This window comes from Thalassophryne amazonica, chromosome 20, assembly GCF_902500255.1.
Source record: "Thalassophryne amazonica chromosome 20, fThaAma1.1, whole genome shotgun sequence".
Lineage (NCBI taxonomy): Eukaryota > Metazoa > Chordata > Actinopteri > Batrachoidiformes > Batrachoididae > Thalassophryne > Thalassophryne amazonica.
The window spans coordinates 31,490,343-31,562,431 of record NC_047122.1 but is presented as its reverse complement, the minus strand read 5'-3'; the positions used below and the strand labels follow the sequence as shown (position 1 = coordinate 31,562,431).

The 72,089-nt window shown below is 40.2% G+C and overlaps 1 protein-coding gene and 1 long non-coding RNA gene across 2 annotated transcripts; one reads left to right on the top strand and one right to left on the bottom strand.

Annotated features, from left to right (window-relative positions):
• Positions 1-18,800: 18,800 nt before the first annotated feature.
• On the bottom strand, positions 18,801-44,063 carry LOC117501976. The gene is made up of 3 exons (XR_004558148.1): positions 43,981-44,063; positions 31,244-31,249; positions 18,801-18,813 (listed from the first exon to the last, which is right to left on the bottom strand). It is a non-coding gene; the product is annotated as an uncharacterized LOC117501976 (long non-coding RNA).
• Positions 41,847-65,252, top strand: LOC117501975 (prolyl endopeptidase-like). Its single transcript, XM_034160951.1, has 15 exons — positions 41,847-41,977; positions 46,287-46,361; positions 46,674-46,807; positions 47,240-47,370; positions 47,505-47,714; positions 47,801-47,922; positions 50,221-50,326; positions 51,487-51,678; positions 54,982-55,179; positions 58,393-58,496; positions 58,825-58,961; positions 62,111-62,205; positions 62,538-62,669; positions 63,161-63,317; positions 64,759-65,252. The coding sequence occupies exons 1-15, from the start codon at positions 41,936-41,938 to the stop codon at positions 65,051-65,053; spliced, it is 2,130 nt and encodes a 709-aa protein (XP_034016842.1). The 5' UTR covers positions 41,847-41,935; the 3' UTR covers positions 65,054-65,252.
• The last annotated feature ends 6,837 nt before the right edge of the window (positions 65,253-72,089 follow it).

Genomic DNA, 72,089 nt, shown 5'->3' with positions numbered 1-72,089 from the left:
GCACAACAAACTGTATTAGTCCAAGTGTTTGTCATAAAATACTCCAAACAGACACAATAACACAACAGCGAGTGACTCCTATGGTCAGAGACTATGAGAGGCGGAGTCCCTGGACCTAGCCACTGTCACTCAACGCAACCACACCCTCAGTTATACAGAATTGTATGTACAGGGAGGAGTAGTAACAGGAAGACAGAGGGTTAGGGTTAGAGGAACAGTAGTAGCCAGTAAACCAGTATGTCTGGTATATATATTGTGTATTTATATTTATATTTGCAAACTGTTTTTCTTTTTTACTTTTTTTTGGTACTCTGTGCTTCTTACTCTGTGTGCTACTACATAATGCTCTCAGTTTCACTCAGGGAGTCTTGCCAAGAGCTCAATAAAGTTCTATTGAATCTAATTTTATGGATTAAAATATGTTAAACTAAGAAGTTAGAAAAAATTTACCCCCCGTACAGCTATCATGGAGGCGGAAACAATCTATAGAAAACAAAACTGTTTTTGTACCAGGCTGTAAACGTGTATTTCTGCTCTAAAGTTGGACATTTTAAAATGGGCTTCTATGGGAATATGCTCTGTTTTGGAGCCAACGGCCAGTCAAGGAACTACACTTCTGGGTTTGGTCAAAATACAGTCTTGAGTATCATCGCATGAGTTGGGCAGATTTTATTGTGGAAAAAAATAAGCTTTCTGCAAGTATCGATATATTCCCATGTTGCTGAGAAATAACAAACCAACCAAGAAAAAACATCACAAATACTGCTTTTTACTCCGGTTTACTACATCCAACATTCAGAGGGTTATATCAAAGGCCAAGTGTACAATGGCCATTCATTCATCTGATAAGGTGAAATGAATGAACACCAAGTTTGACTCATCTGAATCTTCATATTTCAGCAACAAAAACCTATTATCAAAAATATGTACAGCAGCAGATGAATTAAATAAAAATAGAATCAATTTTATTGTTTGTATAACAGCTGCTCCGCCTCCTGTCATAGAATATAACGTCACACTTGCACCTGGTATAAAGTATTCTGAGAGCAAAAAATGCAAAAATAATTAAATGTCAGACCAATACATTTATGGAGGAGTTATTGACATCCGTGTTCAGAGTCTCATGTGCCATAATTCCTTGACCATGCCAATAAGTTTACTGGGAACCTTCTTTAGAATGAAGTGTAGCACGTGTGAAAGGTGCAAAATCTCACAGGAAACGGAAGCAATAACTTAAATAATTCCTATTTGTCATAATGAGCATCACTTTTTAAAGCTTGTGCAATGCTGGAATCTTATTACCTGACAGGTTGAATATCAGTACTGAAAAACATGACATACAAGCTCACAGACTGCAGGCGGAGCATCCTATCAGACTGAGTCATCAACACACAAAAGCACGTGATTTAATTTGGGATTGGTCTTATAATGTAGTTCCACCTGTTTGAAGGAAAAGCAATAGTCAAAAAGCTCTAACAGACAAGCCGTAAAAGTGTTAAAGGCACAAAAACCGGTGGATCCATTTTGCTCTGGTGGAAGAGGAACTCAAAATGTTTCGTCTCCCCAATTGAGATGTTGTTGGATCTGGTTTGGCGAACAGAAAACAGGTGTGCCGCGGCATATTTTATGTTACGTCTGTTGCCTGATTTTGGTTTTCTTCCACTGTTTCTTATGCTGCCTGTAAAATAAGTTCCATTTGATAAGGATTCCAAAGGTGACATCAGCACACAACATCAACGAATAACAAAAGAAAAAGACAATGATCAAGCTAACTGGTGCAGGTTGACATCCAGCCAGTGACATTTCATTAGATCGCTAACTTGCCAACAACTACAAAGTGGTTTGCTTTTGTTATTTTGTTGTTACTTTGAGCTGAGCATTTGTGTAATTCTTGTGATGGCTGCCCTATTCATGCCGATTAGTCCACAGGCCAAGCAGGTTTTCAGTACCACTTTTAAAGGGAATAAAAAACACTTACAATTCAGCCTCAGTGTACCTTGGCCTACATGTATGGTGGCTATCACAGGGTGGTGACTGGATCCAGGCAGCAGTCAATGAAGAATTGCACAAAGGTGTATGTGATTTGAAAGTGATACCTAAAACGGTCATCATGGCAACAAGTTTTTCACTGTGACTTACTTTGAAATACAACCCCAATTGCAATGAAGTTGGGACGTTGTGTAAAATGTAAATAAAAACAGAATACAATGATTTGCAAATCCTCTTCAACTTATATTCAGCTGAATACACCACAAAGACAAGATATTTAATGTTCAAACTGATTTTTTTGAAAATATTTGCTCATTTTGAAATGGATGCCTGCAACACGTTTCAAAAAAGCTGGGACAGTGGTATGTTTACCACTGTGTTACATCACCTTTCCTTCTAACAACACTCAATAAGCGTTTGGGAACTGAGAACACTAATTGTTGAAGCTTTGTAGGTAGAATTCTTTCCCATTCTGCTTGATGTACAATTTCAGTTGTTCAACAGTCCAGGGTCTCCGTTGTCGTATTTTGCTCTTCATAATGCGCCACAGATTTTCAATGGGCGACAGGTCTGGACTGCAGGCATGTTAGTGCCATGGGCACTAACACACCCCCATACCATCACAGATGCTGGCTTTTGAACTTTGCGCTGGTAACAGTCTGGATGGTCTTTTTCCTCTTTTGTCCAGAGGACACGACCTCCATGATTTCCAAAAACAATTTGAAATGTGGACTCATCAGACCACAGCACACTTTTCCACTCTGTCCATTTCAAATGACCTTGGGCCCAGAGAAGGCGGCAGTGTTTGTGGATGTTGTTGATGTATGGCTTTCGCTTTGCATGGCGGAGTTTTAACTTGCACTTGTAGATGTAGCGAGGAACTGCATTAACTGGCAATGGTTTTCTGAAGTGTTGCTGAGCCCACCCGGTAAGATCCTTTACACAGTGATGTTGGTTTTTAATGCAGTGCCGCCTGAGGGATCAAAGGTCACAGGCATTCAATGTTGGTTTTCGGCCTTGCCGCTTACGTGCTGAACGTTCTCCAGATTCTCTGAATTTTCTGATTATATGATGGACTGTAGATGATGGAATCCCTAAATTCCTTGCAATTGAACGTTGAGAAACATTGTTCTTAAACTGTTGGACTATTTTTTCATGCAGTTGTTCACAAAGTGGTGATCCTTGCCCCATCTTTGCTTGTGAACAGTTGAACCTTTTTGGGATGCTCCTTTTGTACCCAATCATGACACTCATGTGTTTCCAATTAGGTGTTCTTTGAACATTCATTAACTTTTCCAGTCTTTTGTTGCCCCGTCCCACCTTTTCTGAAATGTTTTGCAGGCATCCATTTCAAAATGAGCAAATATTTGCACAAAAACAACAAAGTCTCTCAGTTTGAACATTAAATATCTTGTCTTTGTGGTGTATTCAGTTGAATATAAGTTGAAGAGGATTTGCAAATCATTGTATTCTGTTTTTATTTACATTTTAGACAATGTCCCAACTTCATTGCAATTGGGGTTGTACGTCTCAAGGGGTTACAAAGGGTCACAAATACTCAAATTCAAACCCACTTTCAAATCAGATCCTCCTTTGTCCCTCGGGCCATCAGACTGTACATCTCCTCACTTTGGGGGAAGAGGAGTAACAGGAAGACAGAGGACGGGAAGGAGAGGAACAGTAAACAAATAATGAATGCGTATGAGTTCAATGGTACAAATATTTCATGAGGTGAAAGCTGGACCGTACCATTCAACAAAGCTTCATCCTGAAGCTGTGTAACTGGGGATACAAAATGCAAAACATGCACTATGCACAATTTCTCCAATCACAGCCACAGAAGCCTGGAACTTCTTCTGGGTTGTCTGGGTGTCTTGGTGGCTTTCCTCACTCTTCTCCTTCTTGCACAGTCACTGAGTTTTTGAGAACTGTCTACTCCATACAGATTTACCATAGAGTGCCATACTGTTTGTATTTCTTCATAACTGATGTAAATAAAGTGTAAGGCATATTCAGTGACTTGTAAATGTTCATGTATCCATCCCCTGACTTGTCTGAAGAAAACTGGCAATAAAATTGATTATTTACAAGTATCATACCAAACTGACCCATTACTTATGCAACCCATCATCTTGGCTTTTATATTTTTAATTAATTTATATCAGGTTGTAGAGATTTCCTTTCAGTTTGAGTCTATGGAAGATAATTTTAGAAATGTTTGTATTGAGGAACTTGATTTATTTTTTGTATTTGAAATGCCATAAACAAATTAAAATGCATGAAATACAAAGAGGCAGAATACTCCTGCAAGCCACTGCACTTTCACTTTTAATACTGTGTGCTTCTTACCCTGTGTGTTGCTATACAATGCTGCTGGAACCTCAATTTCCCTGAGGGAGTCTTCCCAGGGGATTAATAAAATTCTGTGTTAAATCTAATCAAATGTAAATGATTTTGGTCCAAATAGCCTGTGTGTCTGATTTGAAAGTGATACCCGGAGCAGTTGATGAGTCATAGCAACAGGTTTTTGACTTTGACTCACTTTAAAATAGGTCACAAGGGTCACAGAGTGCACACTCATCCAAGATTTTGGTCCAGAGAGGACGTGCATCTGATTTGGAACAGATCCCCCAAAACACTGTTGAGTTATGGTTGTGAAAAGGGACACATACCTGTAGGAAAACCACATTAATGCTCCTGTTCCGGAGTGCGAGGGAGAAAAAGGATTACTTGGAAACAAAGCAAAGTTGAGTAGCGCACTCAGAGTATTGACTGCTGACAATATTTAATAGGAGGGCTGTAACAAAGTGAACCTTTAAACTGTAAGATATCACAGAGGTATCTTAAGCGGTGCTCAGCAGCACAAATTACAAAACTGATACCTTCATGTTTTCCCTCAGGGATCGTAGGAGGACCTGCCCATAATAACAAACACTGCCAGGGACTTCCAGGTAAGTGTGATATGGAACGGGTGAGTCATGTGACGACAAACACTGAAGATCCAGCTCCAGGCTCAAACTCGGACCCACCCGAGTTAACACAGAAGTGTCGTAAACCCTGAGTAGATCACACACTGTGACGTCAACAACTCAAGTCTTCTCTCACTCAGAATGAAAGAAGAACTAATCCAGCAAAGAAAAGGAAAAGTAACAGCACCTTATTTGTCTGCAGACTTTTTGCTTTTGGTAAATAAAATTAGGTGTTTACCGGCTTCTCCCGCTATGATTCTCCCGACTGGAGCGCTGCTGCTTTGCTGTTTTCTAGAGGTGGGTGATACCGGGAATTTTGGTATTGATCCGATACCAAGTAAACACAGACCCAGTATCGCCAATATCGATACCGATACCAATACTTTTTCATATTTAAGCTTCATAGATCCAAAGGATCCAAAAGACCTAGGATAGAATTTCGCCAAACATTGTACGTGACAACAAAATACTTTATTATCACAATCAACATTTTTGTTTAAAAAATATCACTCAACACAACTTAAAACAAAATCTCCAGAGGTAGAGGGCTGACAAACCACAATACAAGGGTGCACTGCTCCGTGTTGTGTGACACAGCGCAGTGCTGCTCTTACAGACAGAGAGTAGACTTTGATGAATCTGTGTGCGCAGCAATCAGTGCATGCGGGAGAGAAAAAAAGCTTGAGTATCGATCTTTTTACACAAGGATCATTCAATATCAATACCAGTGTTGGTATCGATATTATCGATATTAGGATCGATCCGCCCACCTCTACTGTTTTCCCACTTTTGTCATAAACAACAAAAATCTGAATAGTAGATCTTTAGTGAAAAAAGAGGATTATTTGTCCTTTCAAATCAAAATCAAATCAAATTTATTAATTTATATAGCGCCAATTCACGACAAAATTGTCTCAAGGCGCTTCACAACATAAAAAACAATTAGAAATTTAAAACACAATAAAAACAACCATAAAAGAAAAACAGCAGTAAAAGAATACAAGATTAAAAACACATCATAACACTAATGATAAAACAGGGAAAATAAATGAGTCTTTAAACGTGATTTAAAGGTCTCCACAGTGTCCGACTGCCCAATGTGTGCCGGCAGATCGTTCCACAGAGCTGGGGCACGATAGGAAAAAGCTCTGTGACCGGCAGACTTTTTATTCACCCTGGGAACACACAGAAGTCCTGCACCCTGAGAACGCAGGGCCCAAGCTGGTACATAGGGGCTTATCAAGTCAGCCAGATAGGGAGGTGCAAGTCCATGAACAATTTTATAAACTAAAATCAGTACTTTAAAATCTGATCTTGCAGAAACAGGAAGCCAGTGCAGGGACGCCAAGATTGGCGTAATGTGGTCAAACTTTCTGCTTCGTGTCAAAAGTCTGGCAGCAGCATTCTGAACCAATTGAAGACCCCTGATCCTGGACTGCGGTAAGCCAGAGAATAGAAAATTACAATAGTCCAATCTAGAAGAGACAAACGTATGAATCAAAGTCTCAGCATCAGCCATAGACAGAATAGGACGAATCCTCGCTATATTTCGCAAATGGAAGAAGGCAGTCCTTGTAATGTCTCTAATGTGGAGATCAAAGGACAATGCAGGATCAAAAATTACTCCAAGGTTCCTCACTTTATCCGTATGATGTATAACACATGGACCTAAGCTAAATGCTAGCTGATCAAATTGATGCCGATATCTCGCTGGACCAAAAACCATAACTTCAGTCTTATCAGAATTTAAAAGTAGGAAGTTACTAGACATCCAACTTCTTACTGATGCAAGACAATCTTCCAAGGATTTTATGTGAGTAAGATTACCAGCAGTTATTGGCATATACAATTGAGTGTCATCAGCATAGCAATGAAAGGGAATCCCAAAATGCCGCAATATATTCCCGAGGGGTGCTACATAAAGAGAAAAAAGCAGGGGGCCCAAAACGGATCCCTGAGGAACCCCAAACTTCATGTCTCTACGATCGGAGGAGGTTCCATTACACAATACACAGTAGGAACGACTGGACAGGTACGACGTCAACCATGCAAGAGCAGTTCCAGTAATCCCAAAGTGATTCTCCAGCCTATTGAGTAGAATATGGTAATCCACAGTATCAAATGCAGCACTAAGATCCAGCAGCACCAGGACCGTAGTGATATCCGAGTCCATTGCTCGCAAAAGGTCATTCACTACTTTAGTAAGTGCTGTCTCTGTGGAGTGAAATTTTCTAAAAGCAGACTGCAGTGGCTCAAAAAGATTATTCTCAGTGAGGTAGTCCACGAGCTGTCGCGAGACCACTTTTTCTAGGATTTTAGAACAAAATGACAGATTTGATATCGGTCTATAATTCTTCAATACACTAGGGTCGAGATTAGATTTTTTAAGTAATGGTTTGATCACTGCAGACTTAAAACACTTAGGAACAGATCCAGAAGTTAATGAGAGATTTATAATTTCCAGCACAGTCGGTCCAAGAATGGGCCACAGGTCCTTAAACAGTTTTGTTGGTATAGGATCAATTAATCAGGTTGTACTTTTAGTAGACGTCACGAGCTTCGTCAGTGCGTCTAACGAGATACCATCAAAATCTGTAAATCTGGATATCACCTCAGTGGGCGCATCCACCTCCACAGCAGTATGCAGTGGTTGGGCCAAAGCCTGCTGAGATATACTCAATCTAATATCCTCAATTTTCTTCTCGAAGTAATCCAAGAAGTCCTGTGCTGAGAAAGGAGAGTGAATAACAGGTGGCTGTCCATGAATAAGAAGTGCTACAGTTTCAAACAAAAACTTGGAATTATGCTTATTTTTATTAATCAAATCAGAATAATAGGCACGCTTTGTAGCCAGTAGTGCCTGCTTATAATCCAAGACAGCATCTCGCCATGCATTCTTTAATTCATGTTCATTGACCCTGCTGGCAGAAGCCACGCCCACTTCGCAGCAATCTTTTTTTTGTTGTTGTTTTTTAGCGTATGTTGTTTTTCACATGTTGTCGCAGTTTTTTACACTCAGATTAGATGGATTAGCCCCACTGGCTGAAACTTAAATATGTAAGATTGCATTTCATCCTGTAGGGAGTCTGTTGTTTTCTTAGAAGCATCTCTTTTTTTTTAATCTTTTCCTTGCTCTTAAGATGTAGATGTCTTTATTGGTAAAATGCCCCTTGGCTGTTTTTGAGATTAACCCAGAGTTCCTCCCGATCCTCTTTCCCCTCTAAACTCTACTGTAAGTAAACAAACACATAGCCACTTTATTTCCAGAGAAAACTCATTGTGTGGTTTAGTGTGGCAGACTTCTCCTCACATCAGTGACACAATCATGATTCTGCTTGACTGAAATTCACCAGAACAGGCATTGCGTAGAAGGAAGCAATTCCATGACACGTAAGAAACGCTTCAGGGCTTTATGTAATGATCAGGTTTCCATGAGGGGAAAATTCGAGGAGGATGAGTCCGTCAACTCAACTTGTTTAGATCCTTGACGATGTTTCGCTCTTCATCCAGAAAAGCTTCATCACTTCTAGTCGAAATGAAACACTCAAAGATTTATCCTCTGTGGGTTACTTGCTCAAGTGTGAGTTGCTACTGTTCTTAGTTTCACAACAGAAGAGTTAAGAACTATTTTTTTTAACATGTGCATTTGCTCAGAAGCCACACATGAAGATGACGCATAAAGCAAAATCTTAATCTTGATATTTCTTGGCTCATGGATACATGAAAATAACTCCAGAATCTAAAAATATAACGCAATGCTAAAATACCCTCGGCCATATGAGCATTGTGTTCTTTATAATTTGCAGTTGTTTAATTAATTATTAAGATCCTGTTGTTTTACATACAATTTGTACGTGTTCAAATCAAATCATCATTTGTTCATGTTGTACAAATCAAGGAACATTTGTAGATCACCTTCTGTGCATTTGCAGGTATTAATGAGACTAATGTAACTCCATAGAAAGTTAGCTTTGAGTTAGCAAAGGTAAGAGTGCACGCTAACGTCTGCAAAATGTCTTGTAAATGACTCCAGAGGTGTTATCAGGTTACAAAAACAGTGTTTTCAGTTTTAGAAGTGTTTATTTCTCACTAGCTTTTACATAATATACCAGAAATGAAGCTGTTAGCAAATAGCTTCACCGGGAAGTGACATGACCATGTTAACCTCAGCAAAATGTCTTGTAAATAAGTTCAGAGGTGTTATTAGATCCCAAAAGCAGCATTTTCAGTTTTAGAAGTGTTTATTTCTGATAAACCTTGGATCACTAAAGGACTGCTGAATGCATGTAAAAAGAAAAATGTTTTGTACAAACAATTTTTAAGGCGTAGAACAACTGAGGCTGAGAGTAAATATCAGACATATAAAAAGTTGACCAATATTATGTGATCTTGCAAAAGGCAGTATTACAGTAATTTGTTGGAAAAAAAATAAAACAAACATCCAAGGTACATGGAAGCTCTTAAATGAAATCATCAAAAATAAAAAAGTTGTTCAAGACTATCCCACATACTCAAATACTGATACAGTGGTTAAAGAAAAAGTTATACTAGATCATTTTAATTATTATTTTGCCAGTGTGGGGAAAAATTTAGCAAACCCAATTGTACCTTCTAATAGGAGCTCTTGGGATAACAGGACAATGGGGACTAACATTCCGGATTCAGTATTTATCAGAGAAACTGATTAATATGAAATAACTAACATAGTACATAAACTAAACGGGAAAATTTTTTTACGAATGCGCGATGTTAAAATTGAACTCGTTAATGAAAGTAAATTTCTTGGGGTCTTTATTGATGATAATATAAGTTGGAAAACTCATATAAATTTTGTTAAATCTAAAATGACAAAGATCATTGCCATTTTGTATAAAGCACAAGACTTCCTCCCCAACACTTATTAGTTACCTTATATCATTCATTACTTGTTCCATACATGACCTACTGTATTGAAGTTCGGGGAACCACCTAGAAACCTAACACAAATCCTATATTTTTACTTCAAAAGAAAGCTATAAGAATTATTAGTAAGAAACCTTATCGTGAGCCAACTAATCCTTTGTTTGTCCGTTTGCATATTTTAACATTTTGGGACTTGATTGATTACATCATAATACAAATTATGTTCAGCGTGAAAAATAGACTCCAGCTACAACACGTCCAGGACCTGTTTGAAATGAGGGACTCCAGTTATAATTTACGAGGAACATTATCATTTCAGAAATCAAAGATTCGAACCATACCACAAAAAGTCACTGTATTTTTCTTAAAGGTGTAAATATTTGGAATAATTGCCTGGATAATATAAAATCACTCGGTAGTTTGGTTGGTTTTAAAGGCTCTATAAAAATGATTAGATTACTTGCTATGGCATGTTAAATTTGGTTTATTGATTATGTTTATTCATTTTGCGCACTCCTGCTTGCATGTTTGTGTTTTTTTTTTGTTTTGTTTTGCTTTTTCTGACATTCGAATTCACGGATCAGTGCATACTTTGTATTAGTTATGATGGATATATGTACAATTTTATATACATATGTATAATTTTTATTTTTGGTTAAAGGGGTAGGCATTTACAAGCTTTTGCTTCTGCCCCTTTCGGGCACATCCACCCTTTTCAGGTTTCAAATCCCGCAAAACCTCACAGAGGTCGCCGTGCTGCAAGATCTCAGTAACATTGAGAACTGCATTGAGACGCTCTGATCACGCTGTACTTTAACTGCTCCACATGGACGACACCATTAACATCGCAACATAAAACTATTTTTATATTCTGCCTAAAACTCTTGTGAATATATTCTCTGGGTTTATAGATGTTGTTATTGCATTTGTTTTATGTAAACGTGAGAATCACAGGCTGTCTCTCCATTATTTTCAATGGGAGCTGTTGTGAGCTACAATCGCTTCCTGATCATGTCGTTCTGGGGGAAACGTCTCGATTATTGTTCTTTACAACACTGTTTGTCCTCTTTGTTCCAGACTAATATATATAATAGGTCGGAAATTTGGTTTCCGTTTATTAAATTCCACGCAGATTAAATGTAGCAGACACGGATTATTTGTTAGAATTGTTTTAGCAAGTTTTCAGGGTATCATGCAGAAGTCTCTTATTAACATGACGAAAAGCATAAAAAAATTACATTTTTGCAGTATAATATTAATTTACAATTGTCATCATGTGGATTCTCTATGTTGTTTTGACTGCAGCGACTCTCTGGCACACAAGGGATTATGGGATACATGAAAACTCTGGATAGGTGCATTGTTGGGCTATTTTCTTTCTCTCTTTGGTTGTAAGTTTTTTGTTGTTCTGGACCTGTGTGTGCACAATGAATTCATTCATTTCTCAATAGCTTGTACATAATATATGAGAAACATGTATATAAATTAACAAAACAAAGCAGTTTTGAAGACATCAGCGGCTGACGTCACGGTGCGGCTCTACTCTGATTGGCTGTCACCCGCGTCACTCAAAAACAAAACAGACCAAATTGAAACAGAATGCAACATTTTAACCTCTTAAAATACATCAAGGTTAGCTATCTTTGAACTTGTCCAAGGTCTGTGTCCCAAGAATCTTTCCTGTGAATTTCAAGGGTGTGTCAGTAATACGACTGGACTTACGCTGAGCACAGACAGACGGACGGACGGACAGATGACGAACATTCGCAATACCCAATCACTATATTTGATAGGCATTTATGTAAATTTACTGTGATCTGACATTTCACCCCCATGACCTTGACCTACACCCACATGACTGACCTCTGATCGCCCTTGCCAGAGAAATTCTGAAATCAACTTAATTGTGAACCACTTTGGTCAAAATCAGGTTGAAAATCAAATTCTGTGTGCTTCAACTTTGCCAAAATTAATTCTTTAAAGGCAGTTTTGGAGTCAACTTTCATTGACATGCCAACAACAGGAGAAGGCCAACAAACAGAAAGCAGACATGACCTTTGAAACAAATGATTGACCTTTGGCAAATGTGTACTTGTTGGGCTATTTGGTGCAAATCGGAGTGAAAAATTTAAATTTCAACACTTGACCCCAATGACCTGGACCCTCATGATTGACATTTGGGAAATTTGATCTTGGCTGGGTACTTCCAGAAGTGTCAACACTGGAGTGAAAATTCCAGAAAACCCTTTAGGTTCTAGGGTTGACTGCATGCATATATCAATTTAATTGATAAACATTGCTAAAAATATGCTTGATTTCTTACAGCATTTTTAAAAATTGTTACATTTTGGTTGCAGGTGGTGTTCCATGCTCTTCTGCACATCTTTGGAGGATGTGTATCTAAAGTTTCCTTCACCAGTTGTATCAAGGAACATTTTATACTTGGACTGTTTTCTTTTGTTGCTAAAATTCTGAGGTACTGCACAATGTGTGTAGCATCTTGGGAAGCACGCTGCATGTTGTCTAGTGCTTGCTCTGGGGGTTGGTAAGGTTAGTCCTTACTGGCGTAAAGTGCCTTGATTTGACTTTCTTATGATCTGGTACTATATAAATATAATTATAAGTGAATAGTATATTGATGTGTATGTCTGTGTGTCGACATGTAGTAGTGAATTTATATTTATGTAAATATGACTGATTAGAATTGTTGGACTTGTACTAGCAGGGGTGGGCGCTAATAAGCTTTGCTTCAGCCCACACCCTTTCGGACTCACTAGTTTTGTCTGTGTTTGTTTGTGGAATTGTTCATTTTTTTCTATTTGAATATTTTGTGTGCCGAATTAAAAAACTTTGTCACTTTGTCACTTTGTTGTTACACTCCTGCCTTTACTCACTGAATGGAATCTGATGCTTTTTATTTGCTTTTGTCATTTTAGCCACAAAAAAATTCACATTGCAAAACTATAATCTGTTCTCTGACAAGCATAACTTTGCATCAGGGTGCTCGTGCATTGTTCTACACACATGCAGTGTTTCACTGAAGTCGATTTCACAGTTTAAGTGCAACAAACAATGATCAGGACGACAGATTATTTCCTGTCGTCTTTGCAAAATGCTACCGTTTGTGCGCAAACACCAGTGTAAAGTGAGAGCTCTCACTTTCTCATCTGTCATTTCTGCAGCTTTCTCAGAGGCTGACTGCAGCAAGCAAAAATAACATTTTCATACCTTCTCTACTGCGTGCCATCACAGAAGAGGAAGTAAGAAGAGGGACGAACTGGTGGTCAAAACAAGCAACATCCTCATCGCATTATCTGCAAGTTCATCAACAGCACTTTTACAATGCACGAAGCCTGCCAAAGCGTGCACATTCCGATGAAACTGATTTTATTTTGAAGTGGTGTTCCTTGTTGGAGTTGTTTTCTGTTTAGCCAAACGTGTGATTTTTTTTCTTTTGAAAGTATAATTAAATAACTTTTGCCATATAGTTTAATGCAATTGCATATTTTCATGCACAGTTTGTGTCGTGTACTTTGACAGGACAGTGATCATTTTGGATTTTGGGCTACCAGCGCTTTTACTCAATGTATTTGACATTTGCTATGTGCAAACTTCCTTCTTCTTTTTAAGGAAAGCGTGACGTGTCACAGATTTGGTTAATACTTGTCTGATAATCAGTGGACTTGTGAATTAAATGTATTTACCAGTCCTCCTGACTAAGACACTGTGCACTGCCAATCTGAAGATTCTACAGCAAATTGACCGTTAAGTGCTACATAACATAAGTACCAGCCACAGCAGGTCTGAAGTCACTTGCACAAAATGTTGACAGTATTGCACATAACTCTGAGTAACTGAAAAAACTCTGATCGTTATGTATTCATTCTGCAGAAGGGGGAGGAGTTATACAGTCTGATTGCCACAGGTAGGAAGAACCTTCTGTGCTCAGTCTTTTGATGAAGGTGCTCTGACAGGATAATAGGATTAATAGGATTAATAAATGGAATAATTATGACTGTGTTGCATGATTGGTCTGCAAAGTAAAGGTTAAACAATGTCAACGTCCTGTTATGTGTCGACGTGGGTTGAGGAGCGGACCTGCGTCTGACGGAACCCAGCGCTAAAATAACCAGAAAGTGGTTCCAATAACAAAACAATTTATTCTTTCCACCCTCTGGTGCATAACAAAGTGAATGAACAAAAGATGCGTCAGTCTGGTGGAGTGAAGGCTGGCACGCTCTCCAGCGCCTAAAAGGATCGAAGCCCGGCGCTTCTGGACTCACTTTTACCGCCAAACACCCCCCAGGTGGACACGACAAACCGACTCTCTGCGAAGGATAGAAGAGGTGAGGTAAGTCAGCAGTTACAAGCAATATCCTTCAAAAGGCACGCACTATCAGCAACACATTCAGGTCTGTATTTAAGCTTTATGTAAATGAGCAGCTTCTCACAACAGGTGGAGGATCACTTGTCCGCACGCCACAGCAGTGAGAAGCGAGCTGCACAATTCTCATCACAATTCAAATATACTGCGTAACAAAATACCAAGTTACTATCAACAAGTAGTCAAACAATTAATCACCTCTGATGTGTGCTGACAGCATGTGTCCCTCACCCTTCCTGCTTCACAGGCACGATGTGTCAAACCCAGGCGCGGTCCTCAGCGTCTCACAAACGAACATCACAAGGTCGAGTTCCCGGCAATTCTGCTTGAATCACACATGGCTTAAATGCAGAACGCCATCTAATTATCTGCTTCAGCTGAAAGTCTTTAAGGTTGCATATGAGCACCATCCACAGGTGCTGCACATAACGTTGATGAGGGTGAAGGACTCTTCAGCCAGCACCTTCTCCACAGACAAATCAGTTTTCATACCACCTGGAGAGCAAAGAAAAGAAAAGAACACCAAAATGTCCAGCCACACCCCCCCAACACACAACACGTCCATTGGATTCTACGTATGACATGTGACATATGTTACCCCGTAACATGATAACAAAACATGACACATGATGCAAACTATTCCTTTTTAAAACCCTATTAACTCAACCAATAATTTGCATTCATATTTTACAAAATTAGAGCAACTTTAACTTTTGACCCCTGTACAAACTGAAATTGACCTTTGCCACCATATTTGCTGTTTTTACCCCATAACTCCATAACATTCAGTCACAGATAGTCCAAACTATACCTTTTTGGACTCTCTGTGATCAGAAAAATAATGTGGTATAGTTTTCAATATGAGTGGAGCATCTTTTAATTTTGACACCTGTATAATTCTTCAGTTGACCTCTACCTGGCTGCCTATTGAAAGTTCAAGTGGACACCACTTTTAAAAAGGGTAATGTCTAAGGTGTGTTTGTGCCAAATTTGGTACTTGCATCACCATTTGAAGGATTTTTTCAGTTATCCGCTACACTATTGGGTGCTCCAAAGAGGTGGAGGACGTTTGTTGGGGAGGCTCCAGACAGGATAAAACAAGGATAATGTAAGGGGCAGCACATTCTGCACCCCTTTGCCTGGTGGTCAACAGGTGGGCCTGTGTTGACCCCCCCAACACACACACACGCGCACACCTCAGACCACCAGCTTGAGGCAAGATCTGTCTGGCAGACAGAGGAGGGGATTTCAGCACCAAATCCAAAGGATCAATAATAAAAAAAATAGTCAGATAATTAGGCTGCCCACAAAGGCTGGGGGCAGGATAAGAGTGAGAGAGGTGGAGAAAGAGGAGGAAAGAAAAACAAGAGCAGCTAGCCGCTGATTCAGAAGTCTAGACAGATGAGGAAAATCCCCAGACAGGCGTGCCTGACTGGAAATCAGGTGAGGTCCACTCCACTTTGCCTGTTAAGTCAATCAGATGGACTCCTTCCAGGGACCTCCCTCCCTCCGTCACACTCTTCCTCACTCAAAGACAAACTCAAATGCTACGCTGATCAGTTTCTCTGACCCCAATCCTTCCTTTTCCCTCCTCCCACCTTGTGCCCATCCCACCTCCTTCCTCTGCACATCACCACTTTGACCTAAATCTCATTTAATCTTCTTCTTCTCATCTTTTGGATAACAATCAACCTTGTAATTGTCTTAATCTCACTGGTCTTTTATTGACCCTCCAGCTACACGAGTGCTGCAGGATAAACACCGTAACCACCAATCAATACGCGGCATCAGCCCACCGCCACGACCAAGCTCTTAATTGATTGTCACTCATTGGAGGCTGTTCTGATTGAAACTAAAACCCTTCTGAGTTTTAATTACTTGATAAAATGCAGGTACCTCCAGCAAAAGCATTATTTTAAGATGCCAAAAAAAAAAAAAAAAAAAAATTGCAAAACAGTGAAAGATCATATATTTATTGCAAGTTTTTTTTTTTTTTTTTGCCCGAGGTCATCAAATATGGCCATTGGGTATTGCGAAGGCTTTGCGTCCATCTGTTTCTCTGTCCGTCTGTCTCTCTGTCCTCACCATAAGTCCAGTCCTATTACAGGGTCTTCAAATTTGCAGGAAACGTTCTTGGGACACAGACTTCGGACAGATTCAAAGATGGCTAACCTTGACCTATTTTAAGAGGTCAAAAGGTCACATTCAGTTTCAATCTGTTCAGTTTTTTTTTTTTTTTGAGTGGCGGGCATGACAGCCAATCAGAGTAGAGCTGCACCGTAAATCCAGTCGCTGGTCTCTCCAAAACTGCTTCATTTTGTGTGTTTACATACATGTTTCTCATATATTATGTAAAAGCTTGTGAGAAATAAACACTTCTAAAGCTGAAAATGCTGTTTTTGGAACCTAATAACACACCTGAACTTATTTACAAGACATTTCGCGGATGTTAGCACGGTGACATCACAGACTGGTAGCTAGCTGCAAAACTTAGTTTTGTTTGTGTGTAAATATATCCTCTTTGTCATATATTATGTCAAAGCTAATAAGAAATAAACACTTCTGAAACTGAAAACAATGTTTTTGTAACCTGATGACACCTCTGGAGTAATTTACAAGACATTTTACAGACATGCATGCTAACCTGCTAACTCAAAGCTAGCTTCCTATATGGAATTCAATTTGTCTCATTAATACCTGCGAATGCACAGAGGGTGATCTACAAATATTGCTTGATTTGCACAACTTCTGGTTTTAAAACATAAATATTGTTTTTGATTGATTGATAGATGGGCTTTATTGAAAATGTACAAATTGTACGTAAGACAATAGGACCTTCATAATTAAACAGTTGCAAATTATAAAGAACACAATGCTCATACCGCTGAGGGTATTCTAGCATTGCGTTATATTTTATTTTTTAAGTGGGACCTGCCACTAAATCAACAGTATAAGCCAACGGCTGTAAAATCTTTTTTGTTTTTCAGATCTCTCACAATCCTCTGTTTTCTAAATAATAATGTATGTAATGTAATAATGTATTATCAATTTCTAACATGTAAATTTTATGGAATATCAAAATCCATTGATATCACAGTACAGATTTGGGCAGTAAGCCAATGATATTAGCTTGGGAGCAGTGATGCGATAGGATCTAGCAAAAGTTAGGGGGTGGTTTGAGCATAATTTTGAAATACGGACCAGGATGATAATGAAAATATTCTGAACAATAAGGGATTATCAGTGGCTGCACTCCAGACCATCTGTTTAGGATCGGGGATGCGGGTGACTTATGTCATCCACTTGTATGTGCTTAGAGACAGCCAAGTATTATTTGTCTGTTTGCAGCATTCGGATGTGTGTATTTGTGTGTGCACAGCCTCTTGCAGCAGTTTCAAGATGCTGCACTGCTGTGAGTTGTATCACATTTTGTTCTTTCTCCAAATAATCACTTCTCAGTCATCATGTCCAATGTGTTCATGTTTTTAAAATGATTTTTTTGATGCGTCCACTCATTACCCTGCAGATTGGTGAAGCGCCAGTAGAAGGACATTGTTTTTACAAGCATGTGTCTGTGGAAGAGAAACTCAAAATTGGCTGGATGGATTTCCTTCAAACTTTGGGGGAATATTACGTGGATGGACAGATAGAAGTGATTAGATTTTGGAGCAGTTTGGTCAAAGGCCAAGATCAAGTAAAATGTGGTCCAAAAAACACCTTTTTTTAAAAATAACTCAACAACCAAGAAGCCTAGATGGATCAAACTTGGTGGGACTATTGTTTCAATATATATCTAGAATTGATTAGATTTTTGAGCAGTGTGGAGAAAAGTCAAAGGTCAAGATCAAGGAAAACATGGTCCGAAACATCAGTTCTGGAGTCTTTACACACATCTCTCAATCATTTTCTTTGACATCGTTCACTTCTTACCTCTGCCAGGCTTGTTCTGTACCATGTGGCTCTCTGAATTTCTTGAAGATACTTCTCACTCCAGTCCTTGACACTTGGAAATGCTGTGATAAGTTTGTATGTCCTTCTCTTGTTTTGGGAGCATCAACAGTTCTTTTTCTCAAGTCTAAACTGATTATGTTTGATGCTTTCTCAAGTGACAACTCAAACCCTTACTGAAGTTTTTATATTGGAAGATAACCCTCAGTTTTAATTTGATTTTACAAGCTTTGAGCATTCCAAAGTTAAAGCACATCATTGCACAACAGTGGTTTGTGCTATGGCTCAACAAAGAGGTCAGTTCTTAAGGGGGTGAATAATTATAGTAACTGGAGACCTTGGAACCAAAATAATTTTGTTTCTCTGTGTGCAAAGTAAAATAATTTAAGTATTCAAAATCAAACCAGAATGTTTAGAAATGTTGTGTTGAGAATTTCTTGGTCTGTTAAACAAAGCGTTTAGGGAAAATTTTGAATAATAATTTTGTCCTCATATATTCTAAAGATAGATTCACATAATTTGCAGTAAGCTGTAGTGCAATATTGCACGTTGTAATTGTTCAATTCATTATTTTCTAGCTTGCATTAGCTGGGTTAGCATGTAGCTGGCTTTGAATTTAGCCTCTTAAAACATTTCTGCAAACAAATAACGTGACTATAATATGTGTTTATCAGATAATATCAGCCTGTCATTTTCTTAAATACTTTTGCAATGGAGTTCCTTACTGACAACACATCTTACAATTTCAACAGAGCCATTAAATAAACTTTGCTTTGTCATTTCCTATTCTAACCCCAACACTATTCAAATACTGAACACCTAAAAAAAATAATGCTGAAAGCAAAAAGAAGAAAAACCCTGAAAAGTGCAGTTTGTTGAACAAATTATGTACAATTTTTAAATAATCTCTATTTTTTTTTAAATTCCTAGTTTTTTTTTTAAATAAATTTGCAAACATCTCAAAAGAAACTTTTATCACATTGTCATTATGGGGTATTGCATGTAGAATTTTAAGGAAAAAATAAATTTCATCCATTTTGAAATGAGACTGTGGAAAAAGCGAAGCGCTTCAAATACTTTCTGGATGCACTGTAGCATCCTTGTAAAGCTCTGGGGCTAAGAAAGCTGATTTGTTGTGGAGTGGAGAAGTGATGGGGTATGAGATGATGTAGGTGGTTGAGGTGATGGATAAGGTAAGTGCACTGTGAATGATGGATTCATGTACAGTTGTGCTCAAAAGTTTACATACCCTGGCAGAATTTTTTTTTTTTTGTTTTTTTTAGCCATTTTTAAGAGAATATGAATGATAACACAAAAACTTTTTTTTTCACTCATGGTTAGTGGTTGGTTGTAATTGATGTAAATAAAGTCCGAAACATATTTTGGAACATATGGTGCCATCTTGGTTCCAAAATAGCATTCGCTGTTAATCTGTCTGCATGTAAATCCAGATATTTTATTTATTTATTCAATGAAAATGCAGGGTTGCTGTGCATTTGGGTGCACAAATAGACAAAACAGGGGCTTCAAGATGTACAGATTCCCTTTAGATCTGAACAGAAGAAAAATTTGGGAAAATAAAGTCAGCTGTGTGGGATGGAAGCGGACATCATGTAGTGTGGGCCGCTGAAGAGGAGGTACTGCTGGCCCACCACCACAAGATGGCGCCCTGCTTGAAGTGCGGGCTTCAAGCACGAGAGGGCGTCGGAGCGACCAGGAGTGACAGCTGTCACTCATCATCCATACCAGCTGTCACTCATCCACTACTCATCACCACCACCATAAAGGCCGGACTGCAACTCCACCTCCCTGCCGAGAAATCAGCTACCAATCAGTACCGGGTCTGACTGCTGAAGACAGCGGCCACCTGGGGCGCAGGGCTTGGCGGCTCCGGTGTTCTTCAGCTCCGTTGGTGGTGGAAGCTGTGTGGATCCGGCTTCTCTCTCGCCAGGCGTCTTCTATTGTCGAGCCTGCCCACACGTCACCTGGTGTATGATTGACAGTCACTATATTGTTATTGTCTGTACGTCGTTGTGTGATTCACAACATTAAATTGTTACTTTTTGGCTTATCCATTGTCCGTTCATTAACGCCCCCTGTTGTGGGTCCGTGTCACGACACTTTCACAACACATCATTATCAAAGCTTTGAGGGGTAAATTTATTGTTCAGTCCCGTGTACAGTAAAACTCACCTAAACCATCATCGTATAAAACAGATATTTGCAGTCACTGTTCAAAAAAAGTCCCAAAGTGTTTGCATAGTTTTCAATATAATAAACACTGTGTATAACAGATTTTGTACAACGGATTTTCGCTCACATCAGATAAAATGTCACGTCCGATCGTAATGTATTTCCATTAAACCCCCAGAGCATTTTTTTTCACACCGTGTTCAGCCTCGGACCTGCAGCCTGGACAAAAGGCTGTGATTTGACACTTTTCTGCTTTTACTCCTTTGTCTGCCATCATCTTATAACAGTTTTTGAAGTGCGCACGCTGATTGATTGAGTAAAAATGGATCCAAAAAGTCTGCAACTTTACAACATAAAGTAAAAAAAAAGAGGAAAATGTACAGCTTACCTTTGAATTGGAGGTGTTGATTGTAGAAAGAAAAGCATGTTGAGGGTCATATTAGTCCAGAATAAAGCATAATCCAGAGATGGAGAACTTTAATTGTAAGGCAAAAGCCATACAATAATTACAGAAAAACTCCAACGGTCAAAACGACCCCCTGTGAGCAAGCACTTGGCGACAGTGGGAAGGAAAAACTCCCTTTTAACAGGAAGAACCCTCCAGCAGAACCAGGCTCAGGGAGGGGCAGTCTTCTGCTGGGACTGGTTGGGGCTGAGGGGAGAGAATCAGGAAAAAGACATGCTGTGGAGGGGAGCAGAGAACAATCACTAATGATTAAATGCAGAGTGGTGCATACAGAGCAAAAGGAGAAAGAAACACTCAATGCATCATGGGAACCCCCCAGCAGTCTAAGTCTATAGCAGCATAACTAAGGGATGGTTCAGGGTCACCTGATCCAGCCCTAACTATAAGCGTTAGCAAAAAGGAAAGTTTTAAGCCTAATCTTAAAAGTAGAGAGGGTGTCTGTCTCCCTGATCCGAATTGGGAGCTGGTTCCACAGGAGAGGAGCCTGAAAGCTGAAGGCTCTGCCTCCCATCTTACAAACCCTAGGGACTACAAGTAAGCCTGCAGTCTGAGAACGAAACGCTCTATTGGGGTGATATGGTACTAAGAGGTCCCTAAGATAAGCTGGGACCTGATTATTCAAAACCTTATAAGTAAGAAGAAGAATTTTAAATTCTATTCTAGAATTAACAGGAAGCCAATGAAGAGAGGCCAATATGGGTGAAATACGCTCTCTCCTTCTAGTCTCCGTCAGTACTCTAGCTGCAGCATTTTGAATTAACTGAAGGCTTTTCAGGGAACTTTTAGGACACCCTGATAATAATGAATTACAATAGTCCAGCTTAGAGGAAATAAATGCATGAATTAGTTTTTTACCATCACTCTGAGACAAGACCTTTCTAATTTTAGAGATATTGCGCAAATGTAAAAAAAGCAGTCCTACATATTTGCTTAATATGCGCATTGAAGGACATATCCTGATCAAAAATGACTCCGAGATTTCTCACAGTATTACTAGAGGTCAGGGTAATGCCATCCAGAGTAAGGATCTGGTTAGACACCATGTTTCTAAGATTTGTGGGGCCAAGTACAATAACTTCAGTTTTATCTGAATTTAAAATCAGGAAATTAGAGGTCATCCATGTCTTTATGTCTGTAAGACATTCCTGCAGTTTAACTAATTGGTGTGTGTCCTCTGGCTTCATGGATAGATAAAGCTGGGTATCATCTGCATAACAATGAAAATTTAAGCAATGCTTTCTAATAATACTGCCTAAGGGAAGCATGTATAAAGTAAATAAAATTGGTCCTAGCACAGAACCTTGTGGAACTCCATAATTAACCTTAGTCTGTGAAGAAGACTCCCCATTTACATGAACAAATTGTAATCTATTAGATAAATATGATTCAAACCACCTCAGCACAGTGCCTTTAATACCTATGGCATGCTCTAATCTCTGTAATAAAATTTTATGGTCAACAGTATCAAAAGCAGCACTGAGGTCTAACAGGACAAGCACAGAGATGAGTCCACTGTCTGAGGCCATAAGAAGATCATTTGTAACCTTCACTAATGCTGTTTCTGTACTATGATGAATTCTGAAACCTGACTGAAACTCTTCAAATAGACCATTCTTCTGCAGATGATCAGTTAGCTGTTTTACAACTACCCTTTCAAGAATTTTTGAGAGAAAAGGAAGGTTGGAGATTGGCCTATAATTAGCTAAGATAGCTGGGTCAAGTGATGGCTTTTTAAGTAATGGTTTAATTACTGCCACCTTAAAAGCCTGTGGTACATAGCCAACTATTAAAGATAGTTTGATCATATTTAAGATTGAAGCATTAATTAATGGTAGGGCTTCCTTGAGCAGCCTGGTAGGAATGGGGTCTAATAGACATGTTGATGGTTTGGAGGAAGTGACTAATGAAAATAACTCAGACAGAACAATCGGCGAGAAAGAGTCGAACCAAATAACAGCATTACTGAAAGCAGCCAAAGATAACGATATGTCTTTGGGATGGTTATGAGTAATTTTTTCATGAAGTCATTACTAGTTAAAGTTAAAGGAATACTCGGCTCAATAGAGCTCTGACTCTTTGTCAGCCTGGCTACAGTGCTGAAAAGAAACCTGGGGTTGTTCTTATTTTCTTCAATTAGTGATGAGTAGTAAGATGCCCTAGCTTTACGGAGGGCTTTTTTTTATAGAGCAACAGACTCTTTTTCCAGGCTAAGTGAAGATCTTCTAAATTAGTGAGATGCCATTTCCTCTCCAGCTTACGGGTTATCTGCTTTAAGATGCGAGTTTGTGGGTTAAACCACGGAGTCAGGCACTTCTGATTTAAGGCTCTCTTTTTCAGAGGAGCTACAGCATCCAAAGTTGTGCTCAATGAGGATGTAAAACTATTGACGAGATAATCTATCTCACTCACAGAGTTTAGGTAGCTACTCTGCACTGTGTTGGTATTTGCCATTGGAGAACATAACAAAGAAGGAATCATATCCTTAAACCTAGTTACAGCGCTTTCCGAAAGACTTCTACTGTAATGAAACTTATTCCCCACTGCTGGGTAGTCCATTAAAGTAAATGTAAATGTTATTAAGAAATGATCAGACAGAAGGGGGTTTTCAGGGAATACTGTTAAGTCTTCAATTTCCATACCATAAGTCAAAACAAGATCTAAAGTATGATTAAAGTGGTGGGTGGGCTCATTTACATTTTGAGCAAAGCCAATTGAGTCTAATAATAGATTAAATGCAGTGTTGAGGCTGTCACTCTCAGCATCTATGTGGGTGTTAAAATCGCCCACTATAATTATCTCATCTGAGCTAAGCACTAAGTCAGACAAAAGGTCTGAAAATTCACAGAGAAACTCACAGTAACGACCAGGTGGACGATAGATAACAACAAATAAAACTGGTTTTTGGGACTTCCAATTTGGATGGACAAGACTAAGAGTCAAGCTTTTAAATGAATTAAAGCTCTGTCTGGGTTTTTGATTAATTAATAAGCTGCAGTGGAAGATTGCTGCTAATCCTCCCCCTTGGCCCGTGCTACGAGCGTTCTGGCAGTTAGTATGACTCGGGGGTGTTGACTCATTTAAACTAACATATTCATCCTGCTGTAACCAGGGTTCTGTAAGGCAGAATAAATCAATATGTTGATCAATCATTATATCATTTACTAGCAGAGACTTAGAAGAGAGAGACCTAATGTTTAATAGACCACATTTAACTGTTTTAGTCTGTGGTGCAGTTGAAGGTGCTATATTATTTTTTCTTTTTGAATTTTTATGCTTAAATAGATTTTTACTGGTTGTTGGTGGTCTGGGAGCAGGCACCGTCTCTACGGGGATGGGGTACTGGGGGGATGGCAGGGGGAGAGAAGCTACAGAGAGGTGTGTAAGACTACAACTAAATATTCCATATTTAGCTTCTTTTAAAACCTTGTATTTGTTCATTCATCTTTTTTGCCTACAGTTAATTATCCTGACAAAGTAAGAGCTCTTGGATTACTGTCTACATCAATCCTTCACTCATGTCTGATTAAAAGGATGAAAGAAGACAAAAAAGCACATCTGAAAGTAAAATTGACAGTTCAGTCAACCATGAATTCCACAAGGTGGTTTCACCAGCAATTACGTTTATTTATGAAACCCTTCCAGCAATGTAAGACAGCCGGAAAACCTACTACAGGCTTTGTTTGAAATGTCTGATTCTGATGATAGCTTGGAAAGTAGGAGTGAAGAAGAAGGACACAATTTGTGAAGTAATTTGGCAACTTGGGGGATTGGAGGAAAACATCACACACACAGTGCAAAAAAACAAATTATCACACTGCCAGCTGATACTAGAAGACTTCTGAAAACTGCTCAGTCAGTCACTGGCTGTCAAAGAGAAGGCTGGTGGCACATACCACTACTTTGCAATTGTGGAATTGATGAAGTTTACCCTGGATGCAAGCAAATCTAGCTGGTTTGTCAGTTTTTAAAAGTTCTTCAACACAATTCTGGCCCATCCTTGTAGTAATCCAGAAGCTTCCCAAGCATCAGCCTTTTGCGATTGTACTTTTTTGTGGTAATGTGACACCATCACTCGGCACATACACGGAGGGTTTTGTGGAAGAGGTTTGTCACTTGGAGAAGGGGTTCATGTCTGAAGGAATCCCCATGACACTTCAACTGTGCACCATGGTTTGCAATGCTCCATGCCCAAGCATATTTGAAGTGTATCAAAGGACACACAGGTCACTCAGGGTGTGAGAAGTGCAAAGGGGGGGGTACATAAACATCTGGGTGACATTGCTGCAGACTCATGCCCCACTCCACACTGACAAGACCTTCATGGACATGGCCGATGAAAGTTATCGCCTTGGGTCATCACCCTTTGTTGCAACATCTTTGGGCGTGTTGCACCTAGTTTGCTTGGGAGTGTAGTGAACGCCTTGTATGGCAGCACCCTCACATCAGGGTGAATGTGAGGCATTATTTTTAAATTATTTGACCGTCTGATGCAGATGGACAAGCGCCATATAAATGCAGTCCATTTACCATTTACCAAGATGCCAAGGTGCATGGAACAGTAGAATCCATCAAGTGCTTTCAGATTTGAAAACCACATGCAGCCCTAAAGAAGCTCATAAGAAAGCCACAATCTCCCTGCTCTCAAACTCTGTCTCAGGTGGTCAAGTGGCTTCTGGAGAGAAGGTATGTCCCAGTGCAGACAGTAAGAGGGTTTGGTTTGAGGAAAAAGCCCTCCTCCAGACCGCTGCCACCCTTGTATTTTTGGAGAACAACTGCATTCTAAGTTCAAAACCGAGCACTTCACTCGTAAACTGAAACAGGGCAATCACCATGTGTGCATTCAGGGTAGGTTGCAAAGATCAGGAATACAATTGCCGAAAAGGAGGAATAACCTTGTATGCTAAACATTTGCCCAGCAATTACTGTATCTTTGAGTACCCCACATCTTCCACTACATTTGGTGTCACTGGCCTAAATAAGCAAGTAACTGGCCAACTGCCACAGCATTTCAATGCTGCTCTGCTTCTGAGCTGTCTGTTCACTCAGACACCACAGAGGACATGGTGAGGAGGAACGTGCACAGATTTAGAGAAGCGGGGGTCATTTATCTTAACAGTCAAACAGAAAAACACTTCTGATGCCAAAGGAATATCACTGAAATATGTTGATTTCATTCTAAATGTGCCTGAAAATGAACTTGCCATGTCGGGAAAATGAGATCCGTGAAGCACTGTTAATTTTGAGCGGGAAAACACCTTTATATACAGTGAGGAAAATAAGTATTTGAACGCCCTGCGATTTTGCAAGTTCTCCCACTTAGAAATCATGGAGGGGTCTGAAATTTTCATCTTAGGTGCATGTCCACTGTGAGAGACATAATCTAAAAAAAAAAAAAAAATCCGGAAATCACAATGTATGATTTTTTTTATTTTATTTATGTTACTACTGCAAAAAAGTATTTGATCCCCTACCAACCAGCAAGAATTCTGTCTCTCACAGACCTGTTAATGTTATGTGGGCCGCTGAAGAGGAGGTACTGCTGGCCCACTACCACCAGATGGCGCCCTGCTTGAAGTGCGGGCTTCAAGCACGAGAGGGCGTCGGAGCAACAGAGAGTGACAGCTGTCACTCATCACCAGCACCAGCTGTCACTCATCATCCACATCACCATAAAAGCCAGTGGTGGCCCCCAGCTCCCTACAGAAACTCCTCCAGACCTGCGAGGAGAACTGGGGACCACGATCCGATACGATGTCCGATGGTATCCCATGCAGACGCACGACGTGGTGGACCAGGAGGTCTGCCGTCTCCAGGGCCGTCGGGAGCTTTGGGAGGGCCACGAAGTGGGCCGCCTTGGAGAACCGGTCCACTATCGTGAGGATGGCGGTGTTGCCCTGGGACGGCGGTAGGCCCGTGATGAAGTCCAGGCTGATGTGGGACCAGGGGCGATGAGGCACTGGCAGGGGCTGGAGGAGGCCCGTGGTCCTCCTATGGTCTGCCTTGCCCCTGGCACAGGAGGTACAGGCCTGGACGTAGTTCCGGACGTCGGCTTCCAGGGATGCCCACCAGAGGCACTGCTGGACAACTGCCACGGTCCTATGCACTCCGGGATGACAGGAGAGCTTGGACCCATGACAGAAGTCCAAGACGGCAGCTCTGGCTTCTGGTGGGATGTACAACCTGTTCTTAGGGCCTGTCCCCAGGTCCGGGTTCCTTGCCAGGGCCTCCCGGACGGTCTTCTCCATGTCCCAGGTGAGGGTGGCCACGACAGTGGACTCGGGGATGATGGTCTCGGTTGGGTCCGACAGCTCAGCCTTGGCTTCCTCTTCGTGCACCCGGGACAGCGCATCCGATCATTGGTTCTTAGTCCCGGGGCGGTATGTGATCTGGAAGTCAAAGCGCCCGAAGAACAGAGACCAGCGGGCTTGCCTGGGGTTCAGCCGCTTGGCGGTCCGGATGTACTCCAGGTTCCGATGGTCCGTGAAAACCGCGAAGGGCAATGTCGCTCCCTCCAACAGGTGTCTCCACTCTTCAAGAGCCTCCTTCACTGCGAGGAGTTCCCGATTGCCCACGTCATAGTTGAGAGAGTGCGTGCCAGATCTTTGCTGAAGACGTCAGCAAGATCGTGGTACTCCTTTGGCACCGCCGACAGATTGGGGGGGACTTTGACCTCCTCATTAGCCGTCATGCTGGGTGGAACCGAGGATCCTAAATACTCCCGGTGGCAGGTTTCGCTCCACTGCGTCACAACCCCAGACGGCCAATCAATCCGGGGATTGTGCTTCACCATCCATGGGAACCCCAAAATCACTCGGCAGGTAGAAGGTGTTACATGAAACATGATCTCCTCTCTGTGATTCCCAGACACAACCAAGGTCACGGGCTGTGTCTGATGTGTGATTAATGGAAGTAGGGTGCCATCTAGTGCCCACACCTGCAATGGAGACGGCAGAGCCACCAGGGGGAGCCCTACTTCCCTTGCCCATCTGCTATCCAGCAGATTCCCTTCCGACCCCGTGTCTACCAGTGCTGGGGCGTGAAGGGTTAAATCCCCACTCAGGATCGTTACTGGGATTCGTGCAGATTTGCGGGGCTTCCTCGCGTGTGTGTTATGGCCCACCCTTAGCCCAGTTTCTAAGGACAGGCGTTTGTAGTTTGACCGTTTGGGGCAGTCTTTTTGCATGTGCTCACAAGAGCCACAGAAAAAACACTCCCCGCGGGCCAGCCTCCTTTGTCTGATCTTTGCTTTCACTTTGGCCCTGCTCGTGTCCATAGCTTCGTCAGCAGGGGGAGCTGTTGCCACACGGAGCTCTCTGGCAGTAAAGCGTGGGGACGACGGCACCCTTTCGGAACCGGAAGGGAGAGGGATGGCTCATGCCCGGCCACGCCCCCCGGCCTGCTCCCGACGGTGTTCATCCAAATGGTTGTCTAAGCGTATAACCAAATCGACAAGCCCATCAAAATCCCGCGGTTCCTCCTTAGCCAGCAGATGCTCCTTCAGGACCGGAGACAGTCCGTTTATGAAGGCGGCGCGGAGCGCAACGTTATTCCAGCCGGACCTCGCTGCCGTGATGCGGAAGTCGACTGCATACTCAGCTGCACTCCGGCGCCCCTGTCTCATTGACAGTAGCACGCTCGAAGCAGTCTCGCCTCTGTTGGGATGATCAAAAACCTGTTTGAACTCCCGCACAAACCCAGCGTAAGACGTTAGGAGCCGTGAGTTCTGCTCCCAGAGCGCCGTAGTCCAGGCGCGTGCCTTCCCTCAAAGCAAATTGATCACATAAGCCACCCTAGCGTCTGATGCGTACATAATTGGACGCTGTGCAAAAACGAGCGAACACTGCATGAGGAAGTCTGCGCACGTCTCGACACAACCTCCGTACGGCTCCGGAGGGCTTATGTATGCTTCAGGGGACGGTGGGGGGGGTCGTTGAACGACCAGTGGAATGTCTGTGTCGGGCCCAGGACCAGCAAGAGGAGGGACTGCAGCAGCGCCCTGATCGCGCGCTTCCACCCTGGCGGTGAGAGCCTCCATCCTCCGAGTAAGGAGTACATTCTGCTCGGTCACCAAATCCAACCGAGCCGTGAAAGCGGTTAGAATATGCTGCAGATCACTCAACACGCCTCCCGCTGACGCCTGCGCCTCTTGCCCTTCCATTGGCCGTTCAAGCTCTGGTTGACGCCCCTCAGGATCCATGACGATTGGCCGAGAAATCCTGTTGGGAAGGTGTCGTGACATGGACCCACAACAGGGGGCGCTAAGGAACAGACAATGGATAAGCCAACGAGTAACAATTTAATGTTGTGAAAACACACAAGGGAATACAGACAGAAATATGGATTGCCAATAATACACCAGGTGACGTGTGGGCAGGCTCGAAGATAGAAGACCTCTGGCGAGAGAAGAGCTGATTCCCACACAGCTTCCACCACCAACGGGCCTGAAGAACACCGGAGCCGCCAAGTCCCGAGTCCCCAGGTGGCCTCTGCCTTCGACTGTCGACCCTGGTACTGCTGGCAGAGAATAGAGAAAGTCCACATCACCATAAAAGCCGGACTGCAACTCCACCTCCCGCCGAGAAATCAGCAACCAAGAGGTAATCTGTCTCTATTGTAATTTCTCTGCTACAACTGAACTCTTCTTTGCAGCCGTTTGCCCTGTGTTGTCCCTATCGGAGCGGGCGTAAAGGCGTGACCGCGACGACTTCGCATCACACTCCATCTCAGATAAGTGGTTAAACAGGAGCTGCACGAGTGTGTGATTGGAGGTGGAGGTGCTCCCCCCATAAAAGAACATTAACTGTGAGTGGACTACTGAGTGTGCGGACTCACACTCACCTGGACTTTCTCTATTCTCTGCCAGCAGTACCAGGGTCGACAGCCGAAGGCAGAGGCCACCTGGGGATTCGGGACTTGGCGGCTCCGGTGTTCTTCAGGCCCGTTGGTGGTGGAAGCTGTGTGGGAATCAGCTCTTCTCTCGCCAGAGGTCTTCTATCTTCGAGCCTGCCCACACGTCACCTGGTGTATTATTGGCAATCCATATTTCTGTCTGTATTCCGTTGTGTGTTTTCACAACATTAAATTGTTACTCGTTGGCTTATCCATTGTCCGTTCCTTAGCGCCCCCTGTTGTAGGTCCGTGTCACGAAACCTTCCCAACAGTTAATTTTTCTTTAAGAAGCCCTCTTATTCTGCACTCTTTACCTATATTAATTGCACCTGTTTGAACTTGTTACCTGTATAAAAAACACCTGTTCACACACACAATCAATCAATGACACTCCAACCTGTCCACCAAGCCAAGACCAAAGAGCTGTGTAAGGACACCAGGGACAAAACTGTAGACCGGCACAAGGCTGGGATGGACTACAGCAGTGTTTCCCAACCTTTTTTGGCCTGAGTACCCCCTGAGCCTTCTTGTCATACCACGAGTACCCCCTCACACATATGCGTTGATGATTCTCCAAAAGTAGAGCACAACACAGTGGTTATTACATGAAAATCATTTTATTTAATCTCCTTAACTTTAACATAAAATTCTCAGGCTTTCTCTCTCTCTTTTTAACCTTAATTCAACATAAGAATAAAGATTTTTTTCTTGGAATATAAATAATTAACAAAAATATTATAAATACTAAATCAAAATAACCTTTCTTTTGTTATACCTAACTTAAACAAGAAAGATTTCTCTTTTTTTAAGAATACATTAACATAACTCATTTCTCTGTTTTTAAAGAATACATTAACATAACTCATGTAACATTCATCACAAAACTGGGGTCTCCTTCATAAACAGTCCTCCATAAACAGGCTTTTTAATAGTTAATATCTGAAACAAAACCTTCATCAGAATACTCACTACTGTAGTATAATCTGGTCTTTAGTGAGACACTTGAGCTTGCTTGTCTTTCATCAGCTTTGTTAGATCTGGGGACAATGTGGAAACAGCTGCTAGCAGGCTGTTCTCCACATCCAGCCTGTTCCTCTTATTTGTTTTTATGTGTCAGAGCTGAGAAGGTCACCTCACACATATATGTTGACCCAAAAGATAAAAGTTCAATCAGTGCATGTTTTCCCAATTCAGGATATTCCTTCTCCACATTACACCAAAACTGTGTCAGTGTCTTTTCTCTGTGTGCCACTTTCAGGCCCTGGTCAGAGGACACATCAGGCAGCTGCTCCTGCAGCCTTGCGGGAAGCTTGATGCGGCTCTCAGTTGGGGTGAATGGTCCCTCACCCAATCCAGGCTTTCTGACTTTTTATCAATATCCTGAAAGTATTGGTTAAAGTCTGAGTTGAGTTTGGATAGATGTTCTTCCACCAGTTTTACCACTGGAGCCCTGGTGACATCAGTAGTGGCAAGATGTGCATGAAGTAATGGGAAATGGCTCACATCACCCTCCTCACATTTCCTTTGCCACAGATTGAGCTTTTATGTGAACCCTTCCACTTTCTCGTACATCCTCAGGACGTGTGACTCCTTGCCCTGGAGTGAGAGGTTGAGCTCGTTGAGTTTGGTAAACACATCAGCGAGATATGCCAGATGTGCCACCCAACTGGCATCCTCAAACACCACAGCAAGAGGATGCAGCTGCTCCTTCAAAAATGCAAAAAACTTCACTGCGAAGTTCATAAAGCCTCAGTAGCGTTTTCCCACAAGACAGCCAGCGGACGTCTGTGTGAAGCAGTAGCTGGTCGTGTTGCGCGCCGCTCTCGTGGCAAAGTGCTTCGAACAGTCTGTGATTTAGTGGCCGGGATTGGATGAAGTTGATCATCTTCACAGCGTCATCCATAACAGCATTTAGATCGGGGCTCATTCTCTTACTAGCCAGTGCTTCGCAGTGGATAATACAATGCATCCATTTAATGTTGGGGTTTACCTTTTTCACTTGTCTGAATAGTCCCTTCACGCTCCCAGTCATTGCAGCCGCGCCATCAGTACAGATGTGGCTGCATTGTTTCCACTGTATATTGTGCTCTTTGACAAAACTGTCAATAACCTGAAACATTTTCTCCCCGGTTGTCTTTCCTGGCAGTCTTTTGCAAAACAAAATATGCTCGTTTATGTCTGACACATCTTTGTAACGAACGAAGGCCAGGAGCTGCACTTCTCCACTCACATCTGTCATTTCATCCAGCTGCAAAGCGAACTGACCGGTTCGTTTTATTTTGTCCATGACTTGTCCCGCAATATCAAGAGCCATATCATCAATCCGATGGGCCACGGTGTTGTTTGACAGGGGAACTTTCTTGAATGTCTCAGCTGCTTTTTTGTCTATAATTATTTCAGCCATGCGAGTCGCTGCAGGGAGAATTAGTTCTATGCGTATTAATTTTCATAAATGGTTCTGCCAGTGTGGCATTTACCATTACGATATATGCAGACAGGGGGAAAAAAAAAAAAGAAAGTGGAAGAAACACAAGATGACTGTCAATCTCCCTCGGTCTGGGATTCCATGCAAAATTCACTTTGTGGGGTAAGGATGATTCTGAGAAAGCTCAGAACTACACAGGAGGACCTGGTTAATGACCTAAAGAGAGCTGGGACCACAGTCACAAAGATTACAACCCCTGGCAAAAATTATGGAATCACCGGCCTCAGAGGATGTTCATTCTGTTGTTTAATTTTGTAGAAAAAAAGCAGATCACAGACATGACACAAAACTAAAGTCAGTTCAAATGGCAACTTTCTGGCTTTAAGAAACACTATAAGAAATCAAGAAAAAAAGATTGTGGCAGTCAGTAACGGTTACTTTTTTAGACCAAGCAGAGGAAAAAAATATGGACTCACTCAATTCTGAGGAATAAATTATGGAATCACCCTGTAAATTTTCATCCCCCAAACTAACACCTGCATCAAATCACATCTGCTCATTGACATTGACCCTATGTGTCTTTTTGCAAGGAATGTTTTCACAGTTTTTGCTCTATGGCAAGATGCATTATCTTCTTGAAAAATGATTTCAGCATCCTTAAACATCAGAAAAGTGTCCAAAATATCAACGTAAACTTGTGCATTTATTGATGATGTAATGACAGCCATCTCCCCAGTGCCTTTACATGACATGCAGCCCCATATCATCAATGACTGTGGAAATTTACATGTTGTCTTCAGGCAGTCATCTTTATAAATCTCATTGGATCGGCACCAAACAAAAGTTCCAGCATCATCACCTTGCCCAATGCAGATTCGAGATTCATCACTGAATATGACTTTCATCCAGTCATCCACAGTCCACGATTGCTTTTCTTTAGCCCATTGTAACCTTGTTTTTTTCTGTTTAGGTGTTAATGATGGCTTTCGTTTAGCTTTGCTGTATGTAAATCCCATTTCCTTTAGGCGGTTTCTTACAGTTCGGTCACAGACGTTGACTCCAGTTTCCTCCCATTCGTTCCTCATTTGTTTTGTTGTGCATTTTCGATTTTTGAGACATATTGCTTTAAGTTTTCTGTCTTGACGCTTTGATGTCTTCCTTGGTCTACCAGTATGTTTGCCTTTAACAACCTTCCCATGTTGTTTGTATTTGGTCCAGAGTTTAGACACAGCTGACTGTGAACAACCAACATCTTTTGCAACATTGCGTGATGATTTACCCTCTTTTAAGAGTTTGATAATCCTCTCCTTTGTTTCAACTGACATCTCTTGTGTTGGAGCCATGATTCATGTCAGTCCACTTGGTGCAACAGCTCTCCAAGGTGTGATCACTCCTTTTTAGATGCAGACTAACAAGCAGATGTGATTTGATGCAGGTGTTAGTTTTGGGGATGAAAATTTACAGGGTGATTCCATAATTTATTCCTCAGAATTGAGTGAGTCCATATTTTTTTCCTCTGCTTGGTCTAAAAAAGTAACCGTTACTGACTGCCACAATCTTTTTTTCTTGATTTCTTATAGTGTTTCTTAAAGCCAGAAAGTTGCCATTTGAAATGACTTTAGTTTTGTGTCATGTCTGTGATCTGCTTTTTTTCTACAAAATTAAACAAATGAATGAACATCCTCCGAGGCTGGTGATTCCATAATTTTTGCCAGGGGTTGTAAAGGCTGAGACTAATGCGAGGTCAAAAAAACAAGGTGAGGCCAATACACGGGCACACAAAAGAACAAGACTCATGGAAGGCTGGTAAGTAAATGTGGAAATTCAACAAACTGGCAGTGAGGTGGCAAACACAAAGGACTTATATAGAACCAGTGGTAATTAGGGAACAAGACACAGGTGCTGAAGAACAATCTGGAAGGGGGTGTGGCAAGCAGAGAGGACAAAACACATCCACACCCAACCCTGAACACTAGTCAAGAGAGTGCAGTAAGACAAAAGCAAAGTGAACAGGGCCCAACTCAAAGGTGAACCTAAAACCACCGTGATCTAAACAAAATGTCAAAACCCACTAGTGAACAAAACCCAAGTTCAAATAAATTAAAGACCTAACATGAAAAAATAAAGAATTAACCAGAAAACAAATGTAAGTACAGAAAAGAAATCAACAACAGAAATAAAAGCTCAAATTAAACCAGAATGGACCTTACAAGAGGCAACAGTAAAATAAACTGATAATTCAACATATGATGAAAACCAAAACAGGTGATCCCACTCATGAATCCACAATAGAATAACAAAGGCTGGACACAAACTAGAACAGAACCTGACTCATGACTAAAGAATGATGAACAGAAAATACATGATAAACAGAAAACAAAACCAGTGACCTCAATATAGTAGCAAACAGAAAATTAAAGACAGAGGATCGAAGACAGACACAAACATGAGTCCAGATCATAACAAGAGCCCAGAATGGGCTGAATCATGACAGCAATATGACTTTTCTTAATATGACCTTGGTAATGGTGGAGTTGGGAACTCTTGTGGTGATACATAATTTTACTTCTTTTCCTTTCTTCGTGAAATATGTCCCAAACACTATTTATGATGGTTATCTCACAACGTTTTTAAGCCAACTAGCCTTTTAAGTAAAATATATATGACATAATAATAATAATAACAATAATACTAATAATAATAATAATAATAATAATAATAATAATAATAATAATAATAATGCACACCCGAATGGTCACTTAAAAATTACAAACGCAATAAAAAAAGTGTGTGGCATATTTAATGGCTGAAAATTTGCCTGTTTAAGTCAATGGAGAAAAAAGTGTGTGTGTGTGTGTGTGTGTGTGGTGGTGGTGGTGGGGGGGGGGGGGGGGGGTGTCAATCTCGCTTTGGGCCCATCATAGCCGGGGCCGGCCCTGATCAGCCCTGTCTGCTCCTCCCTCCTCAGTTCCTCTCCTCTCTCAGTGGGTGAGTCTGGAGCCACACGCCTGTCAGAAGACATCGTCTGACTCTGTTCTTCTGTAATCTGACATGGCTAATCTAATTTCTCTGTCTCCACAGATTGCCAAACTACCTGGGTCTCACCAGCCAATTATGCTCCATCTGCACGGAACGCCATGAAGGGCAGGCCTAAGCCAGCCGCTGTTGGCACTCAGCCAGTCAGGTTGCTAGAAGGCTCATAGATGGTTCAGGCCGTCTGGGGGCCCAAATATCTTCTTCCATAATGGCCCATCTGCCCATGGCTTGGCCTGGTCCATTTTCATCGCCAACGGCCTCAAAGATTAAGGCTCCTCCTCAGATTTTAATGCCAATTAAACACGTGGGGCAGTTCTGTTGTAAAGTAATCACTAAAGCAATGATTCATTGTTGCATTAACTTAAAACAGTTGGCACCAAATGCACCCCCTCCACCACTAAAGTAGATTAACAAGGAATTTGAAAACATTAGTGCCTAATTTGTGCTCCCAGATTTGACTTGCAGTCATATGAGGGTATGGACAGTAACTGAGCAATCACAAACCTTGCTAAAGTGGATATAAAACACTCACCCTATGGATTGTAAGTGTGTATGGACATGATTTGTATTTGGGTGTGTTGGGGGTAGTGTATGTGTGTACATGTGTGGGTTTTGTGATGTCACATACATGTATACATACACTGTAGTAAGATATAAACTTCAGGTTAGCCAGGTATTCGTATTATATAATCATTTCGAGTCAGCTGACTGTCTTCGGAGACTGATGGTTGCCATAAATTTATTTTGACGTACTGTGTCATAGGTTTACTAGTAGCTGAATGTAGATGCAAGATACCCAACACATGCTCAGCAAGTGGAAAATGATTTGTCAACACTACAGAAAAAAACAACAGGCAGACGATGAAAAAACGTGGATCATTGAGGCCAATCAGATCAGCAGACTGGTGCAAGTGGAGTGGACCGATCCATGGATGGCAGGGAAACAGTTGTGGCATGATGACAACAGGAAGATAAATCAGACCAGAATATATACAAATGCCAACGGACAAACACAACAAACACAAACGCCAATGCCAACAAACTGACCAAAAATGAGAGATGACAAACTGAAGATCAGGGAAGGATACACTATGGAGTGGCGTCAAGAGAAACAAGAGACACATGAATGAATGACCGATTGACAAACAGCTTTTAAACAAGAAAACTAGGTGGGAGTGAAGCACCTGTGCTGGTAAGCAAGGCCAGAACCACAACACTAACCAGAGCAACGATACGTTTTGGAAATATGAGCGGTCAGTCTTGGAAGTAATTCTCACCTTCGGATCGCCACTTCACTGAAAGTGACGTGTACCCGCGCCCTTCTATACCCACTTACTCCGATTAAGTACAACTAGTTAGATTGAAATGCAATTCAAATGACGTATTCCACACTCTATATTTTCTTTGATCATTTATGGACATCAGATGGTCACCACACTGAGTCTGGTCTGCTTGAGTTATCTTCCTTTATATAATGGCTGAATGGATCCTTGTCATTTGATTTGTTCATTGTATGTCACGTGACATGGATTATTCGTCCCATTTGTGTTGCATTGCATTTAGTGTGCAAATGTGTTTCCATTTACTGTGCAAATTTGGTTCCATACATTTTGTACATAGCACGCTGTGACCAAAGCCCACACACACCATGAGGGGGCAGTGTTTAGTTAAACATGGCAGAGATTGTTTTGTTGGTGGACGACGATTTGAAGGAGCTAACTGACGGTGCTAATTCTTCTAACTCTAACTAACTAACAAATTCACTACGACGTAAGCTGTCTGGAGGCATGAAGAGCTGTTAGGATTAAGAGGATGAAGTTGGAAAAAGCTGGAAAAATTTGGGACGCAATTTTTCGCTGGAGTTAGGAAAATGCAGACAGCAGTCTTTACACAAAGTCACTGCATGACATCACGGACTACATCATCAGGATTGTGTGTTGCAAGTTGACTGAGAACAAGTTTGGACTCCTATTTAAAGTTCGTGTTGGACTGTCAATGTCAAAGCACCAGTGATGCACACCAAAATGTAAGTCTCTTTTCTGTTGTTTAAAAATTAATAAAATATCACATGACAAGAATCTATTTTCGCTGTTATATAAAAAAATAATGAATTTTTCTGAGTTCAATGGAACGAATATTTCATGAGGTGAAAGACAGAACGTACCATTTGACGAGCATCGTTGAATCGTCATCTTTCACCTCATGAAATATTTGTTCCATTGAACTCAGAAACATTCATTATTTGTTTTATATAACACCTGAGGGAGTTTCTGTCTGGACCACTGTTACTAATGTGCTTGCTCCAGAGGTGGGTAAGGTTAGATGTTACCCGTGTGAAAGGCCTAGGGTTGCCTTTTGCTGTAACTTGGTGCTGTATAAATTGAACTGAACCTTCCACATGGTTATTCCTTGGCTCAACCTATTATATAATTTCAGTGAGGTTCCATGGAGAAATTGTTCCATTTCCATCAACAGGCTAACTCCAGATCTTGGAGATCTTATTCTTAGGTTTCTCTGATTCCAGTGTCTGTTTTCAAAATAAATATTGAGAAGTAAATACATGAACACATGATCGAGAGGTCTTCTAAGAGCTTATTTTCTCATCAAGCCAGTCTCACTTAATCACCTTAGCTAAATTAGTCTGAAATTAGCCCTCTTTCTAACTCCCTGTCGCTGTCCTTCCCCTTCTTTCCTCCCCCCTTTTCTCCCCAGTCGTTTTCACGGCTTTGTGGATTAGACAGATTACACGTCTGAAACTCTGTTTTTGTTCTTTCTCTCTGTGTACGTTGCCTGCTACCCCTCCCTCCATCTTCACGGCACTAATCCAGGTCGGGTACAGTCTCAGCAACTTGTTGCTTATATTCGAGTCTCTTTAGAGCTGGGTACATCACAAAAATAAGCAGAGCCATCTATCTATCTATCTATCTATCTATCTATCTATCTATCTATCTATCTATCTATCTATCTATCTATCTATCTATCTATCTATCTATCTATCTATCTATCTATCTATCTATCTATCTATCTATCTATCTATCTATCTATCTATCTATCTATCTATCTATCTATCTATCTATCTATCTATCTATCTATCTATCTATCTATCTATCTATCTATCTATCTATCTATCTATCTATCTATCTATCTATCTATCTATCTATCTATCTATCTATCTATCTATCTATCTATCTATCTATCTATCTATCTATCTATCTATCTATCTATCTATCTATCTATCTATCTATCTATCTATCTATCTATCTATCTATCTATCTATCTATCTATCTATCTATCTATCTATCTATCTATCTATCTATCTATCTATCTATCTATCTATCTATCTATCTATCTATCTATCTATCTATCTATCTATCTATCTATCTATCTATCTATCTATCTATCTATCTATCTATCTATCTATCTATCTATCTATCTATCTATCTATCTATCTATCTATCTATCTATCTATCTATCTATCTATCTATCTATCTATCTATCTATCTATCTATCTATCTATCTATCTATCTATCTATCTATCTATCTATCTATCTATCTATCTATCTATCTATCTATCTATCTATCTATCTATCTATCTATCTATCTATCTATCTATCTATCTATCTATCTATCTATCTATCTATCTATCTATCTATCTATCTATCTATCTATCTATCTATCTATCTATCTATCTATCTATCTATCTATCTATCTATCTATCTATCTATCTATCTATCTATCTATCTATCTATCTATCTATCTATCTATCTATCTATCTATCTATCTATCTATCTATCTATCTATCTATCTATCTATCTATCTATCTATCTATCTATCTATCTATCTATCTATCTATCTATCTATCTATCTATCTATCTATCTATCTATCTATCTATCTATCTATCTATCTATCTATCTATCTATCTATCTATCTATCTATCTATCTATCTATCTATCTATCTATCTATCTATCTATCTATCTATCTATCTATCTATCTATCTATCTATCTATCTATCTATCTATCTATCTATCTATCTATCTATCTATCTATCTATCTATCTATCTATCTATCTATCTATCTATCTATCTATCTATCTATCTATCTATCTATCTATCTATCTATCTATCTATCTATCTATCTATCTATCTATCTATCTATCTATCTATCTATCTATCTATCTATCTATCTATCTATCTATCTATCTATCTATCTATCTATCTATCTATCTATCTATCTATCTATCTATCTATCTATCTATCTATCTATCTATCTATCTATCTATCTATCTATCTATCTATCTATCTATCTATCTATCTATCTATCTATCTATCTATCTATCTATCTATCTATCTATCTATCTATCTATCTATCTATCTATCTATCTATCTATCTATCTATCTATCTATCTATCTATCTATCTATCTATCTATCTATCTATCTATCTATCTATCTATCTATCTATCTATCTATCTATCTATCTATCTATCTATCTATCTATCTATCTATCTATCTATCTATCTATCTATCTATCTATCTATCTATCTATCTATCTATCTATCTATCTATCTATCTATCTATCTATCTATCTATCTATCTATCTATCTATCTATCTATCTATCTATCTATCTATCTATCTATCTATCTATCTATCTATCTATCTATCTATCTATCTATCTATCTATCTATCTATCTATCTATCTATCTATCTATCTATCTATCTATCTATCTATCTATCTATCTATCTATCTATCTATCTATCTATCTATCTATCTATCTATCTATCTATCTATCTATCTATCTATCTATCTATCTATCTATCTATCTATCTATCTATCTATCTATCTATCTATCTATCTATCTATCTATCTATCTATCTATCTATCTATCTATCTATCTATCTATCTATCTATCTATCTATCTATCTATCTATCTATCTATCTATCTATCTATCTATCTATCTATCTATCTATCTATCTATCTATCTATCTATCTATCTATCTATCTATCTATCTATCTATCTATCTATCTATCTATCTATCTATCTATCTATCTATCTATCTATCTATCTATCTATCTATCTATCTATCTATCTATCTATCTATCTATCTATCTATCTATCTATCTATCTATCTATCTATCTATCTATCTATCTATCTATCTATCTATCTATCTAGAGAGAGAGAGACAACTCAGTTCTAACATTTTTTTTTCAGAAGTCATTATTTTAACATACAAATGCATTAAAATATATGCTAACATGGCAATATGATAAACAGCTCATGATGTTTTCAGAGTAGTTCCTATTGTGTGATAGCACAGTGTTGCAACAGTAAGCAAAATATCCCAGGTTCAAGGTCCTTGGCCTGGGAGAGGGAAGTTTGGTATCCCCTGCTGGAGCTGTTGCCAACCCGGTTGCGGATAAGCATTTGAAGATGAGATGAGAGAGTTATGTTAAGAAAGCTAGATCAACATGTGGATCCCATACCAAAGCTCCTGTGGTGGTCCTGAGCAAAATGTGAGCAGCACAACAAAATCTCATTAAATAGAAAAATCATTACTTAAAAAAAAAAAAAAAAAAAACAGCATGATAACTTTAATTTTGCAAAACAATGCTGTTAGATGTACTGGTGTAAATTTCTTCTTTTTTTTTTGGTAATTACAACAAAATTTGCAAGTTGTTCTGTAAAAGTATTATGTATTTTTTAATACATGTGTTACAGTTCAGCCCTTTCCATATTCCATATGTTCTTCATATATTCCCCCGCCGAGAAATACAATTTCCACTTCAGTTTGTATTATGCTTGGGCAAATTGTTTGGGTTGCCAACATAAATCATCACATCTTTAGGGTATAAACAATTATACCATTAGCTCTTATTTCAAACTAACATTTCAATGTGCAGTTTGGAAAAAATGAAAGCATTACAAAAGCTTCCATGACAATTGCAAGTTCTTATGTTCACGAAAATCACCTAAACCACAGTATTCTCACTCACCCATCTTCAACCGCTTACTCCAGTTAAGGGCCATGGGGTGCTGGAGCCTATCCCAGCAGTCAAAGGGCATGAGGCGGGGTACACCCTGGACAAGACGCCAGTCTGTCGCAGGGACACATATAGACAAACACATTCACATTTCACACCCATGGACAATTTAAAGTTTTCAATCCACCTAACCTGCATGTCTCTGGATGTGGAGGAAGCCGGAGCAGTGGGAAGAAACCCATGCAAACATGAGGAGAACATGCAAACTCCACACAGAAAGGCTACAATTGGGAATTAAACCCATGACCTTCTTGCTGTGAGGCAACAGTGCTAACCACTAATCCACTGTGTTGCACAACATAGCCTTCTGTGCAATAATAATATATGGGAGATAACCCGGCAACATAACATACCCTTTATTCCTTATTTATTTATATTCTAAATGTTGCAAAGCAGACACTTATAGTACAGACAAACAAACAAATACTGTAAATAAATGCATAATATTGCGGACTGTTTTGTCTTTTTTTATCTTCACTGTTTTGATGTCAAGTTTCATGATGTATATTTTTTCTTGACAGTAAATTATTCTGTAATTCTGTAGCTTCAAATGAATGACATCATTTCCGGTCATACAGGAAGTGGATTGTGGAAAAGAAAAGGTTTTACTTTCACTTTTAGAAACGTGACAGTATCATTGATTTGCGGTGTTTAGAAAGAAAAAAAAAAGTCAGAAAAATATATTTTCACTCATGGCTTTTACGTATCCGTCTGCACGAAGAGATGAGAGTCAGGTTAGTGTCAATATTTGCCGTGTTTTTTTTTTTTTAACTTCCTTTTTTTCTCTGTCAATTTTTTTTTAACTTCTCTGAAATTCTTCGCCGGTACACACACAAAAACGGGAAAAGCCAGTTTTGGAAGAGGCAGTAAAGACAGGTTGTATACCGACAGTATTTTTCCCCTTTTAAAACGATGTAAATTTATCAAGCAGTTGTATTTTTAAGTAGAATGGCACCCTGATAAGACATACCTCCGTCAAGCCTGGAGTCCTGCAAGTCTGCTGCCCAGTTCAGCAAGCAGATATTTTAGTGGTCCTTGATAGAAATTGCAGGTTGTTGCCACACAAAGAAGCATTATAAAGCTGCAAAAAATCACAAAAAAAAAAAATCACATTAACAATTTCAGAATTGTAAACATTTTTATATGGAGTTTCTTCATATACGATCAAATATGGTCATCAGGTATTGCAAAGACTTTATGTCCATCTGTCCGTTCTCAGCATAAGTCCAGTCCTATTACTCTCAGAGTCTTCAAATTCACAGGGACACAGACCTTGGATAAGTTCAAAGATGGCTAACCTTGACCTATTTTAAAAAGTCACATTCACATTCTGTTCCTATTTTTATGATATGCTCTCGCGTACGTTAGTGTGGTGACATCACTTCCTGGTGCTGCTAGCTGCTAACTTCGCTTTGTTTTTGGCTAAATACAACACCTTTCTTTTACATTATGTAAAAGCTAGCGAGAAATAAACATTTCTAAAACTGAAAATGCTGTTTTTGTAACCTGATAACACCTCTGGAAGGATTTTCACATGCATTTTGCGGTTGTCAGCATGCACGCTAACTTCCACTAACTCAACGCGAACTTCTGCTCTTGTCAAAAGCTCATGTACACATACACGCACGCCCTCCTGCAGACACCATTAAGATGTAAATATTGTTTATGATTGATTGATTGATAAAGGGGCTTTATTGAACTTGTACAATTTGTACAACATACTAAACGTGTTCATCAGCGGTTAGCACAAAGCAGCTAACTAACAATGATCATAAGTCATATTTTTCTTCTTATAAACTTTAGTGTGAGTGTAGGGGATTTTTTTTTTCATTTTATATCAATTTAATTAGATTTTTTTTATAAGAATCATTCAATGAGAATGGGAGAGGCTTCTCTCAAGACTTGAGTTGTAGAATTTGTAAGCATTTCAGTAAGCTTAACAGTTATGAAATGAACACCGCACACTTTTTGTTTTTGGGAGATTAGTATGAGAGATGTTAGCTATCCATTTGTCCTTTTCTTGCTCAATTCTTTGGTCTGATCACACTGATTTGTAATTACTGATGGGATCCATCATGGCACCGTGCAGCTCTGCTATGAATAGTGGTGTCATGTGAAATCTCTGTATATGGCTCCATTTGCTGATTTGCCCCAAGTTTTATACCGGATTCTTCTACTGGTGCAATTATATATAACACAGAATGTATCATTTACATTCATTACTAACTTGTGAAAAGAAAGATATTCAGATACTACTAAAAAAATGTTAAATTAGATAGTCATTTGTAGAGGTGTAACAGTGCATTGTGAAATGTGATAATTGTGTCATGAAGCCTATAACGAATTGTATTTTATTTAAATTGGTACTGTGATATCACGAAAGGTCAGCTACTGCATGGAAGAAATAACAACCTCTTGCAGAAGAATCAGAAATGACTCATAAAATATATGAATAGGAAACAGATAACATCAGGTATTACAAGTTATATTTCAGAATAATTTGTTTCTTTAAAGTTAAACAGTCACTGTGGATTACGTTCTGCATAATTAGTGTGAAAAGTGATGTAATTATGTTGCATGATAAGTATTGAATCGCTCTGTGGTATCGAAAATTCTCCTGGGCTTCGGCATTGAGTTTGAAATTTGAGTACCATGACAACCCTTGTCTGGAGTAGGGACTTATGAAAAAACTGAGGGGTGACTGTGCAAGGAGACAAGTGAGGGAAGCTACCAAGACAGCCATGACAGCTTCATGGTACAGTGGCACAGAGAAGTATTTTCATCAAAGGAAGATGTGAAATGTCAACTACAGTTTGTCACAAGGCAGATGGAAGGCACGAGCTGAGATTTGATCTTTTTTCATGTATTCACATCCTCCTCTGCTCCACGTTCATAGATGCCATTATAAATATGGCTCAGTTTAATTTCTGCCATAAAGATCTATGGAACAGCATTGGAGATGTTACTGAAAATGTCAGTGATGTGCTCCGTCTTGTAACATTAAAGAAAATCTATCCTGATCCATGCAAATATAAGGGGTTCTTCCTTGGCCCATTCGACATACCTCAATGACGCCTGTTAGAATTTCTTTAATCCTGCTGCAGTCAGACAAACAAATGACAATTAAAACACAAACTCTGCAGAAGCAGCATAGGAAAGGAGCTGCCTTCTTGACACGCAGAAATTCTGACTCAGACACCCGAAACAAGAGTATCATGTGTACTGTTTCGGCATCGACGCACAATGTGTGTCACAGGAGGCATTACACCCACTGTTTCAGAAAATGAGTTTGCTTTTTTTTTGTTGCTACAAATTGTAAAGCAAAACAATCTCTTCCACATGAATAACAGTATTTAGTGAGATATGTGTAATGGAATTCAGGGTTGTTGGGTTTAAGTACATAATAAACACAAAAGTTGGCCATATTAACTAATACACTGTATGTTTGCCATATTTTATCAAAGCAGCACCTTATTTTCCGACGTAAGACATGTTTATTTGTATTTTTTAACTAGTTTGGGCGGTCCTACGACTTACACACTCAGTTGTGACATATATACCAAAAAAGTAACCCATTTGTTGTTAATAATAATAGAACTACTTATACAGGCTTTCCCGGGAATCAAAACATGAAACAAAATAAAACTCCAGTAATAAAAGACTAACACACCAGTAATAAAAGTACACTACAGCAATGCACAAACATTCAAAATTAGAGATTTGATATAAAAAAAATCAAATTGACTCGAGTTATTTTGTTTGCCAGCAGTCTGTGTGCATCTCATGATTTCTTTTGTCCAAACTGCATCAAATAGCATCCAATATGTTGTCCTTTGCATGTTTATTTGTCCATCTTGTTTATTTTATGGGGGAATTTAAAAGCCCTTATGTTAAGTAACAGTGCAGGCTGTGGTGTGCATGTGTGCTACACTTAGTTCCTGTTGGTTGTTGAATGAATGAATTTGTTTAACACAAAAAAGAGAAAAAAAATCCACAAGAAAAAATGTCAACCAATAAACATTGGTCAAAAAGGAGCAGAAAGATGTAAACACTTAAAAACTCCTACCCCCTTCTCACCATTCATTTATTAAAATAAATGACGAACTTAATTACATCACCATAGAAATCCAATACAGTAACAGACCAATACCCACCCAGTGCCAAAAATAAATAAATAATAGCTTCAACCTGCCCCACCGGAGAAACGCTGTGTTTCAAATAGAGTTTCACATATAGAAATAAGGTGCAACTTGTATATGTTTTCTCCTTTTCAAGAAGCGTTTTTGTCATGTGAGACTTACACGGTATGTCTAAAAATGGTTCCACCATTATTTTTCCCCATCTAGCATCAGCATACAGATAAGTGACAAAAGACACACAATATAGCAAGTCCAAATTCTTAAATACAAGTGTGCAGATTGTTGTTCAGAGAATCTGTTAGTCAAAGTCAGGTCAGGTCTGGGAGCATGCGCTGCTGCCACGCATCTTTGAATCCACGTGTGGAACTGCCTTGGGTTGTGAACGGCACCCACCCAGGCAGACAACTGGTCCGTCGCCACCTTTGGAAATAATTATCTATCTGCCGTAGCCAGGTGAAAGGTGGGCATGTCCTTGGCGTTCTCCGGTTGCTGGGGTCCTCAACACTGAGGCAACTGTGTGCTGCTCATGCACAGAGAAATGTACCACATGCCTGAGATGTCTTAGCTGGCGTTCCCTTACGATACAAGAGATGCTCCTCATTTGAGTCTCTCTAAGTAACTGTTCATTTAATACAAAGTCAGTCCTGTGGTACCCGAGGATCATCCAAAGAGATCAAGTACCAAAAGACATCTCGTCATTGCCTTATTTCACTAGGGAACATCGAAGTCTCACAACCATACAGTAAGACAGGACCAATTTAGACCTTTTGTGTATTACATTTCTATTGTTTATTTTAAAAAATGATACTATTTTTCATAGTGTACTGTCTTTTAGTCAAGAAAAAAAAATGTAAAAGTTGCAGCCTGCATTTTCACATATTTTACTCGTACTTTCACGGAACAGGTTGATGACTACCATGGAACGAAGATCTGTGATCCCTATGTGTGGTTGGAAGACCCTGACAGTGAAGAAACCATGGTATGTCTCATTAAAAAAAAACTTAAGTTTCATTTTCTTTTCTGCCTTGTACCTTTTATTGTATGATCAGCAAAAGTAAAAACGATTAAATTATAAAATTTGAAGTGTTGAAAATAGTTGAAAAATAGTTATAAATCGTTGTTGCTGGATTTATAACTAATTTGATTAAAACAGTTGTGATACGATGAAAACAGCCATGTTTCATGCCATGTTGCTGTGTTTTCTTCATCACTGTTTTAAAAAAATGTGCTTTAAATGAATTAAGTCACTTGATAATTGATCACACCATTCTTATTTTACATCCACTTTCAGGCATTTGTTGGGGAGCAGAACAAACTGACCATGCCGTACCTGGAGCAATGTGCTGTCCGGCCTCAGTTCCACCAACGTCTCACTGAACTTTACGACTACCCCAAGTACAGCTGCCCCTACAGAAGAGGCAACAGGTGTGAGCTAAATACTAAGATATTACAGAAGGAACAATACATGGTGTATCGTGTTAATCATATCGTGAGATCTGTATCGAATTGTATTATTTTGGGAAATAGTTATATAAAATATAAAAATTGGACAAAGATAACATCAAGGATTACAATTTATACTTCAGAATAATTTGTTTCTTTAACATTAAACATTTGCCACTGATTACTTTCTACATAATTAATGGAAATAGTTATGTAATTATGTACCGTGATATGTATCGAAATATAATAGGTGTATTGTGATATGTATTGTATTGTGGAGCTAGTGTATCGTTCCATCCGTACAAAATATAGATACTTTACAGACTGAAAACTTTTCTCATCGTATACGAAAGAAACTGCAGAATTACTCAGTGTAGTTCTTGTTTAATTTGTATTTCATGTCATTGTTTTTAGGTACTTTTACTTTCACAACAAAGGTTTGCAGAATCAAAACGTACTGTATGTACAGGATTCTCTGGATGGCCCTGCTACTGTGTTTTTTGACCCAAATACGCTGTCAGAGGACGGCACTGTAGCACTACAGAGTGAGTTGTACGGCAAAGCACACTAGGATAGACAACCATGTCCACGCACTCTGTGTTTCTATGTGGAATTTTTTATTATTATTATTAAAGTTACTGCTTTCGAACCCATCAATCTGACTTCCTTCTTCATCCAGTGGGACGCCTCTCAGAGGATTGTGAATACTTTGCCTATGGTTTGAGTAGCAGTGGCTCAGACTGGGTGACGATACATTTCATGAAGGCGGATGATCTGACGCCGCTGCCTGATCTGCTGGAGAGGGTTAAATTCAGCTGCTTGGCCTGGACGCATGATGCAAAAGGCATCTTTTACAACAGCTACCCACTCCAAGAAGGCAAAACTGATGGTGAGTAGGAGAGGCAAACATGTTTAACCAAAACCATGTCACCAGAAAAGCGAACTGAACTTTCTTCCTCCCCCCCATTGTTAAAGGAACCGAGACCACTTCCAACATGAATCAGAAACTCTATTACCATATCATTGGCACAAAACAGTCAGAGGATGTTTTGGTTGCAGAATTCCCCGACCATCCCAAGTGGCACAGTTCAGTGACGGTAAGTCAGTATCAAACAAATCAGCTGTTAGACCAAAACATTTATAGACTTATACTACAGAAAGTGAAAGTAAAACCGGTGTAACAGTATATCTTCAACCACTGGATATCTTCCCCCTCACCCTGGAAACACCCCCCCCCCCCCCCCCCCATATAAAGGATGGCACACCTATAGCACAGAAAAAAAAAATCAGAAAATAACATCTACCTTGCAAACGTTAATGAGCATTTCCAGCCTGTCAACTACATTCTAAACAGTATGTGCTTAAATTCTGGATGTGCATCAAGCACTTGAACTTTTGGTGTATTACACGACATGTTTTACTCAGATCTGAAATTTATAATCACCCCTCACAAAGCCACAGAATAATAACAATCAATAAAAATACCTGATTGGTAAAGAAAAAAAAAATAGAACGTATTAGGAGCAGACCATTTGACGATCTAGTGGTGGTGGTTGGGGGGGGTATGTTGTTTTTTTTTGATTTTACAAGAGTCTGCAATGATGGTTTACATGCTTGGTCACACCCTTAAAGAAAATCAAAATTGTCATCAAATGACATCATAACTTAAAACTTTTAATAAATTCTCATCAAACACTTTAATTTTTGGTGTATTACACGACATGTTTTACTCAAATCTGAAATTTGACCTACTTTAGCTCACGTTTGACCTCAAGATAAACCCTGAAGGTCAAAGTCGATTGCTTTTCCCAGGTAATGGCTTATGGGCAAGGCCATTCACTTTTTTTCATGCCACATTTAGAGGTAAACTTTCAAAAATTGCAACCAGGAAAGTTGCCTTGTCAAATTTAGTGTTTGACCTTCCTGTGACCTTGAGCTTGATCGTTTTGTGTGCTGAAAGGTATTTTGATAGGACTGCTATATGTGAACTTAGAAGAGTCTGCAATGATGATTTACATGCTTTGTCACACCCTTAAAACATCTAAAATGTGCACGTTTTTCATGATGACATCCTCAAATGACATCATGACTTAAACTCTTTGCTATATTCTGGATCCTCTGATCAAGCCCTTTAATTTGATGTATTACACGACATGTTTTACTGTAGTCTGAAGTTTGACCTAATTTAGGAGTCATTTGACCTGAAGCGAAACCTGAAGGTCAAGGTCAATTGCTTATCCCGGTTAAAGGTTTATGGGCAAGGCCTATGACTATGTTCATGCCAAATTTGGAGGCAACATTCTAAAAATTGAGACCAGGAACGTTGTTTAGTTGAATTTAGTGTTTGACTTTCCTTTGACCTTGACCTTTGACCTTGATCCTTTTGTGTACTGAAAGGTACCTTACTAGGGCTGCTACATGTGAAGTTACGATGTAAACTGTGTGCTGTCTAGTGAGTTAAAGGTGAAAAATGCAATGATTACAACAAACAAAAAACAAACATACATACTGACAAACATATTTTGCAAAACTTCGTTTTGGCAAGATATTGGGGGGAGGGGATAAGATATCCTAGGGCAACTTCCCCCCAGGGAGAAGATATCTGGTGGGGGGGGGGGGGTAAACTGTTACACTGGAATTATAGAATGATAGAATGTGTGGCTGGGGATGATACCAACACTTGTTGGCACTGCAAATTAGTGAAGGCTATCTCATAATAGGGGAAACACAGAACCATATTAGAATTCTGCTGTTTAGAGAGTACATTAACAGAGTGGCATAAACTCAGTGAAAATTAACTGCTTATACAAGTAAACTTAAATTATTTAATTCCTTAAAGCCTGTTTTCACAGACGCTGTCGTGCCAATCTATTATGTATACCATTATACAATTGTTGAATACAAAAGTCTTGCAGTAAATTCTCCCTTCATGACGATTCCAATGTTAAATTTTTAATTAACTTGTCTTAGAGGTGTTGATTTATTGTATTTATTTTGGAGTCTGTAATTGGTGGTGCTGTTGAACTATACTGGTTATACTGAGAGGTGTAACTGATGCTGAGCAGCCCTCACCCCAAATCTGTAATCGTGCCCCATAAGCAATTTTTGTATGAATGTATCTGAAATGAGCTGTTCTTGAGCTTCCTTTTTTTCCTGAGCATATGTGTGGTTTTGAAGTTGAATCCGGTGTTGCATCAGAAATCATCCTGATCTCAGTCTAAATCACATAGACGCAATGCTTCAGAAAGCAGCCTTAAGCAATTATGCTCACTTTTGCACATACGCTGTAGCAGGTGAAAATTTGAAAATTGCGAAATGCAAAAAATTCTGATCTTCTTTATTACATTCCTCAGCAGCACTTGCTTCATTTTCACTTTGGTCTGGTTTCTCTGCAGGTATCAGATGACGGCAGGTATGCGGTGTTGTCGATCACTGAAGGCTGTGAACCTGTCAACCAGCTGTGGTACTGTGACCTCCACCAGCTCCCTGCTGGCATCTCAGGTCTTTATCCTTATTGACCACTACAGCAACTGAAATACAAATGCAACAGCAAAGTGTAGATGTTGTCATACAGTGATCAGAAACTTTATCATTAGCAGTTTAAACAAAGGTGTGGAATCACGCGATCCATTCAGCATTGGTTACCTTTTACGATGACTCACTGCACTGGTTTAAGAAGAAAACGTCTTGTCCAGCGCTTTGTTTTTTCACCAATAGTTTGTGCTCTTTGATCAATAGGTGGGACTCAACACTCACTTCAGTTGCCACATCCAACACACTAGGTTCCCACCCAAGCAGACCATTGGTCTATCCACACCTCCTGAAAGTAGCCATCTATCTGCTGCAGCTGTGACACAAGAGCATCCCCTTGGTCTTTTGCAGTTGCTGTGATCTTCAGCAATGAGACAGCTGTGTGCTAGATCATGCTCATGGAAGTGTACCACATGGCCAGAATATTGTAGCAGGAAGTACACCCGCAACTGCTCTTTTTACACAAAGTCTTTCCAGCAGTAGCTAAGGAACCTCTGGAAAGACAGACTACCAAGACATCTAGTCATCACTTCAGTTCACTGGCTGGAGCCTAAGACTCATAACCTCACGAATCCATAAGGGTTTCCCAGATGTTTTGTGAATTTCCCAACAATTTCAACACTTTTGTCACACATAGATACACTTCTTTGTCTGAGTCCAAGAAGTCACTGAAAGCCTCGATCTTAGTTTTCTTAGATTTTCATGTGGTGTATTCGGGACATCCATTGATTCCACAATGATCACAGCATCTTCTGTGAAGTCAAGGCTGGCCAACCTTTCATTATATACAAAGGCATCAGAATCTCTACACTCTACAACTCTGCACAACACCGAACCTGTGCAAGTGTGGAACCGATTAGGAGCCAGAACACATCCCTGATGAGCACCAGAAATCAGTAAGAAGTCAAACACTCCACTTCTAGGATGGCTAGGATGTCCAGTAACTTGTTGGAGATCCTGAGAATTGCTGTTGCAGTTGTGAGCAGTCTAGGAGGGATATTAGGGTCGTATTATAACTATATATTTTTAGATTTTTTTCCTCATGCTGATTAAAATCTAAATGTTCACCTTGTAGAAACTGAGGGTTTATACCTTTTGAAATAATTGTGTAAATGTATCTTTCTCTCCAGGCCTGTTGCCGTGGGTCAAGCTTGTGGACAATTTTGATGCACAGTACTCTTATGTCACTAATGAAGAAAGTGTGTTCACTTTCCTGTCCAACTTGGACGCTCCTCGCTACCGTCTACTCAACATAGACATCCAGAACCCAGACAAGCAGCACTGGCAAACGCTGATACCACAACACGAGAAGGATGTTCTGAGTAAGACCAAATGGAAATCAGACTTTGCACTTGCAGTTTAAGTTCAACTCAGGAGATATTTCTGCCTCATGTTTTAGTTGACAAGGCAACTGTGCGTGTGAAAAGTCTACCAGTGTTTTGTAAGACATCAAGTCTGTACGCAAGGACTCATACTTCCGCAATTTAACCACTAGAATCTTGCAAAATGGCTTTTCGCTGAATTCATGTCCTCATATTTTGATCATAGCAGAACCACAATTGGGAAGTTGACGAAGTGGTTGACGACATATGTCAAAGGAAACTTTATTCAAAAAGTGAAACTGGAGTCGTAAGCTGTTTTCTAGGTTTTTGATCTGACTCATTACAGTTATGGTAACAGTGCACAGAGATCACTAAAACACTGTCACTCAAAATGTGTGAGTGCAAACACACGAAACTTTGAAGGCAGATATTAACAAAATTTAAAGAAATAGATACATCATATTAATTAGAGCTACAAGCAACAGTTATTTCAATTATTCCTTAATGTGTTCATTTGATTTGATAAATAATTACCTTGTGCATGTGTGTGAACAAAATAACTAAAAAAGTGGGTGTTACCAAACTTGGTGGGACTATAGGGTACCACAGTCTTGTTTGAACACTGTGTGATATCGTGGGATTTGACCATGCGTCGTGAAAAGTGGAGTTTTTTCAGTTCCCGGTGGAGAAAGGAAGACGAGGCAGATGGGAGACATCATGTCGGCAGTGGCGGGCACACTTCCGATAATCCGATAACAGATAATTATCGAAGATAATGTTTTCATTATCGGATTATCTTTTTAGATAACTTTAAAAATGATTATCGGACTGATTATCTTCTGATGAATTGTCGTCCGATAATGTAGTAAACGAAGCTGAACAGCAGCAAACATTTTTAAACTTTAAAATCAGTTGAGACCTACCTGTTCAAAGTATTCGCCCTAAGTATAAGCGTCTGGGCACCAGTAGATGGCAGTGTTCTATTTATTTTGACCCCGGTTATAGCAGACGGTTGTCAAATCAACTTTTTGGCTTTGCAAATGGCTTTTTTTTTTTTTTACAAATTAAGTTTAAAAACAAAACAACAACAACAAAAAACATTACAAGACAGCTCTGTGGTGTTTGCACAGGCACAGTGCGAGCGGTTGGATGCTTGTAGCCCCTCAGCAGCCAGACCAGAATAATATCAAACAGCTCTGATTTTCATTCGGCCATACGATCGGCAATCAGGAGGTGCTCGTGAGATGCTGAACGCAGCTTGTTACTGCATGTACACTACACGATGCAGGACGTGTGATTAACCTGAAACTCGGTCCACAAATTTCTCACACAAATGAAAAATCATCTGAAAAAGTGCGAAAACCCGCGCAGTGTAAAGCCAACATTTATGTCAAGACAATATTGACAAGACAATACATCATAAAACGTGTGCACAGCACTAATAAGAGCGCACATTCTCTCCACATGCAAAACATTTTGCGATGACACTTCCAGGGCTCCATAAAAATGGCTGTTTTTACAAATAAAAAAATGGAATATTTTACAAAAGCACATTTATCTGTAACACCAACACACGACACATGTCATATTAACCTGTTGGTTTACATAATGAATGACTGAACCAATCAGTGTTTAGCAGAGGCACATTTACCCAGAATCCTTTGCGATCTGTCTGTTTTTGTTACAAAACCTCAGAATTCGTGCATTATTCAACATTAAAAGATATATGTTATATTTTAACTTAGTACAAATGACAGAATTGACATTAATGGAGTTATTCTATCAGTATTCACACCAAACCATAAGTCAGGATGCCTTTATTTTTCAAGACCTCCACCTAACCGGAGCATTGTGATTGGTAGGGAACTACAGCACTCTGGGCTGTCGCTGTTCTCAGCCGTGTAGCTTCCAGAAGGGGGCAGCATGTTCAAACATAAAAGTGCTGACTCATTATTTGGGTTTTCTGTCGCTTTTTATGCTTCCAAAAGCGATCATGATGTTAAAACTCAAATTCAGCTTGTTAGCAGTTGCAAATGTACCAGGAGACAATACTGGAATTTATCGGTTATCTGTAACTTCCGATACATTTTTAGGTGGTTCATCAGTTTATCTTTATCAAAGATAACTTTTCAGTTATCTGATTATCTGTTATCGAAGTTAATTTTTTGGTTATCTGTGCCCATCACTGCATGTCGGTAAGTGTTAGCCTACACAGCTAACCAGAGTACCTACGTTCTCTCGCCTGCAAAACTGCCTCGACACGTTTGTGCTCCGGATCACAAACAAACTGCAACACATGTCCACTTTCCCAGCACATCCTCACTTTTTCTTTGCTTTTTCACTTTGTTTGCATGTAATTTGCCCAAAAACCCATTGAAAATGCCGTGGTTGGTACCCCGGAAGTAGACAAATTACGTCATATTTTACCCCTTTAGCGCCCGCCCTCAAACGAGACTGTGGTACCCGATTACTTGGGTCTGTGTCTCCAAAAGTTTAGCTTTTGGAACAGATTCATCAAAGGTCAAGATCAAGCAAATGATAAAATTAATTTAGGATTACGTATGTATCTGTACAGCCAGTGTGTCCAAAGACTTGATCAGAAGTTGATCTCGATCAGTAAAATATTAGTGATCGGTCAGTTTGCATGACATCATGATCAAGTTACTTATAATCCCCCACAAAAGCAAAGTAAAAAATAAATAAAGCAGACCAAGACTTTGGAAATGAAACACCTCTATTTTTGGCTGTTGGTGAGATTTTTTTTATGAATTTACAGTAAAGGTTTAATTGAATTTACAGTAAGCTAAATCTCTCCTCTCCCAGCACATGGACACTTTAATAAAAAATAATAAGATCATGTTTAATCCTGACTTCATCACAGAATACTAAATCTGTTCGGGCCCTCTCTTGTTTCTTCCACTTGGGGTCGCTACAACAGATTCGAAATGGATCTGCATGTTTATTTGGCACAATTTCTGCGCTGGATGCCCTTCCTGACGCATCTCCACATTACATGGAGGAATGTGTCAGGAGTGGGGTTTGAACTGGGAACCTTTCACACTGAAACCAAGCGCATTAACCACTTGGTCTCTTTTGGCTTCATCACAGAATAATTCCTAGTTTCTAGCATTAATGAGGAAAAATATCAGAAGGGAAGTTGATGACGAGTCGTAGTGAATAAAGTAAGTCCATAAAAGGACATAATTTCTCATGGCTGGTTTATATATAAATATGCACACAGGCACAGCTGCACATTATTCTCATGTTGCCTTTTTTCTAACTTCCTCTTCTCTCTGTCTGCAGGCTTTGTCTCCTGTGTGAACCAGCACCACCTGTTGGTCAACTACATCCATGACGTGAAGGACATCCTGCAGCTGTACGAGTTGTCTACTGGCGAGCTGATCAGGGATCTGCCTCTGGACGTTGGATCAGTGTGTGGTGTTAGCTGCAAGAAGCAGCACACGGAAGTCTTCTACAAATTCACCTCTTTTACTACGCCAGGTTATTCTGCCGCTTTGATATCTTGTACAACCCCAAGTCCAGTGAAGTTGGGACGTTGTGTAAAATGTAAATTAAAAACAGAATACAATGATTTGCAAATCCTCTTCAACATATATTCAATTGAATACACCACAAAGACAAGGTATTTAATGTTCAAACTGATAGACTTTATTTTTTTTTTGTGCAAATATTTGCTCATTTTGAAATGGATGCCTTCAACACATTTCAGAAAAGCTGGGACAGTGGTATGTTTACCACTGTGTTACATCACCTTTCCTTCTAACAACACTCAATAAGTGTTTGGGAACTGAGGACACTAATTATTGAAGCTTTGTAGGTGGAAATCTTTCCCATTCTTGCTTGATGTACGACTTCAGTTGTTCAACAGTCCGGGGTCTCTGTTGTCATATTTTGTGCTTCATAATGCACCACACATTTTCAGTGGGCAACAGGTCTGGACTGCAAGCAGGCCAGTCTAGTGCCCGCACTCTTTTACTACGAAGCCACGCTTTTGTAACACATGCAGAATGTGGCTTGGCATTGTCTTGCTGAAATAAGCAGGGACGTCCCTGAAAAAGACGTTGCTTGGCTGGCAGCATGTGTTGCTCCAAAACCTGGATGTACCTTTCAGCATTGATGGTGCCATCACAGATGTGTAAGTTGCCCATGCCATGGGCACTAACACACCCCCATACCATCACAGATGCTGGCTTTTGAACTTTGCGCTGGTAACAATCTGGATGGTCTTTTTCCTTTTTTGTCTGAAGGACACGACGTCCATGATTTCCAAAAATAATTTGAAATGTGGACTCATCAGACCACAGCACACTTTTCCACTTTGCATCTGTCCATTTCAAATGAGCTCGGGCCCAGAGAAGGCGGCGGTGTTTCTGGATGTTGTTGATGTGTGGCTTTCGCTTTGCATGGTAGAGTTTTAACTTGCACTTGTAGATGTAGCGACAAACTGTGTTACCTGACAATGGTTTTCTGAAGTGTTCCTGAGCCTATGTGGCAAGATCCTTTACACAATGATGTTGGTTTTTAATGCAGTGCCGCCTGAATGATCAAAGGTCATGGCCATTCAATGCTGGTTTTCGGCCTTGCCGCTTGCGTGTCGAAAGGTCTCCAGATTCTCTGACTCTTCTGATTATATTATGGACTGTAGATGATGGAATCCCTAAATTCCTTGCAATTGAACATTGAGAAACATTGTTCTTAAACTGTTAGACTATTTTTTCACGCCATTGTTCACAGAGTGGTGATCCTCACCCCATCTTTGCTTGTGAATGGCTGAGCATTTTGGGGGTGCTCCATTTATACCCAATCATGACACTCACCTGTTTCCAATTAACCTGTTCATCTGTGGAATGTTCCAAACAGATGTTCATTGAGCATTCATCAACTTTCCCAGTCTTTTCTCACCCCGTCCCAGTTTTTGAAATGTGTTGCAGGCATCCATTTCAAAATGAGCATATATTTGCACAAAAACAAAAAAGTATCAGTTTGAACATTAAATATTTTGTCTTTGTGGTGTATTCAGTTGAATACAGGTTGAAGAGGATTGTATTCTATTTTTATTTACATTTCACACAATGTCCCAACTTCACTGGAATTGGGGTTGTATTAGAGAAACAGTGAGCATGATTGTTATTATGCTTAAAAATCCCTGACACGGAGCATGACGGGTAATTAGTAAGTAAAGGTGCCTTGACACTTATACGCATTTAACCTCCGCACTGCTGCGCAATTTATTGTGCCAATGCCACCCGCTGTGTCTCGTTGGATGCTGCGCTTTGTACCGCTGGATGCTGCGTTATGTAAAATAATTATTTCATAGTGGATTAATCATTTGCTTTCAGAGTTTGGCTGATGAAACCACCTCTAATCACTTCTGGAATCACAGTGAAAAGTCAAAAGGTGAAAAGTGGCTGGAATGGATTTTATAGTAGGTTGTGTATCATGAAATGCAACAAGCAGAGTGATATTCAGAACAAGATTTCGGACCGTATTTTGAAAAATCAGTACTTACCCTATGGTCACATTAAATAACGGTGACAAGCAGTTTGTTTTGTCGCTTGATGGGCATTCCCGGGACATTCCCGGTGCATGCTAACATCTTAGTAAGATGTCTTGTAAATCCCTTCAGAGGTGTTATCTGGTTGCAAAAACAGCAGTTTTAGATTTAGACTGACTTATTTCTCACTAACTTTTGCAAAACATTAGAGAAACTTTAGATTTATACAGACAAACAGGTGTTTTGGAGCATATTCCACCATCTTGGATTATTTTGTTCAAGCAAACAACCAGCTGATGTCACGCTGCCTATTCACTCGGATTGGCAGTCGCTGTGTTGCATCGCTCAACATTTACATAAAATAGATTTCTGGTGTATTTTGGCCCCACCTAGCCAGCGGTGGAGCGACCGTTGTCTCTTGCCGGCAACAGTCTGTGCTTGCCGCTGCAAAATGCCCATGCTGATTGAAAATGAATGGCATGTTGTTGTTTTGCCTCTGTCGCTCGCTGTTTCTTGTCATGTGACCACAGAGTGAATGCTACAATGTGCAGGATTTAGGGTTTTTATTAGTAGAATTGGAATATGCCATTTCTAACCATCTCTTGATTATTAGCTGCAACAATGAATCGATGTGTATTCATGAGCTTTTCATATGTACGAGGGAGCAGGCCCCCCTCATGGAGGTTGCCATATGTCGCACCATCATGTTGATAGAGTAAGCCAAAATGGACATACTAACTCCATCTTTGGCATTTTGTAGCATGGCTGAAGGACTGAATAAGAAAAGAAGAGGAACCAGTGGCTGCTCGCCGATACCTGGTCTGCTAACAAATACCTGCTGGTGCATGTTAACAAATCTGAAAACCCTCGTTTTGTGATTTTGACGATCATACATTTCGCTAATCACAACACAAAGCAAGAGAGCATGAATCCCTGTTGCCAAAGAAGGGAAAATACGAAGGGAAACAATATCATGACAATGGCATAATGCAATCTACAACACACTGTAGCTTTAAAATATCAATAAATGCTTCCTTGATCTGAAGCCGACTCCTCCAAAACATTTTATTGAAATTTGTTGATCACATTTGGAGATCTATAATACCAAGCAAGATGATGAAGACTATGGGATCTTGGTGGATGTATGCAAACCATCTGATGGGCCTCGAGTTAACTGTGGTGTCATCTGTGATGTGCAGGTATCATTTACCACTGTGATCTGAGCAAGCAGAATCCAGAGCCCAGAGTGTTCAGGCAGGTGGAGGTTAAAGGCATCCAAAAAGAAGACTATCAGACCACTCAGGTACAGTGCCAATTTATACCTTCTTTAATTTTAGCCTTGAATTTCCACATTACTCTTTCTTCATGCTGTTCCTCTGATCTTTTAATTTGTTCTCACACTTGTTACATTTTCACTTCTGCTGGCTGCATTTTCACATTGTTATGCAGATTTTCTTGAATTCCCATTCTTTGCAGTTGAGGTAGTCATTTCAGGCTTGTCAAAAGCACTTAGCTGTGCCAAATGGTAAAAGTGACATCAGAGGAATTTAAATAAAAAATGTCAAAAATACCTTGATAGAAAGACAGACTGATTGGTTTCACCTGCAGGACGTGTTCTTACATATTTTCAGATTTTTTATTCCAGTAAAGATGGAACTAAAATCCCCATGTTCCTAGTTCATGCCAAGGGCCTAAAGAAAGACGGGACACATCCTGTATTTCTTTATGGATACGGAGGATTTGAGGCTTCCATACAGCCCTTCTACAAGTAAGTACAACTCCAGTATGAGAGGCAATTCTAAAATAACTGGAATTTGCCTGTAGGTGCCATTGCACAGGCATTTGACGAGACAACAGGAGCAAATCTGAAAATACTGAAGGTCTCATCTACAGTGTATCCAGAAAGTATTCAGAGGACTTCACTTTTTCTACATTTAGTTGTGTTACAGCCTTACTTCAAAATGGAGTAAATTCATTCTCACAACACCCCATAATGACTACATGAAAGTTGTTTTTCTTTTTTTTTTGTAAATTTATCAAAAATAAAAAACAAAGAAATAACATGTATATAAGTATTCACAACCTTTGCACAACCTATAGTAAGCTGCATGGTTAACCTTAGATAGATACATAAAACATATGACATCATAGCTTCTGTTTCTATAATAAAGTAAACATTTATAGCTTAGCTAACTAGCTATAATTGAAATTTACTACAAGTCTACAAACTAGGTATACGTGTACTGCAATCTTCTGTATGAATATTTAGGGTTTATAAGCTAAATCCTATAATATTATATCGTAACTATATTTCTTGTATATGTTGTTTATTACCCTGATTGTGTAAATATCACTTATATACATGATGTCCATTTTCTTGAGCTGCTTAGGTGGGTAGGGAGAGTTCCCATGGGATATAAAAGCTTTTCAACCTACCATCCCTGGTTCTCAAGACCAGGCACCTAAGTGACTCTACTCTACTCTGTTCTACTCTTCTATTCAACTCTTCTTTTTTAGATATTTAGCTATACCTTAGTATACACTAGTAGAGTTCTACCTTAGAATTGGAATGTATTATAGATGACATACCTTACTGAATTTTCATGTCTAGTCAACTGAATTTACCCCAGGTGGACTCCAGTTAAGCTGTATAAACATCTCAAGGATGATAAGTGGAAACAGGATGCACCTGAGCTCAATTTTGAGATTCATTGGTAATGGCTGTGAATACTTATGTCCATGTGATTTCTTAGTTTTTTATTGTTTAATAAATTTGCAAAATTCTAAAAAAAAAAAAAAAAAAACTTTTTCACATTGTCATTATGGGGTATTGTGTAGAATTTTGAGGGAAAAAATGAATTTCAGCCATGTTGGGATAATGCTGTAACATAACAAAATGTGTAAAAAGTTAAGTGCTGTGAATACTTTCCCGATGCACTGTATATGAGCTGCTTTGGAAGCAGTACAGCTCAGGGAAAGTAACAATGAAATCATTGTATTGCAATCAAGAAAGAAAAATAAATCAGAGGTTTTTTTAAAAAAAAAAAAAGACATGCAGGATGAAAGAAAATATGAAATTGTGATAATAAATGTTTTGATTCTGGTGTTATCTAAACCACCACACAAAGCATTGCTTGTGCTGACAGCCCAAGAATCTTAGACCACACAGACCTTACATCAGTGAGAAAGGGGGTGCACATTAACATCCAGAAATTAAACTTTTGTTCTAAAGGTGCAACAGAACCTCACTGAGAATCAGAACTTGGGGACTGAGGGAATCAGAGGTATCAAAATGGATACAGTAAGAGTTGGCCCAATGTGAACTGGGCCCCAGGTGTGAACTTGGCCTGGGACAAACCCTATATCCCTAACCCTACAACTAAACAGGGCTAATGCCGCGGTCACGACACGCGACGCTACAAATTTGCATCTCTCACCTGGCGATGGACGCGCCACCATCGCCGGTGTGTCGCTCTTCTTTCGCTGCAAAAATTCACCCCAATGCGTCATCAAATAGGAGGAGCTTCCATTCTGCTCGCTGTCAAGTCAACATGCCGGACCGTGATCACACGGTGCGAGTTGCTGTGGTCTATTTGTTGTGGAAAGCTGACAAACATGGCCAGCGGCAGCGTCCCTGGGTTCACAACATTCTCATGAGACGTTCTCAATTTGGGGAGTTTCATTATTTGCTGCAGGAGCTGCGTCTGGATGGCGGCCACTTTCAGTGGTACTTCCACCTCTCCAGGACCCAGTTTGAGGACCTCCTGGCCCGTTCACGTGGGCACATGTGAACAATTAAAAAAAACTGGCTGCCGCTGCAGTTCTTCGCTCTCCCCTCCATCTCTGTCATAATTGTTTTATAAACCAGTCACCATTTTATTATACATCTGTATAGTTAATAAAATTACCTCACGGATGATTTGTTCGCGCTTGCACGTGAAACAAAAAAAAACTGGCTGCTGCTGCGGTGCTGCTGCTCACTCTCCCCTCAAACACTGTCATAATTGTGAAATAAAGGACAAAAGGGACATAAGTCCTGCTCACAGGCTGGCTGCCAGAGACAGGACATGTCCACATCAAGTATAAACTCCAGACATCTCCACGTAACTACATATCCAGTCCCTGATTGGTCATCGTGACGCGACAAGATGAAAAAGTTCAGATTTTTCAACTTGGGGAGGAGGGCGATGCGACGCGATATCGTGCCACAAATGCGCCACAAATGCGCCAGTTGCTAAAAATCGCTTAATCCGCGTTGCTTCATTTTCGTCCATCGCGTCGCCTTGTGTGGCTTGAACTTTTGTGGCACCACAACGCATCCTTCCATAGGGATTACATGGCAACCTGTCACTGCCGTCGCTCGCGTGGCGTCCAGTGTGAACGCGGCGCAAGTCCTCAATCCAGATTGAGTTTTCCTGGTGGCCGAGTTACCATCAAAAGCTGTTGACCAACAAAGAGGTCGTTACTCTAAAATTGACATAAAATGCTTGATGAAGGTTTGCAGTTGGTCCTCCAGTGTCAACAGATTAATAGATTAATGGCAGTTAGGCCTTGGCACTAAAGTTACAAGAAGAAAGTGAGATGAGAGGATGGGAGACTGTTGCTGTATTACTGAATAAGTGTTTATGTGCCATGCATTCGTTTTGGGCACATTTACCCTCATACCCTGAACAATTCTGGACTTTACTTGTCTTGAAATTTCTCCAAATACACCAGAAGTTGTCCAAGTTCCAAAACTGTTCTTGAGACTTCCAGATTGAATGTGATATTTCAGTTCAACCCCTGGAATTAAAGCTGGAAATCTCCACTACAAGAACATCTTTGTTTCATTTTCTACTCCATTGTGGTGGTACACAGAGGTCAAATTACATAACTGGTCACTGTCCAAATACTTATGGCCATGATTGTGTCTTCTAGTGTTGCGTACTTGCTGTTTGTAAGACACCTTGGAGGGATCCTGGCAGTGGCCAACATCAGAGGTGGAGGAGAGTACGGCCTCACTTGGCACAAAGGTACAGACGTGCAACAGTTCAACCAGCAGCCTCAAAGTGGATCCAGAAAAGGGGCAAGAACAGGTTTATGAGGGGTGATTGAAACATTTTGAGCCTGACCCATCGTAAGTTGAAATCACAGACATCAGGTGATCTCCCCAACTGTGCAGAGGGGAGGAGTTTCTCGCTGCAATCAGTTGCTGTTTGATAGGAATGAGAACCCACACCCCTTCCCTTTCTAGAAGTAATTTGAGACTGCTGAATGAAATACAAAGACCCAAAGTGGGTTGTAGACCATCCATTTGTGTTATTTAATATTTACGTGACCCCCTTCCTGCTTCATGTATTTGTAGGTGGTACTTTAGGAAACAAGCAGAATTGCTTTGACGACTTCCAGTGTGCAGCCGAGTATCTGATCCAGGAGAAATACACCACAGCCAGACAAATTGCCATAAACGGGGCCTCTAACGGAGGACTACTCGTGGGTGAGTGCAGTCTGTGCACGTTTGTGTATTTGAACTGAAATCTGGAGGGAGACATCAGCAGGAAGGAGTCAAAGTGTGTCCTGGGGCAGAAGCTTTCACCATCTCCCCAGTTACCGACGTCGGCTCAGAATCATCCATCATTCCATCTGTGTTCAGTTTTCTAAAATGCAGCACATTTCACCACAAATTCTCCGTGCTCAGATCAGTGGTTCAGCTGCTTTGATTGTAAAGCTTTGTTTTTGTTATCGAACATCTGACTGCAGTTATCTGCTCAGTTTCATTTCATTTCCTGATTAAACGGCACATTAAACAGCACTTTGAAATGTGCTGTTTAATGTGCTGCCGTATGGTCCAGCTCAGGTCTTCTTACCTGCTGCGTAACGTGACGTTTTAGCAGATACTGTACCCTACATTGTGAAGTTCATAATGGCAAAATCTGAAATGATGACCAATCGTGCAACATCACTCTTTTTCTGTTTCCAAACAAACAGCGGCATGCATGAACCAGCGTCCAGATCTGTTTGGTTGCGTTGTGGCAAAAGTTGGGGTGATGGATATGCTGAAGTTTCACAAATTCACCATCGGTCACGCCTGGACCACTGATTATGGCTGTTCTGATGACCCAGAGCAGTCCAAATGGCTCATCAAGTAAGAAACGCGCACACTGAGCAATACCACATAACACCATGGGGGGCAGTGTAGTCAGATTTCAAGTGAGACATATCCCTCGAAAACAAATTGACATGAAAAAGACTTCACCATGGAATATTTTGATCAGAGTTTTATGTATAAAATCTTGTCTTGAAGTATTTTGCTGTTTCATCCCAAAGGGATTTAAGCTTTGGTGAACGCATGTACCAGACGTTCCTGGAGTAGAAGTAACAGTTTTTTTTGTTTTTGTTTGTCGTTTAAATTAAAACTCCAATTCCAATGAAGTTGGGACGTTGTGTAAAATGTAAATAAAAACAGAATACAATGATTTGCAAATCCTCTTCAACCTATATTCAATTGAATACACCACAAAGACAGGATATTTAATGTTCAAACTCATAAACTTTATTGTTTTTGTGTAAATATTTGCTCATTTTGAAATGGATGCCTGCAATACGTTTCAAAAAAGCTGGGACAGGGGCAACAAAAGACTGGGAAAGTTGATGAATGTTCAAAGAACACCTGTTGGGAACATTCCACAGGTGAACAGGGTAATTGGAAACAGGTGAGTGTCATGATTGGGCATAAAAGGAGCAAAAAGGCTCAGCCGTTCACAATCCGTTCACAAAGATGGGGCAAGGATCACCGCTTTGTGAACAACTGCGTGAAAAAATAGTCCACCAGTTTAAGCACAATGTTTCTCAATGCTCAATTGCAAAGAGTTTAGGGATTCCATCATCTACAGTCCATAGTATAATCACAAGATTCAGAGAATCTGGAGAACTTTCTGCACGTAAGTTGCAAGGCCGAAAACCAACACTGAATGCCTGTGACCTTCAATCCCTCAGGTGGCACTGCCTTAAAAACCGACATCATTGTGTATTTTATTTACAATTTAAACAACATCCCAACTTCATTGGAATTGGGGTTGTAGTTTGGTCCTGTGACTTACACACCTGTGCGACTTATGTACTGAAACATGCTTTCATTGTTATTGTAATAATAACTATTTATATAGAGCTTTCACTTAAATTAGCGCACTAATCGAAGAAATGCCAATAGCAAACGTACACTACAACAATGCACAAAAATCCCAAATTGAAGAGCTGATTTGAAAAAAAAATTGAATGTACTTATCGTTTTATGGTAGTGTTTCCAACCCCGGGGGGTCAGTAATCCGTGTCATCCGTTGCATCAACTAATCCAATCCATGTTTATTTGTCCATCTTGCTTATTTTTGGAAAGTAAAAGGCCTTATGTGTTAAACTCCCCCTTGGGGATATGCTGTTAAAAAGTGAGTTCCACATACAGAAAAACAATGCAACTTATAGTCTATAAACTACAGTACTTGAGTGCCTTTCTTGTTAGTTGTGTCATCCCGGTGTTCCTGGAGTGACTAACCTCTGGTTACATTTGGTCGTCCACTTACTCTTTCCAGGTACTCTCCTCTCCACAATCTGCCTGCGCTGCCTTACTCGGGTCCCCTGTACCCTGCTGTCCTACTTCTGACAGCAGATCACGATGACCGTGTGGTGCCGCTTCACACCTTGAAGTACTGTGCAGCGTTGCAGTACGGCGTGGGCAGCAGCGCCGCGCAGCGTCAGCCTTTAATGGTCAGGGTGGACACTCGTAGCGGGCACGGTGCAGGAAAACCCACGGCTAAGGCGATTTTGGAAGAAAGTGACATCTTCTCCTTCATCGCCGAGACACTTGGGCTCAGCTGGAAGGACTGAGGAGAAAATGATTCTGCAGGAGAGACAGAGTGAGAGGGCAGATGACTGTAAAAAAAAAAAGAAAGAAAAGGATGTAAAACAAGTGGGCCATTTTAAGAGCAGGGTGATGGTTTATTTTTGCAGGATTCCTTTTTCAGTCGAAACAGATCTAAACATGGATAGAAATGAGGAGTGTGATACACGTGTAGAAGTAATGAGCAGAAGATGGAGTCGTGCAATTAAATACGATGGAATGGATCAAAAAATGCTGCAGTGTGGCAGAATCAGATTCTCATGATTATACGTTTACAACAGCTTTAATGAGTTCTAATCAAAGAAAGATGATTTTTGTAAAGGTTTGGTGCAAAATTGAAATTGCATTTTCAATATATTCTCTGTTTGTGTCATTATTTCTGTTTGCACTGTTGAAATTTTGAGTTTTTCAGCTGTTGGGACGTTGTTTGGGGCTGGAATGTTGCAGAGTAACTGGTTTAAATTATTACATGCTTGTTTTTCTGACTTTTTAGACCTGGATATCAGATCTATTCTCATTATTCAATCAATAATTGGTGTTGGCATCAGTTTTACATAAGTGATCCCAACATCAATTATTGTTAAGTTGATTATTGGTTAGACTTTTGCATGAAAGAATATAAACTCCAATAATAAAAGTACACAACAACAATAATCCCAAATCATTATTTTGAAAAGGTGCACACAAACATGTATAGCAGCAATTTAAGCAAAAGTGATGAAAGCGGGATTTGACATCTGTCAGGTGTGCATATTTTTTTCTGGCTGTTTCGAGCTGACTTTTGTATCCAGTGGACATTAGTTCTTTGTGGTGTAGTTGCCACGTTGTCCACCAAGTGGCAGTATGCAACTGCTGAATGTAACAGTCAAGTTGCAGGTGAGAGAGAATGCCACTGTGAGAAAGAAAGAAAGAAAAAAACAACAGGCACAATTATAGGAGTTCACATAAAAACACATAATTGATAGAACTGACCAGATTAATGATGACTGACGTGAGAGTTTATTCCTTTATAACCAGAGGGTGTTTTTTTTTAATGCCATTTCTAACAAAATGGCAAAGCCAAAAGTTAAGACTACTTACTCTTGAACACATTATAAAATAGTTACTTTGCACCAACTAAGAGACATTTTAAAATTTCTGGAAAATGAGTTTGTGATTTGTCATAAATATATATATATTGACAAAAAAAAGCTTTTCTTTTTTTATTTTCCCAGGTCAACATTTTTCAATATGACTGTTTTATATACTCAACAAAAATATAAACGCAACACTTTTGGTTTTGCTCCCATTTTGTATGAGATGAACTCAAAGCTCTAAAACTTTTTCCACATACACAATATCACCATTTCCCTCAAATATTGTTCACAAACCAGTCTAAATCTGTGATAGTGAGCACTTCTCCTTTGCTGAGATAATCCATCCCACCTCACAGGTGTGCCATATCAAGATGCTGATTAGACACCATGATTAGTGCACAGGTGTGCCTTAGACTGCCCACAATAAAAGGCCACTCTGAAAGGTGCAGTTTTATCACACAGCACAATGCCACAGATGTCGCAAGATTTGAGGGAGCGTGCAATTGGCATGCTGACAGCAGGAATGTCAACCAGAGCTGTTGCTCGTGTATTGAATGTTCATTTCTCTACCATAAGCCATCTCCAAAGGCGTTTCAGAGAATTTGGCAGTACATCCAACCAGCCTCACAACCGCAGACCACGTGTAACCACACCAGCCCAGGACCTCCACATCCAGCATGTTCACCTCCAAGATCGTCTGAGACCAGCCACTCGGACAGCTGCTGAAACAATCGGTTTGCATAACCAAAGAATTTCTGCACAAACTGTCAGAAACCGTCTCAGGGAAGCTCATCTGCATGCTCGTCGTCCTCATCAGGGTCTCGACCTGACTCCAGTTCATCGTCGTAACCAACTTGAGTGGGCAAATGCTCACATTCGCTGGCGTTTGGCACGTTGGAGAGGTGTTCTCTTCACGGATGATGCGAAGGAGATGTGTTGCACTGCATGAGGCAAATGGTGGTCACACCAGATACTGACTGGTATCCCCCCCAGTAAAACAAAACTGCACCTTTCAGAGGCCTTTTATTGTGGACAGTCTAAGGCACACCTGTGCACTAATCATGGTGTCTAATCAGCATCTTGATATGGCACACCTGTGAGGTGGGATGGATTATCACAGCAAAGGAGAAGTGCTCACTATCACAGATTTAGACTGGTTTGTGAACAATATTTGAGGGAAATGGTGATATTGTGTATGTGGAAAAAGTTTTAGATCTTTGAGTTCATCTCATACAAAATGGGAGCAAAACCAAAAGTGTTGCGTTTATATTTTTGTTGAGTATAGCTACAACACACCAGCTCTCTCTCTCTCTCTCTCTCTCTCTCTCTCTCTCTCTCTCTCTCTCTCTCTCTCTCTCTCTCTCTCTCTCTCTATATATATATGATGTAAGCAAATAAAGTATAACTATGGTAGCATTTGGAATTTTTCAAACTGAAAAAAGTTGGAAAATTTAATATCACTGGTACCCATGTTTTAACTCAAAATTTGCACTGTTGTGTTCAGTTTTTAGACAGAAAGCACCTAACAATGGCAAATTGACACCTTTTCCCACAAATTCAGCATAAAACCGTGCAAAAAAAATAAAAATCCTATGAATCTGTACGTTAAAGGCAAATATTAAGATAAGCTTTATTGATCCCACAGTGGGGGACTTCACTTGTTGTAGCAGCAAGACTTGTACAGTAGTAAAGAAAAAAAAAATACATTAAAGAAAGGTGACTAAAGTATACTGCAATGTTTACTGGTGGGTGCATAAATATTGATGTGACCAGATTATGTAAAAAATAGAATATAGCGAGTATAAGTATGTATAGATATGGTAATATTATTGCACAGGATAAATTGCACAGTTATGCATGTAATAAAGCACAAAGGGTGGTGGTAGATGTAGTTGACAGTGCAAAATCAGCGGGTGATTATGGTGCTAGAAACATTTTGAGGTCTTATTCACTCTGACTGCAGTTGTAATCAGTGGCGTTCTGCTTTGCAGTCTATTACTGAAGAAGCTGCGTAACGCTGCCACAAACACACAAAAGAATGCTAAAACTGCTCTTTATTATTGGTAATTGAATGTTTTTGGTACTGCTCCTTAAAGCAGTTTGTACAAATCACAACCTTGCCCAATGTGCAGTACATAAAACTCTGATGCAGTACTGTACATCACTGTGACCAAAAAATAGACTACAGCAAGCAACATCAGCAGTAGTGACAACAAATATACCCTGCGATTCCCAACAAGGCTTCATGAATAATATGAAAACAAAACCCTGTCTAAATGTACCAATATAACCAAGAATACCAGCAAATTATTTTGCTAAAAGATGTCAGCATAGCCCAAAATAGGAAGTTCACCAGTCCTCACCTGTATCAGAATCCAAAATTTCTGAGCTGACTGTGCAGTAGTGGGCCCACTCACTGACTGACTGCTAATGGGAGGAATAAAACATGCCGCATGCTGCCAGTGACTCATGTTCTGTGGTAAGTACATATAAATCTCTTCAGAATCATCATCAGAATTAACGAGGTTGCATCTTCACCTTGCGGCTGCTCCCGTTAAGTGTCACCACAGCCCATCTATTGTTTCCATCTCACCCTGTCCTCTGTATGTTCCTCTGTCACACCAACCACCTGCATGTCCTCCCTCAACACATCCATAAAACCTCTTTGGCCTCCCACCTTTGACCTGATAGCTCCATCCTCAGCATCCTTCTCCCTATATACCCTGGGTCCCTCCTCTGCACATGTCCAAGCCATCTCAATCTCACCTCTCTGACATTATCTCTACACAGTCCCATCTGAGCTGTCCCTCAATGTTCATTCCTAATCCTGTCCATTCTCGTCACTCTCAAAGCGAATTGCAGCATCTTCAGCTCTGCCTCCTCTCTTTTTGTTAGTGCCACTGTCTCTAAGCTGTACAACATAGCTGGCCTCACTACTGTCTTATAGACATTCTTCAGTCACAAATCACTCCTGCCACTTTTCTCCACCCTGCCTGCACACTCTTCTTCACCTCTCTGCCACACTTTCCATTACTTTGTACAGTTAACCCCGAGTATACTTTCACCACTTCTGCTCCTTGTAACCGTAATATTTCACTGGTCTCCCTGTCATTCACACACATACTCAGTCTTGCTCCTACTGACTTTCATTCCCCTTCTCTCCACAGCATATCTCCACCTCTCCAGGCTGGACTCAACCTGCTCTCTACTCTCACTATAAATCACAGTGTCATCTGCAATCATCGTAGTCTATGGAGACTCAATTAATGAGGTTGCACAATGGTTTATTATTCAGAATAAGCTTCAACGTATCCTCAACTATATAAAATTACTTTTGGAGAGGTACAGTAATTCTTTGTAAAAAAAAAATATCAAAGTTGGTGTACTTTAGCTTTCCTGCTCTTCTCTCAGAACATGTGTCCAGCACAATGAGAGCAATTATTTTATGCATGCTTACTGACATGGCTCAACAAAAGCTGATGGGGCTACTGACCCATCAATCAAATCCTCTGCTAGTCCACTATTGAATAACATCATAAGTCATCTGAAAGTAGAGAAGCTTGAATCTTTGACTGGACTCTAGGCTGGACTATTGTAATTCATTATTATCAGGTTGTCCTAAAAGTTCCCTAAAAAGCCTTCAGTTAATTCAAAATGCTGCAGCTAGAGTGCTGACGGGGACTAGAAGGAGAGAGCATATCTCACCCATATTGGCCTCTCTTCATTGGCTTCCTGTTAATTCTAGAATAGAATTTAAAATTCTTCTTCTTACTTATAAGGTTTTGAATAATCAGGTCCCATCTTATCTTAGGGACCTCGTAGTACCATATCACCCCAATAGAGCGCTTCGCTCTCAGACTGCAGGCTTACTTGTAGTTCCTAGGGTTTGTAAGAGTAGAATGGGAGGCAGAGCCTTCAGCTTTCAGGCTCCTCTCCTGTGGAACCAGCTCCCAATTCAGATCAGGGAGACAGACACCCTCTCTACTTTTACGATTAGGCTTAAAACTTTCCTTTTTGCTAAAGCTTATAGTTAGGGCTGGATCAGGTGACCCTGAACCATCCCTTAGTTATGCTGCTATAGACGTAGACTGCTGGGGGGTTCCCATGATGCACTGTTTCTTTCTCTTTTTGCTCTGTATGCACCACTCTGCATTTAATCATTAGTGATCGATCTCTGCTCCCCTCCACAGCATGTCTTTTTCCTGGTTCTCTCCCTCAGCCCCAACCAGTCCCAGCAGAAGACTGCCCCTCCCTGAGCCTGGTTCTGCTGGAGGTTTCTTCCTGTTAAAAGGGAGTTTTTCCTTCCCACTGTAGCCAAGTGCTTGCTCACAGGGGGTCGTTTTGACCGTTGGGGTTTTACATAATTATTGTATGGCCTTGCCTTACAATATAAAGCGCCTTGGTGCAACTGTTTGTTGTGATTTGGCGCTATATAAAAAAATTGATTGATTGATTGACTGGGTTGCTTGACGCGAGGACGTTTCGCTTCAAATCGCAGAAGCTTCCTCAGCTAAAATTCTTGCTCTGGTAATCTGACTTAGAGCAAGAATTTTAGCTGAGGAAGCTTCTGCGATTTGAAGCGAAACATCCTCGCGTCAAGCAACCCAGTCCAGTCGAAGATTCAAGATTCTCTATTATGGAAACCACCTGGACAACTGAGAGCCTACACAGAAACAAGTCATCTGAAAACACAATACATGAACAAGTTCTAGAGCTTACCCACCTCATGACCAAGCACCTTGGCAGCAATGGAAAGGAAAATCATCCTCTGCATTCTTCATTATAGGAAGACAACTCAAGCAGACCAGACTCAGTGGGGTGACCATCTGCTGTGGCAAAATTGCCAAAACAAAAAGCACAACACAAATTGGCACAACATGCAGTGAGAGAAATCTTAACATAGTTAAACCTTAAAATGTAAAGTGCTCTGAGAAATTGCATCATGGAAAAGTGACAAAGATCTGGTTTAACCTGGAGGACAATCTTGCATTTTCTTTGAATTTCAAGCAAAATTGCGTTGTCAAAAAAAAAAAGAGCTGTGTCTCATTTTGTTGAGGAGAAGCTTTCCAGCAGTGTTCATGTATCTCTGTTTAGCTGAGAAATGGCGACTATAAAATGCTGTGAGCACGACTTACAGCGTGTTAAACCCAAAGTTAAATTTGCCCTTGTAATGAAGTACAGCAGAGAAGAGCAGAAAAAGAGATAGATCGGTGATGCGCTGGGAGGCGACCTCTAAAGTCAGTGCAGAAAAGGAGAGAGAGCGATGGAGTGATGGATGGCAGGTATCGACGACGAGACAGAATGGAGCAAAAGAAAATTGGAGTGAGACTGAAAGTGCACTTATGGCGAGTCTTACGAGGTGTCCGGACAGACGCCGTTCAGAGCGCTGACGAGATGAAAACTCAGCCAGTCGGCCACGAACAGAAAGAAGCTGTCTGTTAGGTCACTTGGAGTTTAATCCGAGCTCAATGAAAAGTTCAGATTTTTGTCAGGCTGAACCCAGGGCCTGATCCAAGTGCGTCTCAGCGGATAGATAGGATGGGAAAAGCGGCGACGACTGCAGGAGATGGATTTGAAGACAATAACTGTGTGCCACGGAGAGAGAGAGAGAGCGAAAGAGAGCAAAGAAGCTGGAAGAGACAAAGCCAGGAATAAGCTGGACATGTGAGAGACAGAGGGAGCGCTTTTAAGATCATGCAGCAAACGAGGCTCAGATGCTCTTCTTTTCTCCCAGGACTGTCCCCGGGGACTGGACAGGCTTTTGCTGCTTGATTTTATTCATTCACCCCCTCTTGCACCTTGTGAGCTGACTTTCTTTTCTCCCTGGAGTGTGTATACACGCACCGCCTCACCATGTGCACTTCCTCTAGAGAAACGAGCTTTTACCTACAAAAGCCTTCATTCCCCCCCCACCCCCCACCCCCCCCATCTCGCTCACATTCTCAGG

What these genes read in the sequence shown, in the direction of transcription:
- LOC117501975 (XM_034160951.1), top strand. Translation starts at nt 41,936, where the DNA reads ATGGCTTTTACGTATCCGTCTGCACGAAGAGATGAGAGTCAG. An exon ending in CCAAGAAGGCAAAACTGATG is followed by an intron (nt 47,715 to 47,800) that starts GTGAGTAGGAGA and finishes CCATTGTTAAAG; the next exon opens with GAACCGAGACCACTTCCAAC. An exon ending in CAGTCCAAATGGCTCATCAA is followed by an intron (nt 63,318 to 64,758) that starts GTAAGAAACGCG and finishes TACTCTTTCCAG; the next exon opens with GTACTCTCCTCTCCACAATC.